The 72089-nt window shown below is 41.2% G+C and overlaps 1 long non-coding RNA gene and 1 pseudogene across 1 annotated transcript in view; one reads left to right on the top strand and one right to left on the bottom strand.

Moving 5' to 3' along the window:
* Nucleotides 1–18293, top strand: part of LOC138988316 (uncharacterized) — a 26203-nt gene extending 7910 nt beyond the window's left edge. The window contains exons 2-3 of the long non-coding RNA XR_011464625.1: nt 11492–11627; nt 14342–18293. This is a non-coding gene — a long non-coding RNA (uncharacterized lncRNA). The remainder of the gene's footprint in view (nt 1–11491; nt 11628–14341) is intronic.
* Nucleotides 18294–28408: 10115 nt separating this feature from the next.
* On the bottom strand, nt 28409–32475 carry LOC102273978 (ferritin light chain pseudogene; annotated as a pseudogene).
* Nucleotides 32476–72089: the final 39614 nt, after the last annotated feature.

Raw genomic sequence — 72089 nt, 5'->3', positions numbered from 1 at the left:
CACACAACCCTCATCAGACAATCTAAGTGAACATCACCAACATGAGGACAAATCAAAAGTATGGGACACTTGGTGTGATGGAAAGTATTTCTGTGATTTTCCTGCCAATGGTGAGTAATCTGAATCTAATCATGTGGAAACATTAGACAAAGCAAATAAAGGGATTTTCTTTGAAAAAGCAAAAAAATTTGTTGATAATATTTGAAAGTATCAAGGTCATGAAGTTAAAGAAAGACTGAAAAATCATGCCAGATTGCTAGAAACTAAAGGGACGTGAAAAATAAATGCAACACGTAACTCTGCATGGAATCTTTTCCTATAAATGACTTACTGGGAAAATGGTGGAACTTGAATGGGATGTATAGCTTTTGAACTGTGATGCTGGAGAAGACTCTTGAGAGTCCCTTGGACTGCAAGGAGATTCAACCAGTCCATTCTGAAGGAGATCAGCCCTGGGATTTCTTTGGAAGGAATGATGCTAAAGCTGAAACTTCAGTACTTTGGCCACCTCATGCGAAGAGTTGACTTATTGGACAAGACTCTGATGCTGGGAGGGATTGGAGGCAGGAGGAGAAGGGGATGACAGAGGATGAGATGGCTGGATGGCATCACTGACTCGATGGACGTGAGTCTGAATGAGCTCCGGGAGTTTGTGATGGACAGGGAGGCCTGGCGTGCTGTGATTCATGGGGTCGCAAAGAGTCAGACACGACTGAGCTACTGAACTGAACTGAACTGAACTGAATAGATTAGGAGGTAGCAATGTATCAATGTTAGTTTCCTGATTTTTTTTGCTGTCTATTCTTTTTATTTTATTTTTAATTAAGTATAGTTGATTTACTAGGTTGTTTTAGTTTCAGGTGTCCAACAAAATGACTCAGTAATACACAAATATACACATACTCTTTTTCAGATTATTTTCCCTTATAGGTTATTACAAAATACTGAATATAGTTTCCTGTGCTGTACAGTAAATTTCCTTGTTGTTTATCTATTACATATATGGTAGTGTGTGTATATTAATCCCCAACTCCTAATTTCCTGGTTTTGATAGGTGTATTTTGGTTATATAGGCTAATTCTCTTGTTTGTAGGAAATGCGGTATTCAAGGATGATAAGCATCATATTGACAATTTACTTTAAAATGGTTCAGAAAAGTAAACTTCTTTGTACTACACTTACAACTTTTAAAAAAATAAATTTGGGGTTGTTCAAAACAAAAATTTGAAAAATTTTATACCAAAGAATCAAATTAAAAAAAAAAGAAAAATTTTATACGAAAGAAATCATCTTGTAGAGTGGATTAGTATAGGGCAAGAGAAGTCAGGACACCAGGTATGATGTTTTGCAGTAAACAATATACAAAGGAAAGTTGTTTCAAACAGGATAGTAGCAATAGAAATGGAAAAATGTGGGGACAGTTTTAATATGCTTAGGAGGAGCAACTGATGGCAGGTGGAACTTGAAAGAAAGAGATAATTCAAGTATGATTTCTAGGTTTGGGGACTAGACACCAGAGTGGTTAGTGATGCCATTTTCTGAGATGGGGAAGACTGGTTTGGGATTGAGTTTGGGAATGAAGCTAAGTTCTGATCTAGCTATGTTAAATTGGAGAGTTTCATAAGATATCCAAGCGAAGATGCTGAGTAAGCAGTTGGAAATACATGTATGGCACTTAGGGGAGAGGTGTAAACTTTGGAGTCACCAACACACACAGCTTCAGCCATAGAACTGAATGTAATCACTGTTTAAAATAAGGTTCTTGGCTGAAAACATCCTCCAGTATTGTGTTGGCATTTCTGGGTACTACTTCTCATTTTATTCCTCCCCCTCCCTCTCTCCCCCTCCCCTCCTCTTCCCCTCTCTCCCTTCTTTTTCTTTCTGTCTTTAGAGCAGTAGTTTTTCCCTCAATGATACTCTTAACCTCAACATTTGAGATTTACTTTTTCAAACACATCTTTGCATTTTGACAGAAGGAAATGGGAGGCTATTTGTTCCTTACTTTTATGTTATTATTAAATCCACAAATACGAATTTCCTGTGACTTGTGATCCTGAGAACTTAGGACTCTTGAAAGGGGACCATGAAAAATCTGTTCTGTTGGTGACATTTCCACCCTTCTCTTGTTACTTAGAGGCTTCAGCATGAGAAGTATATTTTAGAAATTCATCTGGAAAGTAGTTTTTTTATTCTGCAATTTTGCCTTCAAATGAAGCTACAGTTCTCCTGGGCTGACATCATAACCATTTCCTCACCCTTGGTTGTAAAGGCCTCTAGGAGAAAATTATGTGATTGTATGTGTAAATCAGGCCAAGGGAAAAGATTTGCTATTTAGATTAAAAAACAATGTTTGCCCAGTGACTGTATTGCTTGTCCGTCATTCTAAAGTGCTTTTAAGAAAAGTGACTGTTAGATTTTTCTCATGTTGTATTTGCCTTTACTTATAGTATCTTGGTTTGACTGTTTGAATAAGAACTTCACCAATCTATCTATACCTAAAAGACTGCCAGTTCACCCTTGCAGTAAGGAAATGGTGAGAAACCCATTCTTACCCCCTTTTCCAGAAGAATCAGCATCTCAAATCTCAAGTATAAGTTTTGACTTTGGAGTCAGAGTGTTAAGGTTTAGACCTTGTGTGAACCCAGTTAAAAACCTGTGTGATCTTGGGTAATTCACCTGAGTCCAAGTTTCCTCACTTGTTAAAGGGTGTATTGTGAGGATCAAATAAAGTAACTCTTGGAAAATTCTTACATAGAGCTGACGCATGGTAGGTACTGACTCGGAACTCTGTCATCATTATCCACCTTACTCTTCTAAAACCACCCTCTTTGAAGGGCCAGATTCTGACCATGTCATATTTAGAACTTTTTCTAAGCTCCTGTAGCATCTTTTTTAAAAAAAATTTAAATTGCTTATTTGGCCACACCAGGTCTTACTTGCAGCACAGGCAATCTTAGTTATGACATGTGGACTTTGTGGCCTGTGGGATCTAGTCCCCTGATGAGGGATCAAACTTGGACCCCCTGCAATGGGAGACCAGAGACTTAACCACTGAACCACCAGGGAAGTCCCTCCCATAGCATCTTCTCGAGACTTCTGCTATCATTCTTACCATGTGGTATTAGAGGCAGGGCTGGCCTGCAGCCAGGATGCCTGTGTATACTGGCCAACATCTCTCTGACTGGTTAGTGTCCATAGTATGAAGTCAGTTATGTATTTTGAATATTTCCCTGATTATAGATGTTACATTTCTGCCTTCCCTGTTGACTGAGAGCTCCCAAGGGCAAGGTTTGGGCCTTATTGACTCCCAGTGCCTAAGAACATGCTTGGATTCTATATAACTCTTTGTTAAATCAAAAGAACTTGTGGGACCTTGAGTTACCATAGTGGACTTGAGGTGTTATAGGAAAGCTAGGTACTCTTTGGGTGGGACCATCAAAACAAATAATGTGGAGGAGCCACATGTAGGGAAGAATATGGCCATGAGCCCCATTTCAAGTAGATCTGTTTGGAGTGCCCCCAACCATGTCGTGCTCCGGCCTGTGGCATGTTCCCATCAGCTTTAGCCACAATCAGGACATTCACTCTCAGACGATTGGAGGTTCATTTGGGAGGCATTTACTGCTTGTCTCCACTGAGGGGTTTAGCAGTGCCAACTGGCCTCCAGCTGCTGCTGAGCAACCTGTGCCCTGTTGTCACATGTTCTTTTCTTGCCTCTATTCCCACCTCCCTGCCTCTATCCACCTTCCACACGTCATGGCTAATTTAAGGGCTACAGACAGCATGCAGGCTCCTCTTCTAACGTGCCAGCATAGCTGGAGGAGAGTAGAGATTCTGAGATGGTTTTCAAAACATAAACGAGGGAGACTTCTCTGGTGGCCCAGTGGCAAAGCAACTGCCTCGCAATGTAGGGGACTTGGGTTCGATCCCTGGTCAGGGAACTAATATCCCATAAGCTGCAGGGCAACGAAGCCCACGTGCCTGAACTACTGAGCTCTTCTGCTCTGAAGCCCATGCACCACAACTGGAGCCTGTGCGCCACATGGAAAGATCTGGCATGATGCAACTAAGACCTGATGCAGCCAAAATCAATTAATCAATCAATCATAATTGAGGAAGGAATAAAAAATTTCCAACTTATTCAACCAGTTGAAAAAATGTTCCATACAGTCTTTAATACAGAGAGGCTCACACATATAATAAAATAATCTTTTCAATTCCATGGTCCTGTTGTTGTGGTTGTGTTGCATAGTTTCTAGGCCAGAAACATCTCAGCAGTGCTTTTCATTTTGGGGGTGGAGGTGGTGTCTAAGCCCAAATCCAGTCATAAGTTTGATGGGGGTAGCTGTAATTAGTAACCCCAAGAAGACACAGCAAAAACTGATTCATGTCTGAAATGAAAGTGAAGGCTCCACTGATCATATAAACTAATAACAGGAGCCTGAAGGTGGGCACAGTGCCAGGAGGAGCTTGGTGAGACTCCTCTGAACTATGGGACTCACTTCAGAAAACATCAACATTATCACTATGATAATGAAAACACCTAAGGCCACATAAATAAGGTGCAAAGCAAGACAAAATTTGTGTGTGTATGTGTGTGTGTAAAATAAACAGAGAAATGGAGAGAGGAAGAGACAAAGAGAAAAACTGAAATACAAATCCTTAAAGTAATTTTTTCTTCCTGGGAAAGGAGACTGAATGAATGGAAGGAAGTTTGGACCAGAAATTAGGAGACTTGGGTCTGGGCCTGAGCCCACACTTATCTGCCTGAACCCTGGCCCCATCAGCTGGGAAGACTCCACGGGGTGACTGTGAGGTGATAACTAACAAAGGGTGATGTTGTAGACCTTGACACACTGTCTTAGGCTGGCTGTCTACTCAAAGCTATTTCTATCATGACTAAAGCACATGCCAAGTCTCCTGGCTGCTGGATCATAACAAAAAGGTATAATCATGTTGCTAAGATTATACACCAGTAATTATCTCTTAAAAGGAGATTGATAAGAGAATTAATTCAGCACTCTAAGAACAACCTGGGAACATATTAGAAAATAAACACTGTAAGATGCCCTGTGGCAAAAATTTAATTGCAGACGTTAAATTTTACCTTTCCACCCTCTCTCCCTTTTCCCCTTTCTTTCTTTCTCTTTCTTCCTTCCTCCCTCTAGTCCTTCCTCCCTCTAGTCCTTCCATCTCAGGTCACACTCTCTAACTCACCTCTTTAAAAAACAATCAAGTACCATCCCCATAAGATACATGCCAGGCTCTGGGAAGACTACCAAATAAATAGGGAATGATCCCTGTCCTCAAGGAGCTTACTGTCTACTCCAGGAATCACTGAAACTGTCCCATGGCAGTGTATTGGTAAGATCACATCAGAGCCAGGGCACAACATAATCAGGCTTAGTCTATACTGCTCTTTCCCTGATAAATGCCATGCCCTTTCCTTATTAGACTGTGGATTCCTTACAGGTCAGCTTAAGCAGTCAGTCAGTTCAGTCACTCAGTCATGTCCAACTCTTTGCGACCCCATGAATTGCAGCACGCCAGGTCTCCCTGTCCATCACCAACTCCCAGAGTTTACCCAAACTCATGTCCATCAAGTTGGTGATGCCATCCAGCCATCTTATCCTCTGTCATCCCCTTCTCCTCCTGTCCCCAATCCCTCCCAGCATCAGAGTCTTTTCCAATAAGTCAACTCTTCGCATGAGGTGGCCAAAGTATTGGAGTTTCAGCTTTAGCATCAGTCCTTCCAATGAACACCCAGGGCTGATCTCCTTTAGGATGGACTGGTTGGATTTCCTTGCAATCCAAGGGACTCTCTAGAGTCTTCTCCAACACCATAGTTCAAAAGCATCAATTCTTCAGCACTCAGCTTTCTTCACAGTTCAACTCTCACATCCATACATGACCACTGGAAAAACCATAGCCTTGACTAGATGGACATTTGTTGGCAAAGTAACGTCTCTGCTTTTGAATATGCTATCTAGGTTGGTCATAACTTTCCTTCCAAGAAGTAAGTGTCTTTTAATTTCATGGCTGCAGTCACCATCTGCAGTGATTTTGGAGCCCGAAAAGTAAAGTCTGACACTATTTCCACTGTTTCCCCATCTATTTCCCATGAAGTGATGGGAACACATGCCATGATCTTTGTTTTCTGAATGTTGAGCTTTAAGCCAACTTTTTCACTCTCCTCTTTCACTTTCATCAAGAGGCTTTTTAGTTCCTCTTCACTTTCTGCCATAAGGGTGGTGTCATCTGCATATCTGAGGTTATTGATATTTCTCCCGGCAATCTTGATTCCAGCTTGTGTTTCTTCCAGTCCAGTGTTTCTCATGATGTACTCTGCATAGAAGTTAAATAAGCAGGGTGACAATATACAGCCTTGACGTACTCTTTTTCCTATTTGGAACCAGTCTGTTGTTCCATGTCCAGTTCTAACTGTTGCTTCCTGACCTGCATACAGGTTTCTCAAGAGACAGGTCAGGTGGTCTGGTATTCCCATCTCTTTCAGAATTGTCCACAGTTTATTGTGATCCATGCAGTCAAAGGCTTTGGCATAGTCAATAAAACAGAAATAGATGTTTTTCTGGAACTTTCTTGCTTTTTTGATGATCCAGCGGATGTTGGCAATTTGATCTCTGGTTCCTCTGCCTTTTCTAAAACCATCTTGAACATCTGGAAGTTCATGGTTCACGTATTGCTGAAGCCTGGCTTGGAGAATTTTGAGCATTACTTTACAGTGGTCCCTCTGAAATGTCTTCACTGTTCACCCAGAGTTAATTAGCAACCTCCTTCTCTTTATTTCTGTTTTACTTGGGGTCACAAAGATCCAGATTCAGATGTGGGCTTTGCCCTTTAGCAACTAATTTACCTGTGTTTTGACCTTACGTGTGTAAGTTACTTGGCCTCTTGATCATCAGTTACATTATCTATAAAATGAGGGTAATAATACTCCCCTCCAGGTGGTGGCACTGTGAAGGTTAAATGAACTGCTAAGTCACTTCAGTCGTGTCCGACTCTGTGTGACCCCATAGACGGCAGCTCACCAGGCTTCCCCGTCCCTGGGATTCTCCAGGCAAGAACACTGGAGTGGGTTGCCATTTCCTTCTCCAATGCATGAAAGTGAAAAGTGAAAGTGAAGTCGCTCAGTCATGTCCGACCCTCAGCGACCCCATGGACTGCAGCCTTCCAGGCTCCTCCATCCATGGGATTTTCCAGGCAAGAGCACTGGAGTGGGGTGCCATTGCCTTCTCCGTAAATGAACTAATATAATGCAGATACCTAGAACCATTGGTCATCCTTAAAACATGGGTTCAATGAATAAATGATAACATGTATAATTCACTCTGTTAAAAATATTTGTAAGGCTTGACTCCCGCACTAGCTCAATGTCTTGCTTCCTACCTGCATCTCTGAAGCTTTGTGCATAGAACAGTCTTCATAAATATTTGAGGAATAAACTAACGAAAGAGTGGGTGAAAAGTGATCATGGTAGGCAAGTAAGAGATGACAGAGTTAGCGTAGCACCATGCTCATGATTAAATTATAATCTCGTGAACTCATTAACGAAGTGGGAGTGTAGTGGGAGCAAGTAATTGATTTTGTTGGAAAACATAAAGCAAGTGTCTATGACCCAGTAATGCTGTTGATAGAGCAGCCTGATGTTTTTGACAGCTGGAGCGAGTTAGCTTCAAGCTGGGTATCTCATGGGCCTGTGGAGCTGCCACAGTATTTGGGGGAAGAAGGTAGTTTTTCCAAAACACGACACCTTGTCATGTTGCCAGGTTGTTTTCTCTCCTAATGACAGAATATTTTAACATTTCAGGATGAAAGTACTCCTCCTGTTATAATGTGTTTATAATAGATTAAAATGATCTGTACAAATGTGCTCATCATAATTACAGTGACTTTGAGATTGTGATTTCCTCTATTAATTATTCTTCGGTGGTTTAGCAGGGCAAGAGTTCAAGACATCAAAGATTGCTTTGGTTTTATGTATTACCGCTCCTTCTTTTTACATCCTAAGAGTAACCATTTATTAAATGGATATATACCAAGGTGAAAATACCCTCATTTTCAGAGCTAGCATTATATTAATAATTTCTCCCAGGGAGGGAACAACCTTTGATTAGGAAAAAAATATCTTAATAAATCACTTGGGGGCAAAGTGAGATCATGTGAGTATGGGATGGCAGGAACTAAAGAAACAAAAGATTGAACAGGAATTGGAGAGACAGACAAGAAAGGGGGTGGGGAAGGATGGAGAGAGGAGGGCTGAGCAACAGGGCAGGAGGCTAGAGCCCAGGCTGTGGAAACTGCCCAGCGACTTACAGAAACAGAATTGTTTGAACTGCAAGCTGTTTCTACTACAGGGCTGTCAAGCCTATCTCTGGAAGCCTTCAAAAATTCTTGGGGTGGAAATCATGGGCAGTCGGAGTCCACTTCTGGATTGATAGGCCCAAACAGGGAGATGGTGAGCAGAAAATGAGAGCCAAAGGGAACCTTGGCAGAGAAATGTCCCTGGCTCCCCCTGCCCTGTCCCACCCCCTGAGTTTTACAGGAGTCCTGGAGAGAGGTTCAGACTTTCCACATTTCTCTGAAAAGAAAATTTTATCTGGATTTTAAGGGGAGGGTAAGTAAATAAGCAGCTAAGAGTGTGAGTTCAAATCTCTGTAACAGTTCTATATTACCTGAAGAAAGTTACTTAGTTTTTATGTCTCATTTGTAAAATTAGGCAAGTCATAATAATAGCACCTACTTCTCAGGGAGAATTAAATTAGGTAAAACTAGTAAAGTGCTTAGAACACCCCCTGGCACATAGCAAGTATTTCATAAATGTTAAGTAGTAGTTTATTGTATATGTGAAAACGATCCATTTCTGTTGTGTTTCTGGTCAAAATTATCCTTTTGCTTAGAAGATTCAGGCAGTGAACACTGCCAGGACTTATACCTTCCAGGGCAGTGATGGGTCTCAGTTCTCTCAGTTCTTGGCAGAGTCTTTTCAGTTTACTGTTTTCAGGGTGGCAACACACAGGCATTATATGCAGAAAATGTCTTCCTTCCTTAGGCTAGTGGGTATATGGCTTACCAACACATGGTTCCCAACATTTAAGAAAATATTTATTTGTTTATCTAGCTGCATTGAGTCTTCATTGAGGCGTGTGAGATATTTGTTGTGTCATGAGAGATCTTTCCTTCTGGAGCACCGACTTGCTAGCTGCAGATCACGTGCTCCAGAGGGCGCAGGCTCAGTTAGCTGCAGCACGCAGGCTTGTTTCTTTGTGGCACGTGGGATCTTAGTTCCTTGACCAGGGATTGAAGCTATGTCCTCTGCATTGCAAGGCGATTTTTTTTCCCCACTTTTTAGTCACATATACTTTAATTTTTTCCCCATACTTTAAACTTTTTATATTGGGGTATAGCTGATTAACAATATTGTGGTAGTTTCAGGTGAAGAGTAAAGAGACTCAGCCATACATACACATGTATCCATTCTCCCCCAACAACCCTTCCCATCCAGGCTGGCACATAACATTGAGTGGAGTTCCGTGTGCTGTACAATAGGTCCTTGTTGGCTATCCATTTTAAATAGAGCAGTTTGTACATGACCTTTCCAAAGTCTCTAACTGTCCATCCCCCCAGCAACCATAAGTTCATTTTCTAAGTCTGTGAGTCTCTTCCAGTTTTGTAAGTAAGTTCATTTGTATCATTTCTTTTTAGATTCCACATATAATGGATGTTATACAATATTTCTCCTTTTCTGTCTGACTTCACCTGTATGACACTCTCTAGGTCTCTCCATATTGCTGCAAATGGCATTATTTCATTCATTTTAATGGCTGAGTAATATTCCATTGTATATATGTACCACATCTTTATCCATTCCTCTGTCAATAGACATTTAGTTTGCTCCCATGTCTTGGCTATTGTAAACAGTGCTGCAATGAACACTGGGGTGCATATATCCTTTCAGATCATGTTTTTTCTAGATATATGCCCAGGAGTAGGATTGCAGGGTCATATGGTAGCTCTGTTTTTAGTTTTTTAAGGACCCTCCGTACTGTTCTCCATAGTGGCTGCACCAGCTTACATTCCCATCTGCAAGGCAAATTCTTAACCACTGGACCAGCAGAGAAGTTCCAGTTCCCCAATTTTTGATGGTGACAATAATGTTTTGGAAATGTGCCTGGACCATCATAGTAATTTTAGAGGTTACAAAAGGCTATGCACACCAACCCTGTGAAAAAAGATACCCTTATCCTCATTTTGCAAATGAGAAACTGTGACTCAGAAAGGCAGGTGATTCACATCACCAGATTCAAGGTGGCTGCAAATTGGAGTCCGGATTTTTGGACTCATTTTTCATTGATTTTGGGGAATATGAAAGGATATTATTTATCATCTAAAGTGGCTCTAGTATGTGCAAACTCCTTCCCAGAAAGAGAAAAACAGGAGGATAGTTTTGAACTTATTTTACATATCAAAGGAGTTAGTTCTCCCTGTTTAAGATCAGAAGTTTATGCCTGAGTTAAATGCAAACTTCCAGTGCTGATCTTATATATTTCCTTCATTTGAATTCTCTTTGGAATTTGTGATTTGCTATAGTCAGTCAACTAATTTAATGAAAAGAAAATCATAGACTCCATTCTTGAAGCAATTCTAGCAGGGTTTCCTTTATGTACCAAAATACACAGTTCCCTTGACCTTTCCAACTCCCCTCTTCTCAGAGCCCAAAATATTACCCCAACCCTTGTGCCAGAATGCATATTCTTTCCAATTTAAAAGAGAGATGCTGCTGGCTGCTTCAGTGACTCTATGTCCTCTGCCGTCTATTTTTATCTTGTTTATGGGATCATGAGATAACAGGCTATGATCTAAAATGCCTTAAAAGACAATATATTTGGGGAGGAAGGGCTGGTGTATGGTAGGAAAGAAGGGCAGGCAAGGGAGAAAAGGGGCCTCAGTGAGGACACTAACTTTAGCTGGGGAAGAAGCCTGATTGGAGAAGAAACTAGAAACTCACCTTGTAAAATCTCACTTTAAGTATCTGTTAAGAAAACTGAAGCTGAGACTTCAAAAACTCAAGTGGAGCTAGAAACCCAGGGCTAAAATAAGTGTCTGTTGGAATAATTGTCTAACATTTGTAGAGTGTAGAGGAGTATGCTATGCTAGGGAGGAAGGCTGTTCAGTATATATAATGCCTTTTCCCTGCGGATCTGAATAGGTTAGAACAACTTTGTTTGATATGACTATGGATAACCCCAGCTGTATGTTTTTTGTTTCAGTTTTTATGGAAGTTTTTCCATCACTTCACTTTCAATCTGTGTGTGTCTTTAGATCTGAGTCTCTTGTAGGTGGCATATAGATGGGTCTCACTTTTTTGGTCCATTTAGCCCCTCTGTCTTTTCATTGTAACATGTATTTCATTTACAATAAAATTATTATTGATAGGTATTGACTGAATGATTTCTGCTATTTTGTCTTCCAGATTGCTGATCAGTTCTTCTGTATCATCTGATCTGCTGTTGATTCCCTCTAGTGTTCAGGTGATCTTAACAAGTCCTTAAGGTGGCATTTCCACACGCTGGAGAGTCTGGCAACATACAGGCTTAAAGATAGTGAGGGTGTGTGTGTGTGTGTGTGTATGTGTGTATGTGGTGGGCTGGTTCACAGAGGGAGTAGAGGTGGGAAAGTGTTAGAGAGGCCTGGTCAAGGGGAAGTTTTGGGAAGTGAACAATCCCAGAGAGCATTCAACTTCTATAAAGGCCAGGTTACTTAAAAAATACATGTGTAAATTCACTTTGTGTTTTCATTTAACACCTTCCTTGGGGTTCTCTCTTTAGGGATGTGTATTAACACATCCCCACATATTAATGTGGGGAAACCAGACACTAATGGATAAGTTTTCTTGTTGTTGTTGTGTAGCTATAAAAGATATATCTTCTACCTTTGACTTTGCACACTGACTTGTATCACCCTGCTTTACTATCCCAACTGAAAGAGGGAGAAGAAAGAATGACCCCAGAACAGAATGCTATTCTCCCAACTCTCGATTTCAACAGTGCAGAAATGGTTTAATGAATTAGGGTTTTTAGATTAAACTGAATCTATTCCCATCACTCTGAATATGTAATTAATGACACCAAAGCCTTTTGAACAAAGAAAAATGGCAAAGCTAGTAATGTTAATTAATAATATATAGATTTGAAATGTGCTCTTCTAAAGCTTTCAAATCAAGTCTAAAAGATGCTAAGGGTCTTCAGGAGCAATTAGGGGAAAAACATATCAAGTTGACCTTCGCCATCTTCATTAATGAATACTTATTGGATATCTACATATCTTGCTTGGTGTTGAAAAAGGAAAAGAATCTGGAATTTTATTATAGTTGATGAAATACTTATGAGTTCAATGACAAGGTGAAAAAGGGATAAATGAAACATTTGAAAAATTTTAAAATTTATTGAGGAGATCTCATTAATAGCATCCTGAAAATATCTTCCTGGAACTATTGGATTATGCTTCTGAAATATCAGTTTATTCCTTTAAAAAGAAAGACAGTTAAACCATGGCAGAATCTTTGGTTAGTATTTGAATGTCAGCAACTCTCTCTCTCTCTCACTACTTTCTATAACTCAATTCAATTCACTTTTATTATATGTATCATGGGCTAAAGTCCAGTGTTAGACTTTGCTGGGGAGATAGAAATAAATAAGATAAGGTCATTTACTCAAAAGATCTAGTGGTTAAGAGACTTGGATCCTGAGGAGTCTGACTCCTGGCCGGAAAAACCAATGTGTGTTTTTTGGTCCAATCTTAAGGCATTCACCAAGGCTCTACCTGACAGGTTTCACCTGTGCACAGCCCGTGCAAAACAGTTTCTCTGAAGGAAGATGCTGTCAAAGCTTCAGTTCCCTCTGGCTGGTCATGTTCTTTGCATCTGTGCATTCCTGACCCAGGTGCCTTCAGTCTGAGGTCTCTTTACGTGTGCACTTGGTCTGAGATCTTCTTCAGATGCCTCTACGAAGGTCTCTTTATGGGTTGGGTAGGAGGAGGGAGAAACCTTGAAGACACTTTTCCCTTACTCTGACTCAGTACTCATTACTTTCATACTCCCAGCTCTTTCCACCTCTGCCCAGGCCCCAGGAGTCTTTTGTTTGGGGTCCCCCAACAGTGAGACCACCTCCATATCTGCACTAATTCACCTGACTCTTGAGCAGTGTGCCTTTTCAGGGGAGGAGGAATAGGGGGCACTCGGTGCTTTCTCTGGCTTGAGCCTCTTGTACTATTTGTGGTAGTGAGTAAAGACTCACTGCCACTTCCACTTTTGCTTGATGGTTTAACTGGCCAATTTGACGCCAGAAAGCTTCGCTGAGCTCCTGACATGTCCTGGGCCAGGTTCCATCACTTCCTAGTTGTATAAGATTGGGCAAGTCACCAAACTTTCCCAACCTTCATTATGTACTCTGTTTGTGTGCTTAGTTGTGTCCAACTTTGCAGCCTCATGGACTGTAGCCTGCCAGGCTCCTCTGTCCATGGAATTTTCCAGGCAAGAATACTGGCATAGGTTGCCATTTCCTACTCCAGGGAATCTTCTTGGCCCAGGGTTGAACCTGAATCTCCCGCCTCTCCTGCATTGGCAGGCAAATTCTTTACCACTGTACCACCTGGGAAGCCTCCCAACTTTCATTATCCTGCTGTAAAATGAATGCAGTATTATAACAGTATACTCCAGAGCGTTTTGGGGAAGATTGCATGAGACGATGCATGTAGTTTGCATATAGTGAAGTTTTTAATAAATATTCTTGTAATATATGCTACTGTATAATAATATATAATACTATTGACAGAAACTTGACAACCTTCTGAAAAGATTGACTGGTGAACAGTCATTCGTTTCCATGCCTTGCACCCCTACTCTGTATCAAGCCCTGGTTCTAAGAGACATAATGCACTGTGTCCTCTTGGCTTTCAAAGAGGCTTGGAATCTGGAGGAAGATAGATGTTCAGCCAACGGCAGTTGAAAATGAGGCACATAGAAGATGCTATAGGAGCTTGGGGATAAAGGTAGTTCATTGGTGAGGCTGGCCGTTTGGCTGAAAGAAATAGAAACTCAACTCAAATTGTCTTAAGTAATTTGAAAATTTATTATGGCACATGACTATGTTGGAAGACTGCTGCCCAAGGATGCCATCAGTGACCCAGATTCTATCTTTCTGCTCTAATAGTGGTGGCTTAATTCTCACAGTGTTTAGTAGGGAGACACAATATCCAAGCACATCCAAATATGACAATGTATAGAAGAACAAGGAAAAACATTTCTTTCTTTTTCTTTTTTCAGGAGCAAAGAATTTTTTTCTGGAAGTCCACTAGCTGACTTCTCTCATCTCATTGGCCAGACATGGGTTATGTGCCTATCCTCTATAAATCACTGCCAAGAAGAATGAAATACCCTTAGAATCTGGACAAGGGATGCGATGAGCCTCTCCTGAAGTACGTGGATGCATGGAGAAGTGTTATGCTAAAATGAAGGTTATGTTAGAATTAGGGACAGGATGCATGTTTGCAGGAACCAGCCATGCTCAGTTTTGTTGTTGTTCAGTCACTCAGTCATGTCTGACTCTTTGGACTGCAGCACGCCAGGCTTCCCTGTCCTTCACTATCTCCTGGAATTTGCTCAAACTCATGTCCATTGAGTCAGCGATGCCATCCAACCATCTCATCCTTTGGTGCTCCCTTCTCTTCTATAGGCACCCAAATGTGCATGAAAGAGTCAAGGAAAACTTACATGTGAGCCAGTGCCCTGAGCTGAGACCGAAAGATGTAAATTTTGACAGATGTATGACAAGAATCGGAGAAGGCAATGGCACCCCACTCCAGTACTCTTGCCTGGCAAATCCCATGGACCGAGGAGCCTGGTAGGCTGCAGTCCATTGGTTGCTAAGAGTCGGACATGACTGAGCAACTTGACTTTCACTTTTCACTTTCATGCATTGGAGAAGGAAATGGCAACCCACTCCAGTGTTCTTGCCTGGAGAATCCCAGGGACAGCGCTGCCTGGTGGGCTGCGGTCTATGGGGTTGCACAGAGTCGGACACGACTGAAGCGACTTAGCAGCATGACAAGAATAGGTGTTTTGGTGGTGGAGTGTATACCAAACAGAGGGAAGAGTAAGTACAAAGTCAAGGAACCATAAAACAGCATGGGTCTTTTACTCCCTTCCAAGACGGAATAACAGACACTAGATTTACTCTTCCACCTGGACCAACCAATAAAACTAAGGAAAATATATAGAACAACAGTTTTCAAGACACAGAACAGGGGGCAATAAAGGATAGTGATCCATGAGAGATGGGAAACTAACAAGTCAGTCACACAATTGTTTCGGTTTATTGATATAAAAGTTTCCAGGTCAAGGTATAGGGAAGATGTGATTATAGAGAAAATATGTTTATGTTTCCACACAGTTAAGGATTTCTTAGCAAATTTTACTTAACTTGGAATATATTCTGGGAGCTAGTCTTAGAAGTTAATTTATAACTGTATAGAGAGTGAGAACTCCAGAGAGATTTACCTACTGCCAGAGATATATGTTTACATTTCAAGAGGGGATGGAACTTAGAATTTGGATACATCTCTGAGTTGTAAATCTGGAGACATAGGGATTATTTTTCCCCTGGAGAGATTTATTTACATTCCAAAGGGTTAGAGCAAGACATTTCCAAGGAGATTCTCAGGTGTGGAAAGGGAGGCAGTTGCCTCTTTCTCTTGTATGCAAGAACAGGCAACTTGTTTTCTGTGTTCTTCACTTATGAGTTGAGCTTGTCATCCACATACCACAAATGTTTATATCTGGTTCTCATCAAGTTACTTTGGAGGCATGGGGGAGGGACATTGCACTATTACTCTACTGATTTTGCTGTGAATATAATAAGAAATCCATCTCTGTTTCAAAAACATCAGTGTGCATTTAGGAAAAAATTAGTAAAAGTGAATATTAAAAACATCACTGACAGGGAACCCAGGCAGAGTTTGGCAGATTCCTAAATTGAAGAGATGGAGCTGTGAGCCTGGGGAGACCAAGGCAGCTAGAGTTTGCAAGACAAGATAATAGAAGGAATTGCTACACATAGGGAGAACCCTGGAGATTTGCAGAAGTTTTCTTTGAAAAATTAGCAGATGACTTATCAGTGCATGTGTGTAAGAAAACTACTCAAGGTGGGTAAATGAAGATGCTCAGTCGTGTCCGACTCTTTGTGATCCCATGGACTGTAGCCTACCAGGTTCCACCATCCGTGGGATTTTCCAGGCAAGAATACTGGAGTGGGTTGCCATTTCCTTCTCCAGGAGATCTTCCTGACCCAGGGATTGAACCCAGGTCTCCCGCATTGTAGGCAGACGCTTTACTGTCTGAGCCACCAGGGAAGTCTTAAGTCCTACTCAAGGTAGGTAGAGGGGGAAATTTTTTAAAAGGTTTAGGAAATAGTCCTTGGCATTAACACAGTTCCAGAAATGTTTTTTATTCCCATAAGCCAAACCGGCTAGTTTATAGTTTAGGGTGATTGTGTAGAAAACTCAGTAGCAGGGATTAATTAACCCTAGATGGGAATACCAATTGGGACCTGCATAGCAAATCATAAAAGCAACACTCAAGAAAGACAAACTATTTCTGAGTAATTAAGCTGCATCCTGGGCATAATTCACAAATATTTATGTGAGTACAAAAATACTCAGCACCCAGCAAGTTAAAATTCACAATGTCTGTCATTAAAACAAAGATTACCAGGCATACAAAGAAGCAGGAAAACATGACCTGTAACAAGGAAAATAATTAATCAATCAAAACCAGCCTGCAACTGACACAGATGTTAGAATTAGCAAACAAGTACATTTAAACAGTTATAGTTATTCTGTATGTTCAAACAGTTAAACAGGGAAATGGAAGACATAAGAAAGACCCAAACTGAACTTCTAGAGATGAAAACTATAAAGCTTGGGGTAAAAATCACAATGTACTTAATGGCAAATTACACTTGGGAAAAGAGAAGTAAACTCGAGGACACAAAAATAGAAACTATCCAAAATGAAGCCAGATTAAAAAAAAAAGTTTTAAAAGCAAAGAGCATCAGTAGCTATGAGAGAACTTCAAGTGGTTAATATACATGAAGTTGGAGTCTCATAGGAGAGAAGGGATTGGGGGATGGGGACAAAAATACTCATATTTGAAGAGATAGTTGCTGAAAAGTTCCCAAATTTAGTAAAAACTTTAAATGAAATCTGAGTGCAAGAGATATGAAGAAAGCCACATGAAGGCACATCATCATCAAGTTGCTGGGGCTTCCCTTGTGGTTCAGTGATTAAGACTCCCCACTTCCACTGCAGAGGGCAGAGGTTCGATCCCTGGTTGGGGAACTAAGATCCCCCAAGCCAGGATGTCCAGGAAAAAAAAAAAATCAGATTGCTCAAACCAGTGATAAAGGAAAAATCTTAAAAGCAGAGAAAAAGGACATGTTAAATACAGAGGAACAAAGATAAGAGTGGCAGCAGGTTGTTTGTCAGAAACATTGAAGGAACATGGTATTAGTGTACCTAGCGAATTACAACAATTGGTGTTGCTAACGCTTAAAGCATAGGAGGGCATGAGGAAATGAGGAGGAGACTGCGGCAAGAGATACGTCTGCTTTGGTTTGCTGAGATCAGATGATAAAAAGTGTTAGCATGCCCTGTTACAGCTGCTAGAATTTATCCTGGAGGTTATAGGGAGCCATTACAGAGTTTTGGGCAGGAAAATGTCATCAGACTTGAATGCTAAATCACTCTTATGGCATTGATTGCATGGACGTATTAATAAATGGATGAATGAATGAAGGAAGATGGTTTGGAAGATTGAAAGACTGGAGGGAGTGCAACCACATGGCAGTTACTGTATTTGTTTCATTAATTCATTTGTTCAAGATGTATTTGTTAAGTCCTCCCATATCTCAGACTGTAAGCCAGCTCCTTAAGATACCATAGCAAGCAAAGTAACTATCTATATAAAAGGCATACTACACTGTATTAATATGTTGTAGACATCTTTTCATGTCAATAAAAGTACAGTTTCCCCCCTTATCTGTGGTTTCATTTTCCACAATTTCAATTACACTTGGCCAACGGCAGTACAAAATATTCAATAGCAGATTGTAGAAATAAGCAATGTATAAGTTTTAATTTGTGCGCTGCTGTAAGTAGTGTGATGAAATCTCTCATCATCCGGTTTTGTCCTGCCTGGGTCATGAGTCATCCCTTTGTCCAGTCTATCCCACACAGTAGTCACTTAGTGGGTTAGCAAGTCGACTGCCTTGGTATCAGAGTTCTTGTATTCAAGTCACTTTTATTTTACTTAGTAAAGATGGCAAAATGTAAGAGTAGTAACACTGGCAATTTATATGAGCCAAAGAGTAGCCTTAATGTGTTTCCTGTAAGTGAAAAGGTGAAAGTTCTTGACTTAAAAAGTAAAGAAAAAAAAATCATATGCTGAATTTGCTATCATAGGAACAAATCAACCTTTGAAATTGTGAAGGAAGAAAAAGAAATTTGTGCTAGTTTTGCCATAGCACCTCAATTGTGGCCGCAGTGCAGGATAAATGCTTAGTGAAGATGAAAAAGGCATTACATTTGTACAACAAGATATTTTGAGAGAGAAGGAGAGAGAGAAGGATCATATTCACGGAACTTTTATTACAATATATTTTGTTGTTCTATTTTATTAGTGTTGCTAATCTAGTGCTCTAACATAAATTAAACTTTATCATAGGTATGTGTATATAGAAAAATACATAGTATACATATGTGTATGTATATACACATATGTATATGTATAGGGTTTGGTTTGAGGCATTGACTGGGATTGGAATTTATCCCTTGTGGATAGCAGGGGACTGTCATAGACAGTTTTTGTTTTTTATAACAGCTGCATAGTATTCATTCATCCATTTGTCAAATTTTACTGAGTGTCTTCTATGTGTTTGGTTTTGGGCAAAGCACCTAAGATACAACAATGAATTTAAAAACTCCCTACATTCATGAAGCTAATATCCTGGGTAGGGGTGAGAACACACACGTATATAGGAATGTCACCGAGATCATCCTTTGGTGTGCAGCCAAGATCTTTTTATCTTGGACTCTGCCTTCAAAGCCAGATAGCTGGACCTGCTTCACTGTCATTCTTGGCATCTCTGAACTTTGTGTGGTCAATAACCTCGGGGTTACTGTCATGCATAGCCAGGAAAACTAAGTAATTCAGTTCAGTTCAGTTCAGTTCAGTTGCTCAGTTGTGTCTGACTCTTTGTGACCCCATGAATCGCGGCACACCAGGCCTCCCTGTCCATCACCAACTCCTGGAGTTCACTCAGACTCACATCCATCGAGTCAGTGATGCCATCCAGCCATCTCATCCTCTGTCGTCCCCTTCTCCTCCTGCCCCCAATCCCTCCCAGCATCAGTCTTTTCCAATGAGTCAACTCTTCGCATGAGGTGGCCAAAGTACTGGAGTTTCAGCTTTAGCATCATTCCTTCCAAAGAACACCCAGGGCCGATCTCCTTCAGAATGGACTGGTTGGATCTCCTTGCAGTCCAAGGGACTCTCAAGAGTCTTCTCCAACACCACAGTTCAAAAGCATCAATTCTTCGGCACTCAGCTTTCTTCACTATCAAATATCAGCAAGCACTTTTTTGGAGGGAAAAATGTCACTGTATGTTTTACATGCTAAAATTTTAACACTTGATTGAAGCATAAATGTATATATATTATAAGGGAAAAATAATTAGTGATGGTGGTCAAAGTTGTCAATTTTATGTAAAAAAGCAAACATTAAGTATTTTCAAATAGTTTAATAAGAAAACAGATTGACAACTAATAAAATTATGAGATAATGTGCTGTCTATATAATTTTAGGAAGAATATTATATATATTTCTACTAACATGTTTATAAAAATATTGACTATTACTAAGCTGCTAATAACAGTTAAGAGTAGTAGTAATAGTAATAATGATGAGAATACTTAGCTATATAATTATTATAATCTTTGTAGTTTATATGCTCATATTCATAACAATAAACAAATTAATTTTTGAGAACTGTATCTAAGTTTTAGTTATTTAATTTCGTTTAGTCCATGAGTGTTTCATAGAGATGGTTTATTTGGGATTTCTTCTCATCTTGTGAGGATGGATTAAAAGCAGAATGTTAATTTCAGCACCTCAAAATTTCATAGGGATGAAAGACTCTAATCATGCTCAACAACATCCATGAAAACTAATCTTTGATTAAGACATGCTAAAAACTAGGAAGAAAATGAGTTAGAGAAAAATGAGGTACCTAAAACACATTTTGTTTATATGACAAGTCTAGAAACACAGACTTTGTTAGAATCCTTTTAGAAGATGATTCCTTAGACTTAGGAACTTGTGAAGCCTAAGCTTTTAAATAAAAGGATTGTGAAAATGACTGTTATAGTCTGTTGACAATTATCCATAGTCTATTTCAATTTTCAATAGAAGGATTTTTAAGGTATGCACATGAATCTTAGATTAAAGTTTCTTCTATAAAACATGCTACTGAAAATCTCTTTTTCTGAATTATGTCTGCTTTGAACACAAAGGCAGTAACATCATCATTAAGTGTACTACTTTAGTAAACCATACATCAGACATTTCGGCATGCAGAGAGAGCCAGATGTCTTTTTCAAAGTTTGACAGCCTGGTGGATTAATGATAAATTCAACTCTGTTTCACTTTGGTAGTTTGCTGAAAGATGTTAAGTCTCTCAACAGCCAACAACATAGTGAGTCTCACTGAAGAAATAGTTATTGAATAGAAAATGAGAAGAGAAATTGTCATGTCACGTGACTAGAAGACTCTGAGAGTCCCTTGGACTGCAAGGAGATCAAACCAATCAATCCTAAAGGAAATTAGACCTGAATATACATTGGAAGGATTGAAGTTGAAGCTGAAGCTCCAGTACTTTGACCACCTGATGCAAAGAACTGACTCATTGGAAAAGACCCTAATGCTGGGAAAGATTGAAGGCGGGAGGAGAAGGGGATGACAGAGGATGAGATAGTTGGATGGCATCATGGGCTCAATGAACATGAGTTTGAGTAAACTCTGGGAAATAGTGATGGATAGGGAAGCCTGGTGTGCTGAAGTCCATGAGGTTGTGAAGAGTTGGATAGGACTTAGCAACTGAACAATAATGTGATTGTCACTGACAATGAAACTGACATGGTGAAGGCTGTGTGTGATCTGAGAATCACAACTGATATTTTGAATCACACCTTTTGGTGTGTGTTCAGAAAGTAATTACCACCTGGACAAATATAACAGGATTTCAACCCATCAGCAGACAGTAGGCACTGTCAAGATTTCTCTTCAGCCAAAGACAAGTTCCATGAGCTACAAGAAATCTTTGAACCTCATTGTCAAGAACTTAAGAAAAGTGTTCAAACAGGGTACTTAAGAGAAAGGTTTGATGATATTTGGCAGACAAAAATATCAACATGACAGGATTCACTCAGTCAAAGGGTTGCTTGAAGAGAAAGTAGTTTGTTTTTGGACCCCACTGAAGAATGACCGATATGAAGTATATTGATCATGCAGATATCTTACATGCTAGGTTACATGATTCTTCTAGCATTTGACTACAGAGAAGGTACTAATATGGGTGCTCATGAAACAAAAATTGATATATAGATGGAAAGTCAGAGCTCATTTCGTTGTCTCAAAGGAAATTATTCTGTTGCCATCTTTTTAGATTCAAGGTTTAAGGACAGACTTTTTAAGTGATTGTGTGAAATGGCAAATACATGCAAAAATATTAGAAATACCAGATACCTGCAAGGGCGACAATCTTACAAAAAGCCTCTGAAGTTTGTCAGGAAGCATCTTTCTCAGGTAATGCCCAGAGTTTGTAGAATTTGTTGAGGGACAAGTGATCACTACCCTCAACCAAATCTTCAAATTCAGGAGTTAAGAAGGTAAGTCTTATGTGAGCTACTGTTAGAAAAGAAGGAAAGGACTTCCTTGATAGTGCCGTGGACAAGAATCTGCCTGTCAATGCAGGGGACATGGGTTCGATCTCTGGTCTGGGAAGATTCCACATGCTCTGGAGCAACTAAGCCTGTGTGCCACAATGACTGAGCCCGTGTGCTGCGAGTACTGAAGCCCAAGTGCCCTAGAGCCTGTGCTTTGCAACAAGAGAAGCCAACACAATGAGAATCCTGTGCAGAGCAATGAAGAGTAGCCCCCACTTACTACAACTAGAGAAAACCTGTGCAAAAGCAATGAAGACCCAGCACAGACTGCCGGGGTCCAGCCCCGGCTGATCCAGGGTATTCGAAGCGGGGATGGCGTCGGCGAGGATCAGGATACAATAGCTTCAATTAGATATTAATTAGAGATGTAAGGAGTAATAGAATGAGGATAGCTCAGTAGGAAAATTCAGTGGAGGAAAGAGGTTGAGTAGCTTGGTTTACGCGGGAGACCAATAAAACTTCAAGACAAGAAGCTTTCACCACTTACGTAGGCCGCAGCTGTCCTTCCGGTCTCCCAAAGGAGAGGAGACACTGAGGCCTCCCCGGTCGGATCTTAGAAGCCCAGGCAAAATTAGTAAGCTTGGTGGGTTCCGCGCTCCAGATGTAGACTCAGCCAGAGTGAGAGAGAGAGAGACATGGGGAGACCAGTATTTCAAGAAACTGATCCCAATTCTTTATTTTCCATGGTCTACTTTTATACACTGAGATGTTATGCAAAAGTCACGTGGTGTCAGCAGTCCTGACATATCAAAGTCAGGTGCTTCATACAAATGTATACAGAGGTCTTAGGGGTGTTACATCATCTTCTGGCCAGGGGGGCCTGCTGACAATTTATGACCCTCTCCTTGTGACAGTGGTCAGTCAACCAGGACACTTATTTCTCCAGGGGTGATTATTCTTAAAACAGATGCCACCCAAATAAAGTTACATTCATATAGGGTGAGGGTATAGTGGGTTTTAGTTAAGGAAAGAATTTACTTAGCCTAAGGTCTAACGTGATTAATATCAAAGGTTAATACTTATTTCTTCTATATATTCATTAATGTGTGTAAGGGCAGGGGATGTGGAGTCTTAGCAACAAACATTGGCTCAACAAATGAAAAACCCTTCACCAATACAATTTCTAATCAGCCCATTATACTTATACTAATAATTTTCTAACTTCTCTAAGGAACCTGTTTTTAGAAGGTTTAAAGCATCTCGTGCCTCTCACAGTTGGGAGGCTGTGAGCAATCACATGTGGCCGGACAAGCCTGTCAGGCAGGCTAGAGAACCTTCAGAGGAGTTTGTAGGTTGAAACACTCTTGTCACGCCCAGGAGTTTTTATTAACCGGAGCTCTAGGTTAACTCCTTCTCCGAAAGAGGTGGTGGGGGACAGCCCCCCGTAAAGTCAGAGGTGTAGGTGAGAGCACAAAGTAGTAAAGTAGGCAGGCTCTGGTTATGGGGGTAGATGCTCGAGGATTTCCAGGGGGATTCCTGAGGCTCGATCCCGCCTTTGCGTATGTCGAGCCTCCTTCCTCATGACCTTTGCCACGGGTGGAGTACCTCACTCTGGCCCCCAACAACAGACAAAAATAAATAGATAAATAAAATTAAAAAAGGAAAGAAGATGTTACCTTGGTGATAGCATCACTATCAGCAGTATCCTAAAACAGAAGAGTTTGCCCTCACATACCACCCTCATTTAAAAGTGATTTCAGTTAAAATGTGTTCTATAGTAATAAAAATTATAATTCTTATACTATAATGTCAAGGTTTAAATATTTGAATGCTTTTAAATAACAGAAAAAATATTTTTGAGATTAAGTTTAATATTTACTTTTTAGCCTGGGAGTTCAGTTTATGTGGTTTAGCCATTACTTTCAATGGATAAAATTAGTGATTTGGATAGATATGGCAGCATTGGACAGAGTGAGAAATGATTAGAGTCTGAGTACATTTTGAGAACAATTGACAATGTTTGTTTATAATTAGGTGTGGGATATGACAGAAAGAGGGAGTCCAGGATGACTTCAAGGTTTTTGGCTTGAGTAAATGTCTATATTGAATAGAATGTCTATATACCCTGAGAAATAGAAGACTGCAAAGGGGTATTTTGGATTGGGTGTGAGAGGTGATGGGTGCAGGAGTAGGGTTCTCTTGGACATGTTAAGTTTGATATTTTGAGCAGCCTTCTCAGCATCTCTCCTTGCCCATCTTGACATCTGCAATCAACATGTCCCAATCATTCCCAAATGGAATGATTCATCTTCTCCTTAAACGTATCTTGTGTGCTGTGTGCTCAGTCGCTTCAGTCGTGTCTGACTCTTTGTGACCCTAAGGACTGTAGCCCATCAGACTCCTCTGTCCATGGAGTTTTCCAGGCAACAATACTGGATTGGGTTGCCATTGGCTACTCCAAGTGATTTTGTCTTACCTGCTGTCTTCTCTGTATCAGTTGATGGCAACTTCATCCTTTCAGTTGGCTCTGACCACAAACTTTGAGAGTCAACCTTGAATTCTCTCTTCCCTCTCCCATTCTCTCCTTCTCTCTTGCTCCCCTCTCTCCCTCTTGTTTTGTCTTCTTTCTTTCCTCTGTCCCTCTTTTTCCTTCTTTCCTTTTCCTCCTTGCTTTCTCTCACACATCCAATCTGTCAAGACATCTTGTGGCCTTTACCTTTGTTACCAAACTCAGGTCTGGCTGCTCATCGCTTGATAGCCAGTTCTCAGGAGACGAGGGAAAAGAAAGGTAACTTTATTTTGGAGGTTGGCAACCAGGGGAGAAGGTGGACTTGTGTCTGCGAACCAACTCCTGATTGCTGCTCAAGGAGCAGAAGTTTTTATAGTGGAGGTTCAAGGTTGTATGAGTGGAGGGAGGGAGCAGGATGGCACAGTCAGCTCTGACAGTCATCTCAGTATCAGTGATGTGACGGTCCTATGAGCATCATCTTGGTTGTTTTGAGTACAGTTAATCTCTAGTTTCAGAGTTTGTTCCTGCTTCTTGGGGACAGTTCTCGGAATTGAGTGAAGTGGAATAGCTTATGCCACAGCTTTTCTCTGGTCATCATGTAGTCATCCTCTCTTCATAGAGTCATCTTCTTCTGCCTGGTGAGGGGGCTTCAGTACCTGCAAAACAGCTCACAGGATATGGCTCAGAATATTTATCTATGACTCTTAAGGAGTAAATAAAGGTCCTTGGCTCTGCTTAATGACTAAACTATTGTGTTTTGTCTTATGTAAAGACTTAGAGTGTGAGGCATAATTGAGTTTTAGGGTGAAGGTAGTGCTTATACCTTTAGGATTATATCCATAATTTAATCAATTCTCACTGCCTCAATTGTCAAAACCCTGCTTGCTAGCCAGGGCTTCCCTGATAGCCCAGTTGGTAAAGAATCCACCTGCAATGCAGGAGACCCTAGTTTGATTCCTGGGTTGGGAAGATCCGCTGGAGAAGGGATAGACTACCCACTTCAGTATTCTTGGGCTACTCTTGCAGCTCAATTGGTAAAGAATCTGTCTGCAATGCGGGAGACCTGGGTTTGATCCCTGGATTGGGAAGATACCCTGGGGAAGGAAACCGCAACCCACTCCAGTACTCTGGCCTGGAGAATTCTATGGACAGTCCATGGGGTCACAAAGAATCAGACATGACTGAGCGATTTTCACTGCTTCCTAGCCACTAGCCATCTCTCTCTGGTTGCAAGGGACTCCTAACCAGCAGTGTCCTTGCTTCTTTCTTCCTCTTCTATAGCTTATTTTCAACATGACTAGTAGAATTATATTTTTAAAACATAAATCAGCCAGATCATATCAGTCATGTGCTTAAAATCCTCTAAGGCCTCCCTTATTCAGAGTAAAATTGAATTCTTCTGTTGGTCTATAAGAGCCTGTGTAGTCTGGCTCTTTGATCCTCTATCCCCCCTGGCCCTGTGCAGTCTGGCTCCTTGATCTCCGATCCCCCTGCCCCTGCCTCTCTGACTTCATCCCCTCTTTGTTCCCTCTTCCTCCTCACTGTTTCTTGAAGGTGCTGGGCACTTTCTCACCATGAGGTCCACCCCTAGCTGTTTCCTCTGCAGGAAAATCTTTCCCCTATCTTTGTCCAGGCTCATTCTTCACCTCTGGCGAGCCTTTGTTCAGCGGGCACCTTCTCAAGGAGGTCGATCCAGATTGGCCCATGGAAAGTGCCATCTTGCACACATACCTAGCCTGTTACACACCCCATCCTCCCCACTCTGTTCTTCTTTCTTTTCCTGTTATTGTAGCACTTTTTTCCTTCTTAACATACTTTATAATTTATTTTAACGTATTTTAAATTTATTGTGTCTCCTTCCACCAAACTATAGTATGATTGCTGAGGGTAAGAACTTTTGCCTGTTTGTTCACTGTGTTCCCTGGATCTGGGATAGTGCCCGGCATACAGTAGGTGCTGTATAAACACTCACTGAATATTAAAAGTTGAGCCTGACTCTCTTGAAGCACTCATGTCTTAAATCTGGATGACACTAACACAAGTGAGAAGCCCAGGCTGATGAGTAGTTTGGTTCCCCCTTAAATAGATATTAAAAAAAACTTATTCATTCTATGTTTGTTTAGAAGGGAGGCACAGTACAGTCGGGCTATTTGTGGGAAGGACTAAAACAAGAGTGGGGCTCAAACTTCCTTTTCTTATCCCAGGCAATTCAGCTCTGGCCCCAAATATATCTAGAACAATTAAAAAACAGAGCCCTGTAGTCACCCCACCCTCCTTACACAGGTCAGTCACTCAATCACCTTTTGGGGGTCTCACTGTACCCACTCCAAGTGGTATGCATATCTAGTACCCTTCCCAAGAGATCATCTGGCAGGTAGAGATTTTTCCATTTTGGAATAGTCTCCGTGGAATTTAACTTGATGGCCCAGGGAGCTGGCTGTTTTTCTGAACTTAGCCCCAGGGGATCTCATTTTGCAGTGCATTTTGTTCAGTCTGATCATTTGAAAAGCCCTAATTTGCTTTTTTTGACATCCTTCTCTGAGACCTCCTGCTTTGGTTCTCTACGGGTCTCAGCAGAAAAGTAGTAGTAGTTGCAAAAGGTGTCACTGTGTTTGAGAAAGATGGACACTCTCTACACCCTAGGTTTTCCTCGGTGACAGAATGCTCTTGTCAGCTTAACTCATCCTTTTGGAGATATAGAGTCTCCAAAGCTGGCAACTCCTTTTTCACTATTTTACATCAAATCTACTTTACTTCATTAATAACTTGTTGCTCCTAGCAAGGTCTGAGTAGAACCTAATGTTAACTAGAAGTTCTTAATTGTTTTTCCTTGTAAAAATGGGGCATTGTGAATAAAATTCAGGTCTGAACGGTGAAGCTGGTTTCATTTTCTTCATTTGAAAAAAGAGGGTGAAATCTCATTTCCTATAGCTCAGAATTATTTTGAAGCTCACATGAAATGAAATAGTATATGGGTCTAATTATAATCTTTTCCATTTTACTGAGGAGATCTACTGAGCTAGAAAGTAATTAGTATAGGGAATAGAATTAGAATTAACTTGTTTAGTCGCTAAGTCCTGTCTGACTCTTGTGACCCCATGGACTGTAGTCCACCAGGCTCCTCTGTCCATGGGGTTTTCCAAGCAAGAACACTGGGATGGGTTGACATTTCTTTCTCCAGGGGATCTTCTCTACCCAGGGATCGTACCTGCGGGTCTCGTGTCTCCTGCATTGGCAGGTGGATTCTTTACTATTGAGCCACCAGAAATGGCTCAAAGGTAAAGAAACTGCCCATCAATGCAGGAGAGTTGTGTTCGATCCCCGAGTGGGAAGTCCATGGGTTTGCAAAGAGTCTTACATGACTTAGCAACTAAAAAGCAACAACATAGAATTACTTATTCTAAACTGAGAAGTTGAGGAGAGAAATGGGGTGTGGTTTAAACTTCTTTTGTTTCTAGGGAAACGCCTGTTTTCTTTTTCACCAAGTGTGAAATGGGGGTGCATAGGCTAGGAAATCTGTGTAAGATTGGAGTGGGAGAGAGTCTCTCAGACACCCTGGGGTTCCCATGGAAACCCTGCCCCACTGCTTCTGGCCACCTGCCCAACCCCCACTCTTACCTCAGGCTGAGAAAGAGGGAAGCTGGTGAGGGGAGGCCAAGAAGGAAGCCCATAGGTTCCTCTGGAGTTTGAGTATCATTGTCAGCAGGAGAAAACATATATATATATATATGGCTTCAAAAAGCTTTATTGTTTCCATTTGGTCCAGGGCTTGAGAGTGGTCTCTCCAGGGTGTTAAAAAGCTGCCTAGTGGATGTAAAGAGGGGCTTCAGGCAGATGCTCTGATGTTAGGGGGCTCCTCAAAGGCCGCTGGGCTCCAGAGGCTCCTAGTCTTGCTTGAGGGTAAGACTTTCCAAGAGATACTCGCCCAACCCAGCCTGGGGGCCAGCCAGCCTGTGGAGGTGGGCCAGGTGGTCACCCATCTTCTTGACGAGTTTCACCTCCTCATCTAGGAAGTGGTTCTCTAGGAAGTCACGGATGTGGGGGTCTGTGCGGGCAGAACCCAGGCTCTGCAGACCCAAAAGGGCCTGGTTCAGATTCTTCTCCATGAGAAGGGTGGCTTCCATAGCATCCTTGGTTTTACCTCAGTCATCTAGAGACGCTTCTGCACTTCTAGGAAGAGCATGTGGCTCCCACATTGATTTTGCATTTTCAAGAGACGCTCTGGGCCGTTGTGCTTCTCCTTGGCCAATTCATGAAAAGTGGCCCACACCCTCCAGAGCCACATCGTTGAGGTCAAAATACAAGCCCAGAGAGAGGTAAGTGTAGGAGGCCTGCAGATGCATGTTGACCAGGCGGTGGAGAGAAGTCTCCACCTCGGTGGAATAATTCTGGCGAATCTGGGAGTTTATGGTTGACAGGTAATAAGGAGTTAAGCTCAAAAAATAGTGGTTATTGCCAGTGATTGTGGACAGCTGTGTGGCTGATTCTGAATGTTGTGACTGGAAAAAATGTTGGAGGGTGGTCGGAGGCTAGAGCAAGGGGTGTCCCTGGGTCTGTTCCCTCCAAGCACAGTTGAAGCAAGAGACGGATACGCGGGACTGCTGAGTGCACTTCCAGAAAAGAGATCCTTAACCCCTAACTATTTCTTCTCTCACCCCTCATATGTCTCCAACCTCTTTTTTCTAACCAGTCTTAAGGCTTGTGTGTCTCTCACTAGCTCTTTTCTCCTCATGAATCTTTGTGGGTGCATGCTAAGTCGCTTCAGTTGTGTCCAGCTGTTTATAGTCACACACCATAAACTGAAAGTAACAAAGGCTTGAGGCTGGTTAAAGCACTTCCAGTTACTTGTCTCTCAGGCAATGTCCTCCAGGGAAAATTCCAGTAAACTCCTGTTTAGCAACATTTTTCTGTCAATAATCACTCTACCTCCAACCAGTGGATTTTTTTTAGAATCCATACTTCACTGGCTTTGGATTCTATTAGTGCAGGTCATCGACCCCTGTGAATAAGGGAATCCATCACATGCCCTTTTGAGCTATAATCAACCACAGCTCATTGTCTGTCCTTTCTTTCCTCTTCCCTTTTGGCACCTTAGAGTTTAAGAACCCTATTCTTAAGGGTTCATCTGGAGAACAGAATTCAGAATATCCTGTTTCAACAAGAGCCATAGCCATCCCATGGGATGAACTTGAGATGAAGCCAGAATATGAGTTAGGGAAAGGAGAAAAGAAAGAGAAATTTAGACCTTGGAGTTATTAGAAGTCAGGTTTATGATATGGGGAAGTGTGTGAGTATGTGTGTGTGTGTGCGCACACACACATGCACACAAAATGAACATCATCCCACTGGATTTAAGGTGTTAGAGGACAAACAAGAGAGAGAAAGGAGACCCTCCTTCCCTACTCACTGAGAGCAGATAGCCTGTGAGGAAGCAACAAGAGAAACATGGAAAATTTTCCTGGAACTCCATCTGGGCCTGCTTTGGGAGAACAAAGACCATGTGTCTTTCTCTTCCATGTTACAGAGTTGCTGGGGAAGAGGTGGCATGCTTTGTATTCTCTACCCCCTAAGCTGGGTAGGTCTTTCTCAAATGAGCTGAGGATGTTGCACTAAACCTGAGATCTGGGACTGAAAGGTTATTCTCCATTTTTCTTCTTTATGTTAAATTGACACAATCAGCTTGTGGGTGTTACAAGTCATCACTGATCCCACCCCAGGGCAGAGGAGTCAGCAGCAGAGCCATCTTGAAAACCAGATGCTTGAGAATAAGACCAAATAACACATCTGCTGGCTGAAGTTATGGAAAGGATTACATGATGTTAACTGCTGCATTTGGAAATTGTGGAATTTAGCACATTGCTTACATTTTTCACAAAATTATTTATTTAATAAGCAACTAATAAATTATTAGCTTTATGCCCATAAATATATGTATGTGGTACCAATTCCAACAGTACAAACGTGTTTCTGATAGAAGGCAGGTTTCCCTCCCATTCCTATCCCTGCAATAATCTAGTTTTCTCTTCTGATGCAACTATAGTTACCAAGAAAAGTAGTTTAAAAATATATATTTGTGTGTGTGTTAAGTTACTTCAGTCATGTCTGATTCTTTGAGAGCCTATGGACTAAGGCCTGTCAGGCTCCTTTGTCCATGGGATTCTCCAGGCAATAATATTGGAGTGGGTTGCCATGCCCTTCTCTAGGGGATCTTTCTGACCCAGGGACCGAACTTGCATTTCTTATGTCTTTTGCATTGGCGTGTGGATTCTTTACCACTAGCGCCACCTGGGAAGCCCTTAAACTATATACGGGAGAAAATTATTCACTTTACAATAGCCAAGACACAGAAGCAACCTAAATGTCAGTTGACAATGGAAGTGAATAAAAATGTGGTAGTAATAGAATATTACTCAGTCATAAAAGGAGTGAAATAATATCATCTGCAGCAACGTGGATGGACCTAGAGATTGCCAAATGGAGTGAAGTAAGTCAGACAAAGAAAGACAAAGGCCATATGATATAACTTATATGTAAATCTAAAAAAGAATAATACAAATGAACTTATTTTAAAAACAGAAATAGAGTCACAGATGTAGAAAACAAACTTATGGTTACCAGGGGAGGAAGGGGGGAGAGAAATAAATTGAGAGATTGGGATTGACATATACATACAATTCTATATAAAATAGATAACTAATAAGGACCTACCGTATACCACAGGGAACTTATCCAATATTCTGTAGTAATCTATATGGGAAAAGAATCCCCCAAAGTGCATATATGTATATGTATAACTGACTCATTTTGCTGCACATCTGGAACTCACACAGCTTTGTAAATCAACTATACTCCAATAAAAATTACTCAAAAAAAGAGAAAATTAGTCACACCTTAGTTATTTGATTTAAAACTGGAAATAGCCTCTTCTCTCTTGAATGACAACTGCAGAAATGGTTTCTTGTTTGATTTAATCATTCCTTTGTGTTTGATATTCTCCACCCTATTTAATATAACTGTCTTTAACCCAATGTTCCTAAAGTTCAAAATTATCCCTATTCTGGGATAATCCCTAGAAATACTTTAAGGGTACTGAAAGTATCTCCTTCTAAAAAGTGAACCACAGGATTTTCTTTCAGACTTCAGACTCATGGACAAAAACTTGAACTTCCTAATTCAGCCCAAGTACAAAGCAATTAAAGGATTAAAATGGATTAGAGTTTTGAAAATCACAGGAACCCAAACTAACTTGCTTTTAGCTAAATATGTTTGAAATAGCTTCTTTCATTCTAATAGCAGTTCATAGGAATGTTTTCTCTCAGGTTAATTGGATGCTTTGCTGTCTTTTTTTCCTAGGGAAAGAGAGTGTGGTTACAGTATTTTATGAAGATTTTTTTTTTTTTAAATCACAAAACACTTGTCAGACTTCCTGGTCTGTTCCCTGTGTCCCTTGTACTGAGGCTGTTAAGGGAGGAAGTGATTACACTGAAGAGAGGAGACTAGATTTGCTGCCCTGGGACCTCTGTCTAACTTGTGTCTAGTCATTCCAATCCCAAAGAAGGGCAGTGCCAAAGAATGTTCACACTACCATACAATTGTGCTCATTTCACCTGCTAGTAAGGTTATGCTCAAAATCCTTCAAGGTAGGCTTCAGCAGTAATGTGAACTGAGAACTTCTAGATGTCCCAGCTGGGTTTTGAAATGGTAGAGGAACCAGAGATCAAGCTGCCAACATTCGTGGATCAGAGAGAAAGCAAGGGAATTCTGGAAATACATCTACTTCTGCTTCATTGACTATGCTAAAGCCTTTGACTGTGGATCGGCATACCAGACCACCTTACTTGCCTCCTGGGAAATCTGTATGCATGTCAAGAAGCAACAGTTAGAACTGGACATGGAACAACTGACTGGTTCAAAACCGGGAAAGAAGTACGTCAAGGCTGTATATCGCCATCCTGCTTATTTAACTTATATGCAGAGTAACTTATATGCGAAATGCTAGGCTGGATGAATCCTGAGCTGGAATCAAGATACCCAGGAGAAACAATCAGCAGCCTCATATATGCAGATGATACCACTTTAATGGCAGAAAGGGAAGAAGAACTAAAAAGCCTCTTGGTGAGGGTGAAAGAGGAGAGTGAAAAAGCTGGCTTAAAATACAACATTCAAAAGCCTAAGATTATGGCTTCCTGTCACATCACTTCATGACAAACAGAAGGAGGGGAAAGTGGAAGCAATGACAGATTTTATTTTCTTGGTCTCCAAAATGACTGCTGATGGTGACTGCAGCCCCTTGAAATTAAAAAAGACATTTACTCCTTGGAAGAAAAGCTATGACAAAGTTAGACAGCATATTAAAAAGCAGAGACATCACTTTGCCAACAAAAGTGCATATAGTCAAAGCTATGGTTTTTCCAGTAGTCATGTATGGATGTGAGAGTTGAACTATAAAGAAGGTTGAGTGCCAGAGGATTGATGGTTTTGAATTGTGTTGCTGGAGAAGACCTTAAAAGTCCCTTGGACTGCAAGAGATCAAACCAGTCAATCCTAAAGGAAATCAACCCTGAATATTCATTGGAAGGACTGAAGCTGAAGCTCTTACACTTTGGCCACCTGATGTGAAGAGCCGACTCATTGGAGAAGAGTCTGAAGCTGGGAAACATTGAAGGCAAAAGGAGAAGCGGGTTGCAGAGGACGATATGTTTAGATGACATCTCTGACTCGGTGGACATGAGTTTGAGCACACTCCGAGAGATAGCGAAGGACAGAGGAGCCTGGTATGTTGCAGTCCACGGGGTTGCAAAGAACTCGATGTGACTTAGCAACTGAACAACAATAACTGCTTCCAGGGCACTGGAGTAGAGGATTAACATCCCTGGAACTGTGTGATTATGAGACAATAAAAAGTTTATGAAATTGGACTTCTGGTTTCCAATCCAGCATCAGGTGTGTAAGGAACTTGGAAGTTGTCACTCCCACTTTCACAACAACAACAAAAAAGTGTGTGACACAGTAAAAAATCAACAACTCATATCCTCCAGAGAATTGTGGTCACAGGGCAAACTGCTGCCCCCCAAATTGGAGAGAGGTGGATACACAGGATCATAATTTACCAGAGCAGAAATCCATGAGCAGAAACCTCTGCAGGAACAAGTGCAAGGGTAGAAAAACTGAAGGTGGCCTTAGTGAATTGCGGGAGGCTTGGTGTGGACAAGTTTGAGAGTAAAAAACTCCACAGGGTTTAGGCTTAGTGAGTTTTATGTCTAGGAATTCTGCTACTTTCTCACAGTGAATAACTGGAATAGCCATTCTGAAACATGCCTAGAGTACTCTGTTCTTCACAGTGCGTGCATCAGGGAAAACTATTTTATAAGAGCCCAACAGACTGAAGTTTTGTCAGAGTCTAACCCTTCTGGTGTTGGAGAAGACTCTTGAGAGTCCCTTGGACTGCAAGGAGAGCCAACCAGTCTATTCTGACGGAGATCAGTTCTGGGTGTTCTTTGGAAGGAATGATGCTAAAGCTGAAACTCCAGTCTTTGGCCACCTCATGCGAAGAGTTGACTCATTGGAAAAGACCCTGATGCTGGGAGGGATTGGGGGCAAGAGGAGAAAGGGACAACAGAGGATGAGATGGCTGGATGGCATCACCAACTCGATGGACGTGAGTTTGAGTGAACTCCAGGAGTTGGTGATGGACAGGGAGGCCTGGCGTGCTGCAATTCATGGGTTCTCAAAGAGTCGGACACAACTGAGCGACTGAACTGAACTGAACTGAACCCTTCTGGAAGAAAGGAAATAGCAATCCTGCCCTTTGTAACCTTATTGTATCACCTAAGGAGTAGAAAAACAAACTGAGAAGCCCTTGTGAAAGTCTTAACTGTGGGGCACAGGCTCACTAACAGGGTGAGACCTCTCTGTAGGACTACAGAATGCTTTTTCTCCCTACATACTTTACCACCATGTCAGTAGGACTCCTATAAAGTAACAGCGAGTTTCATCTCAGAGAACTGTATGTCTCAGATCTTATTTAAGAGGAAGTCTTTAGGGAAACCCAAGACAACAGGGGCTACAAAAACAAGCACAGAAAATTTTAGCCTCTGATACCTACTTTAGCTTCAGCAAACGCTAAACACACCTAATTCCTAGCCAGATAAAGCACACAAAAAATACCTATTTGCTACATTTCCTTTTATGCAGTAAAGTTTTAATTACAAGGCATACTAACAGGCCGGAAAAAACACCCCAAAACAACGCACACAGTATGACCAGATGGAGCAAGCATCAGAATCAGCCTCAGATTTTGAAATGATCAGACCTAGAATTTAAGACACCTACACTTCCCAGGCAGCCCTAGTGGTAAAGAATCCATCTGCCAATGCAGGAGACCCAAGTGACAAGGGTTTGATCCATCCTGGGGTAGGTAAGATCCCCTGGAGTAGGAAATGGCAATCGACTCCAGTGTTCTTGATGGGAAAATTCTATGGGCAGAGGAGCCTGGTGGGCTACAGTCCATGGAGCCACGAAGAGTCAGTCAGACATGACTGCGTGACTGAGCATAGGTTTAATATGCTAAGGGGTCTAATGGAGAATATGGACAATATGCAAGAATAGATGGGTACTAATAATGCCCAGGTCTTTTAGTCGTACTTGGAGGAAGGGGTATGGAAAAGTATATCGGTTCCAGCTTCCTGAAAGTAGAACTCTTAACTATAACTTAAAAAAAAAAAAAAAACTTCATCTTGTTTTTCTTCATTGTTTGTTTCCTCTGAGTTCCTATTTCTGTGTATTTCTTTCTTTCTTTCTTTTTTTAAAAAAATTCTAAAGACTTTGCTCAGAGGTATGGTGATCCCTGGCTGTCTGCTCTTATTTAAGATTGAGTCCTATAAAAATGAAGCAACCTAAATGTCCATCAATGGACAATTGATAAAGAAGATATGGTACATATATGGAGTGGAATATTACTCAGCCATTAAAAGGAATGAATTTGTAGAGATGCAGATGAATCTAGTCTGTTGTACAGAGTGAAGTAAATCAGAAAGAGAAAACAAATATTGCATATTAACACATATATGTGGAATCTAGAAAAATGGTACAGATGAACATATTAGCAGGCAGTAATAGAAATACAGACATACAATGGACATGTGGACACAGTGGGGAAATGAGAGGGTGGGATGAATTGGGAGAGTATCAGTGATATATATACCCTACCGTGTGTTACATAGATCTCCAGTGGGAAGCTGCTGCAGATCCTGGGGAGCTCAGCTTGGTGCTCTGTGATGACCTAGATTGGTGGGTTGGGGGTGGTGGTTGGGAGGAAGGCCCAAGAGGGAAGGGATATATGCATACATATAACATATGTATGATTATAGCATATGATTCACTTTGTTGTACAGCAGAAGCTAACACAACATTGAAAAGCAATTATACTTCAGTAAAAAAAAAAAAAAAAGAAAGAAAGAAAAACTACTAAGTTACATCAGAGAGGTGTGGGACCTGCCCCTCACTGTAAGGTTATTGGACAGGGATCCAGCCATTTCTTGAGAGAATGTGAAAACTTATTAAGTGCCAATTTCTAAAGGTTTTTTGTCTTAGGGTTGTCTGTTATTTCCAGCCAGTCATCCTCAAATATCCTGTCTGGGGTTGAGTCTGACATTCTAGTAGCTGAAGGAGGCAGAGAGTTAACTGCCCCATTACACAGAATTCAGACTTTTATTTAATCTGTTTGCTTGGAGTGTAGCTCCTCACTCCGTTCTCCTCTCCAGGGTTATGCTATAGTCCCCACGGCTCATGGAGTGTGAAGGTGATGCTGGTAGAGGCTTTTTCCGGTCTTCAATCATCAAAGCACACACGTCACAGCAGAGTCATCCCTTGTTCCTGTCTCCACAGTGTTGGGAGACAGTTCCCTACCAATCATGGTCTTATGTATTCTACTGTCTTAGGAGCAGAGGCATAGATAGTTTATTCTGGATAATCTTTGCAAGGCTGTTCATATACCAAGTAGCCTTGGACGATAGTGTCTGTCTCTGGAATAGAGAGGAGATTTGTTTGATTCTCAGTATAATAAAGATAATACCACTCTCCAGAATGAAGACCGGGCAGGTTTCCCTGTAGCCTCCTTAACGTATGAGGTTTGCTAAAACGGAGCAGCTCAGCTGTGTGCCACGGGCAACATCCATTCGTGCTGTTCCATGTAGTCCCTGTGGGACTGTGAAACAAGGTAAGTCAATGTGAGCATGGAGACAATGTTGCCTGCTGTGCTCGGAGTGATAACATCCTTAGCCTTTGTCTCTGGTGTCTCGTGTTTCTGCTGGCATGTGTGGAACTGTGGCCATTTAACTCATAAGCTCACAAGTACAGTAAAATCTCAGATGCTCAATTCTATGGTGTTTTCTTTTGCTACCATGCCATGTATGGGGCTCAGGAATCTTTACAAGCCTGTCTCTATTCTGTCTTCCTTGATACCCTTTTAGTTGTTGCAATTCTGGCCTTTCTGACTCTTTTATTGACAACTAGACAACTGGGTTGAATCCTGATGCTCTGGGACCCACAATCTCTCTTTCCATCTCCCAGCTTGGGAATATCTCTTTTCAATATAAGGGAAAGCCTTGTCCTTTCATGTTTATTTAAGCTGCTCCTTCTACTCTCACACATTCACATATCCTAAAGATTTAGGTTTTGCAAAACAAAAGCCAAAAACATCTTCTAATAATTTTCTTCTTCCAACCCTACCACTCATCTCTTTGAAGACAAAGAACAGCCTCTCTGATGTCTGGGTGTTGGACAAGAAAGGGAAATTCAGGGAAAAAAAAGGTTCCTGTGCATTACTATCTCAAAATGCCATTCAGTCACATTTATTCTGTGTTTAAAAAGTGTCTCCAGTTCTCATGAATGCTATTTCTCGTATTACTAGAATTCAAGAAATTGGATATTACACCCACCCTCCTGCTGACTTTTCCATGGGAATTCAGTAATTCTCTAATAACTTGCAGAGAGAGCAGAGTCCTTTGTGCATGCACATGTGCTCAGTTGTTCAGTTGTGTCTGACTGTTTACGACCCCATCGACTGTAGCCCACCAGGCTCCTCTGTCCCTGAGATTCTCCAGGCAAGAGTACTGGAGTGGGTTGCGATGCGCTCCTCCAAGTGATCTTCCTGACCCAGGGATGGAACCTCATCTCTCATGTCTCCTGTACCAGCAGGCGGGTTCTTTACCACCAGCACCACCTGGGAAGCTGAGGATAAGAGTCCTCTGAGGATAAGACAAATCTTGAAGAAGGAAGCAAGTGAAAGGCTCTATGTTTTTCTGGGAAAACAAAGAATAAAATGAGGAATGGATGGGGTAGAGATATTTAGTTTCATCTGAAAGACTGAGGAGGGGAAAGCTGGGGATGCCATCCACTGGGTTTGAGCAGTATGGGACCAGGAGGGTTAAAGAGAAAAGTCATTCATTTACCCCTTGAGGAGATGGCCTTTCACCCCAATTCAGGAAAAAAAATGGCAGTAGGGAGATCATACTTACAATTCGGCTAGAGCTAGAAAAATAAATGTGTAAATGAGAGTTGGGAGGAGGATGCTAAAGGGCTTATAACTATGTCATTTTGTGTCCTAGACTGGCCCAGTGACTTCTTTGAAGGAATTGTCCTGAGTTACCCTCTTTGACATTAGGTTTCAAAAAATAAGTTAATGTTTTCCCAATCATATTTCAAATTGAGACATTTAGTAAATTCACTAAATTTATACATTTAGTGAAGAATGTCTTTGGATCTATGTTTTGAGAAAAGTTATCATCTCAGTATTTTGACAGTTAAAATGAACACTTAATTCATCCGGAGCCATTTAATCTGCACTTCGATTTCCAGCTTGTCCTATGGCTGTTGGAGGATCATCTTCCCTTAGGGACTTCTGCGTGTGGGGCAATCAGATTTCACCATCTTGAGATACATGACCTCAGACCTCTAACTCATGGACAGAAAACTGGGCTCCTTAATTGAATACATTACCAACAGAGAAATGAAGGGACTGATACTCATACATGATTAAGCAGGAAAAATGAAATTCTTCCTGAGTATAATCTAAAGGCTTCTTTTTGAATAAAATAGTTGATTACTTCTCATCTTTTTGATAGATTGTAGGGATATTTTCCCAGAGAAGGCAATGGCACCCCATTCCAGTACTCTTGCCTGTAAAATCCCATGGACGGAGGAGCCTGGTGGGCTGCAATCCATGGGGTCGCTAAGAGTCAGACATGACTTCACTTTCACTTTTCACTTTCATGCATTGGAGAAGGAAATGGCAACCCACTCCAGTGTTCTTGCTTGGAGAATCCCAGGGATGGGGTAGCCTGGTGGGCTGCCGTCTATGGCTTCGCACAGAGTCGGACACGACTGAAGTGACTTAGCAGCAGCAGTAGCAGCAGGGATATTTTCCAGGTTTGGTTGATGTCTATTTGGTCTTTTATCAGTACAAGGGTTAGAAAGGAAAGAAGATGTAATTAAAATAGTAATCTTATTTCAGTTCCATCATTAAAATAAGGTTTCCTTGTGGCACCCCAACTTCTGTATCTCCTTGCGCCCACTCCTTACTCGCTTGGTGCTGAGTCTTCTGCATGTACTCAGGTCTATTGTTCTCTCTCTCTTGTAGCATAATTTTCATGCATGTTTATGTCAACAAAATATTTCCTTTCACTCTGTTTAAAAAATGCTGCTCCCCACTAGCAATACAGGAAAGAAGGAAATAAGTGATTGGGGGAGAAAAATCCTGTTTTGGCCCTCTAGAATATCTGGATTTCATTTATTTTTCTCCTGAGTCAGATCCAGAGAACCTAAGGGAGAACCACATGCTGGTAGGTGGGAGAGGTGATGGCAGAGGCAGAAAAAAGCAAAAAGGAATCTTGTTTTGGGGGAGCTGGATCCATTTGCTGAGCTTCATAACAAAACAGTAGAGAGTGGGTGGTTTAAAGAACAAAAATGTATTTCTTTTACAGTTCTGGAGGCTGGAAGTCCAAGATCAAAGAGTTGACTGGTTTCATCCTGAGGTCTTTCTTGCCTTGTAGATACCCATCTTCTCTCTCTGTCTTCACATAGTCTTTTCTCTGGGTGTCCACAGGTCTGTATCCTAACCCCTCCTTTATAAGGACACCAGTCTTATTAGGTTGGAACCCACCCGTACGACCCCATTTCCCCTTAACTATCTCTTTAAAAACCCTCTTTCCAAATACAGTCACATTTTGCAGTGCTAGGAGTTAGGAGTTCAATATATAATTTGGGGGAAACACAACTCTCAGCCTGTGGCCTTCTCTGGTGGCTCAGACAGTGAAAAATCTACCTGTAATTCAGGAGACCTGGGTTTGGTCCCTGGGTCAGGAATATCCCCTGGAGAAGGGAATGGGAACCCACTTCAGTATTCTTGCCTGGAAAATTCCATTCCTGGCAGGCTCCCCTGCAAGGCTCCTGCAGAGGAGCCTTGCAGGGGTTGCAAAGGGTTGGACATGACTGAGTGACTAAGAACACACAAACACAGACACAACACACAACTCAGCCTGTGACAAGGACCTGGAGGTGGGGGAGGATGAGGAGCTGGGAAGGCCATGTGGCTTCTTTCATGTGTTGGTTGGAGGAGAGAAATTCACCTATCTGGGGCCTGAGGACATGATACAATCTCAAGTTTATGGTCTCAGCCCTTCTTCTAGTATAGTTTAAGAGTTTGGGGTTACAGATATTCTACTTATACCTTAAAAATTTACCAAAAATGATGGGAAGAAGTAAGGACGATTTGGGGTGAATTATTTTCTTACAGTGCTTTGAACATCTTTTTCTCTCCCATCCTTTAAAATGGAGATGTGATAGGAAAGCAAAATGACTTTCACATTTTGGAGATGAGAGGAATTGTCATTTCAATTGTTTTAAAATCAGTGATTCTTTCTACCATTAGGGAGTCTTACATTATTCCCTTGGGAATACCTGGCACTAGTGTTTTTAAAAATCTCCCCTGGTGATTCTCATGTGTAACTGTACTCAAAGGCCAACAAGTCATAGTCTCTCTGGTTTTCTACTTTCATCTCAGGAGAGCAACATGGAGACTTCTAGAATCTGGAAGGTGCAAATCCAGAATTCCTGCGGGGAGGGAGATCCATGTGTGCCCACAGATAGTCCACGTTTTCTTTCCTTTGCAATGCACAGAATACTCACCTTGTACTCAAGAAACACACATTTGGTCTTCAGACAGATCAAACACACTTTGGATTGGGCGAAAAATCATGGTAAGGATCATTGAGATTTGCAAACATAAAGCATGTTTTCTATTTCTCCAATTAAACATGTAAAATGGCCTTTCCCACTTTGTACAAGTTTGTAAACATGTTTCTGATGTCATTTTGCTCATCTTTTTGAGGTAGACATTCTCTCCTGGTTCATGTTTCCAGGCTGACGTCACCCTGGAGGAGAGAGAGATGGGTATGAGTACCCCAGTCCCATGGGGAGGGCCACAAGAGGAAGCTCTGGCTTCTCAACTATCATCCCTGGTTTCTCGCTTTACAGCAGCATGTAGACCTTTAGTTTTAAGATCTAGAGGGACTGTAGAACCTTCCTTGAGGAGTGAACCAGGACCACATCCCAAAGATCCCAAAGACTGAGCCAAAGGACAGGTTGCCATTAAATATCAATTTTGAAAGAGTGTAACATTTTCTATAAACAGGCATAACAAGATACTCACTGGTATATTGGTGGGGGTGGGATGGAATAAAAGACGATGTCTTCCTTCATCTTTCCTCTGCTGCTGCCGCTGCTAAATCTCTTCAGTCGTGTCCGACTCTGTGCAACCCCATAGATGGCAGCCCACCAGGCTTCCCCGTCCCTGATATTCTCCAGGCAAGAACATTGGAGTGGGTTGCCATTTCCTTCTCCAATGGTGAAAGTGAAAAGTGAAAGTGAAGTCGCTTAGTCGTGTCCGACTCCTAGCGACCCCATGGACTGCAGCCTACCAGGCTCCTCCGTCCATGGGATTTTCCAGGCAAAAGTACTGGAGTGGGTTGCCATTGCCTTCTCCTCTAGAACAGGAAATTTCATAAATGCAGAGTCAGATAAAGCTCTCTTTGGATCCCCCCTTCTTTTTTTGACTTTTAAAAATAATCTCACTTCTGCACTCATTTTCTTTCCTCCCTAGTGATTCTCAAGACCAAAATGTCTTCTGTAACTTCTTTAGTTTGAAAGGGCAGTTGTTTATAATTCCAGAAATTAATTTTCACTTTGAAATTAAAAGGCCTGATGTACTGAACTTGACACATCCCTGAGCATCTCCACCTGAGGCTCTGCAAGCCTGCCCAAGCATGGCCTGGAACAGGAAAAGGGCGGGGGAGGGCTCTGTCCTTGGGTCTGCGAGGTCTGTCTTTTCAGCCTGGACGGTCAGAGAATTGGAGAATTGGGATCTTCGAGAGAGTTTGAGTGTAAAATGGTGATGACATGAATGTAATTTTGAAATTTTAAAATATTCTATTAGGGACTTCTCTGGCAGTCCAGTAGTTAAGACTCCTGCAGGGGATGTGGGTTTGATCTCTGGTAGGGGGTCTAAGATCCCACATGCCTCAAGGTCAAAAGACCAGAACATGAAACAGAAGCAATATTGTAACAAATTCAATAAAGGCTTAAAACAAACAAACAATGTCTGTAGGAATCCAACTTTCATTCAGAATATTTGAAATGGTCCCTTCATCTCTGAGTATGAATGTTGGGATGTTTTGTAGGCAATCTTGGTGCCTGTTTTGGGTTTGATGTTGTCTTTTGTCTCTGCTATCTCTGCCTGAAGTGTTCTTAGGTTCTTAGGCTACCCACTTCCATTCTAGTAGGGCCTGAAGAATAGTATTTCCCCCTCATAGGGATTGGCCTGGAGATTTTTCCTCCAGGTTTATGATAAGGAAAAATGCAATAAAATTATACTGATGCTGCTGTCCCCTAATCTACAAAAGTAATCAGTCTTTTGTTTATATAGCCATTTGATAAAGCTATCATAGCCCATGAGACATTTTAATTTGGCCTAAAACTAACTGTTAAAAATTTAGCTATTTTTTTTTTTTACCCCTTCTGATAATCGTATTCAAATCCTAGGCCTTTTATCCCTTCCTTTACTCTATCTTATTACTATGGGTATCATGAAGAAAAGTTTGCACATAATGCTGGTTAATTAAAAAAAAAAAAAAGAAGTGTTTTAATAATTTGAGTTGGCTAATTGGCTAGTGCCAAATTATCTTCACTAAGTGTCCTGTTACACCCTTGCTATAAACTTCAGCCCCCACTAAGGTATGTGCAGAGACACCTACCTGTATAACTGTCACCAGCATTTGAGTCTGTCTGAGTCTCCATAACAGCTGAATAACAGCTGTTATCAGCTCATGGATAACAGCTCATCAGCTGTCGAATGAGCAAGGGATCCTCTGATACAGCGATGAACATTGTGGGGAAGGAGTGAATGAGAGGAATCTTGATTCTGAATGATTGAAAATGGAGTTTGTTAGTGGTGGTGGTAGGAGAGGTGGGGGTGATGATAAAGGAATTTGAAAGATTTATTTTCTCCATCCTCACCATTTTTAGGGATTTTGGTGAAAATGATATCTACTATGGGATAGAAAGTACACCTATTTCTTCATCGGAGAATCACCTCTGTTCTTGGACAGAAAAGTGGATCATTCTTAGACCATGTTTATGTTATGGATCTGGTTTTGAAAGACATGCACAGTATTGTAAACCTTTCCTTGCTGTTTTGGGAGGAGAATCAGGGAAGAAAAGACTGAAGGAAATCTCCACTTTCTCTACCTGGTGGGATCTCCAGGGAGGGTGGAGGCTGGGCAGTGACATTTTGATCTCAAAAATTACAGCTTGCTTTTTTGTTCTTCACATGAGGACACGAAATGAGTAAAAACAAATCAACAAAAGTGACTTTGGTTTTCACTGGGAGGAAATTTATTATTTCAAATGTTTTATAATGAAAAATCCAGCTTCACTCTTTTGTATTGTCTGCCCTAAATCTCTCCTTTCTAGACTTTCCAAGTAAAGGGTACAGCTTTTAGCCTTTCATCACCAGCCATGGAAGAGAATCCACCCTAAGGGACATGATTCCTATGGGGAGGAAAATGAATGACAGACAAGAGCTTCTGTACCCAGAGTAAATCCCATCTGTAACATATCCAAGCCTGACCCCTGACCCTTGAAAAGGGAAATGGGCTTTTAATAGAGCCCACACATAGAATAATGAGAGGGCTAATGTAAGCTCAAGACCAATGAAAGAAAATCAAAATTTAGGAAACCTAAGTTCTTCCCATTGCTTAAAACTTAAGAAAGAAACTTTTTCTCATCTTGAAGAGTAGAAAGACATTGACACCTTGTCTTTATGAATCACAGACAGAAGTCCTCATATTATAAAATGGTAATTTACAATCAGAACTTATCTTCGACGTTTCTATCTTTTCAGTTCAGTTCAGTTCAGTCGCTCAGTCGTGTCTGACTCCTTGCGACACCATGAATCGCAGCACGCCAGGCCTCCCTGTCCATCACAAACTCCAGGAGTTCACTGAGACTCACGTCCATCGAGTCAGTGATGCCATCCAGCCATCTCATCCTCTGTCACCCCCTTCTCCTCCTGCCCTCAATCCCTCCCAGCAACAGAGTCTTTTCCAATGAGTCAACTTTTTGCATGAGGTGGCCAAAGTACTGGAGTTTCAGCTTTAGTATCATTCCTTCCAAAGAAATCCCAGGGCTGATCTCCTTCAGAATGGACTGGTTGGATCTCCTTGCAGTCCAAGGGACTCTCAAGAGTCTTCTCCAGCACCACAGTTCAAAACCATCAATTCTTCAGCGCTCAGCCTTCTTCACAGTCCAACTCTAACATCCATACATGACCACAGGAAAAACCATAGCCTTTCTATCTTTTAGCTTTACCCTAAAACGGGAACAGTAGGATTCCCCTATCCATGTAGGGACTCTAACTTGGGTGAGGTTTAATATTAGACTAGTGGTGTATGCATAGAAGAACTTCAAGATCAAGAATAAAGTGTGCTGGTGACCTAAATGGAAAGGAAATCCAAAGAAGAAAGGATCCACATATACATATAGCAGTAAAGAGTCCATCTGCCATGCAGGAGACACAGGTTCAATCCTTGGGTTGGAGATATCTCCTGGAGAGGGAAATGACAGCCCACTCCAGTATTCTTGTGTGAGAAATCCCATGGACAGAGGAACCTGTCCTCTGTCCACCTGACTTACATTTCATGTGTTCACAAAGAGTTGGACATGACTTAGTGACTAAACAACAATAGCTGATTCACTTTGCTGAATGGTAGAAACTAACACAACATTGTAAACTAAATATACTCTAATAAAATTAATGAAAAAAAGAGTCAAGTGTGCTCTAGTCCTTTATTCTGGATTTTCATATTGACACATTTCTTTTCCTTAAAGCAACAGTTATTATGGTCTATAAAATTAAAGAACTAAAACATGCTCCACAACAATCATGACATTTGAAAAAATAGGACACAAAGAAAAAAAAATCTCTCCAAGGAAATCTTCCTGAGAGCTCATCTTGAATATAAAAGTGTTACAACCCAAGGTACCTACAGAGGGTAGAGTGCAGTGTGGAGGCAGAAGAAGCAGTGGGAGGGAACCATTCTGTTCTTGGCGCTGGAGTTGGTCAGGCAGACCCTGGGGTTTTTTTCGTCTTTGAATAGAGGACAGGGAATATCGTTTCCATGGTCCAGGAAGAGTTGTGACCCAGGGAATAAGAGAGAATATATTCCGTTTCCCACTTCCCTTCTATGTTGGCAAAACTGCACGAATTTCAGCAACACACTGGGTTTCTGAAGGTGAAAGTCATGTGGAACACTGATTGAACTGAACTCAGACCTGGAAAACTAGGAAGTACTATAGCTCCCTTGAGTATATAGACTTATTTCTGAAGTTATTACATTAATATGTAAATGATGTATAATATAAAAGATATCTTTTAGCCTAAAAGTGCAACATATACATTTATTTCTTTTTATTATCTTTCTAAAATGAAAGGATTTTCTGTGACAAAGATAAGATTGTTGTAAATATATAACTATATATACATATAACTAAAGATAGTTATATGTTATTTATATAGAGAGAGGAGAAATGTTTTGCCAATGAGATATTTAGTGAGGTTCAAGTTAACTCTCTGTGTACCATTCCTTCTAACTTTCCCTTGGCTTCTCTACTACCAGACGCATGAGATATCTCATGATTACATAGAAATCGTTTCCCTACAGTTCTTGCCTCACCATTCTCAGAATGATTCCCTAAAGTCTCCTGTGATGGACCAACATCTGGCCTCTGACCTGTGAACAGAAACCTGAACTCCTTAATGTGATTTCTGCTTACATTATTCATTGGGCAACCCTAATCCTTAAGTATTGCATTATCTGTGTAGGAGACCCACTTATATCCCTTGTTATGTTTAGTGCATTTTAAATAGTCTCTTTTCTTCATTTTGTCTTTTATTATATAGCTAATTTTACTTTGTTTTCTTTTGCAATTACTCTCTGTCCTAAATCATATGACTCTAATGGTCTTGAGGATTAAGTCTTACAACCTTCTATGGTCTGATGGGCTTCTCTCTACTTTCCCAGTTTCCTGAGATATGCATGATGCGTTTCACAAATGGAGAAGAGAGAAAGTCAATGTCTGTGTTAGTTACTTTTTTTTTTTTCCAGCCTCAAACTCCAGAATCTATAAAAAGAGCCCAGAAGAAAATTCTGTGCAAAGAGTCACTTCTAAGAATACCAGGATAAAAATTGGATGAAAGAAAGTTGTATGAAGAAAAGGATAAGTGAGAGGAGGAAGTGTTGAAGAAAATTTCAAGTCATGGGGGAGCTAGAAATTCTAGTTTGGACAGGTGGTGAGGAGATGGAAGTCCCTCCAGTGTATCTTGCCCTTAGGGTGGGGAAAAATGATACAACCCAGGAGGGAATGGCCCCTAAGAAGCCCAGTGACTGAGAAAAACCAATGGGACAGGTTGGTGTGGAGACCCACCTATTACCATGTTGATGAGACTGTTGGATGATTACTTATAGACTTTCCAAAGGCATCTGTCAGCTGAAATAGCTGTTGTTAGGAATGCTTGAAAGGTTCAGAGAACACTCCAGTAGCTATGAGAGCATGTAGGACCCAGATCTTGGCTTCTAAATATTATTCTCCACTGAAAGAATACAGGGCTCCTTTGAGACATGGCTAACTCAGAGTCTGGAACAGAAAAAGTGCAATGAGAACATGGAACATTTCTTGTGCCAAAATGCAGGGAAGTGCTCAGAGGAGGGGGGCAAGTGCAAAGGACATAGGAGGAAGCTTGAAGGGGCTTCCACTGGCCAAATCTGGGACATTTCAAGCATCATAGTGTATACTTCATAGTAATGGAGTATAGCCCAAAGAATAAAATAAAAATCCTTGAGTCTATACTAACATAAGTAAATGAATAAACAAATAAGAGGCGGAGAAGAAATTTTTCTTCCTTATAGTAGAATTCCAATTAACAAAGTCAAAAAGATGATGGAGTTAGAAAAATCACCTCTTGGCAGCCACTACAATGATAATTGTTTCAGGCAAAAATCAACAATGACTCCTAAAACCAGAGGGTATGATGAAGTATCTCCTCATGATACACTTACTAATTTCAAAGAAAGTAGTGTGTTCACAGTGGAGAAAACTGACATACACCATTTTTAAAAGGGTGTTTTATTTATTTGTTTTATTTTTGGCTGTGCTGGGTCTCTTGCTGTGTAGGCTTTTCTCTAGTTTTGGCCAGTGGGGGCTACTCTCCAGTTGCAAATCACAGGCTTCTCGCTGTGGTGGCTTCTCTTGATGCGGAGTATAGGCTTTAGGGTAAGAGGGCTTCAGTAGTTATGGCTTGTGGTCTCAGCAGTTGCAGTTTCTGGGTTCTAGAGCACAGGCTCAGTAGTTGAGACACACAGGCTCAGTTGCCCTGAGGCATGTGTGATCTTCCTAACCCAAGGATCAAACCCGTGTCTCCAGGATTGGCAGGTGGATTCCTACCCACTGTGCTACCAGGGAAGCCCCTGCATAAATCATCTTAGACATGGGACACATCGACATTGTGTGCCACCTGAGGCCATAACATGTCTATAATGTTCTTGACAAAAGTACTTACTCTGAACCTAATCATCAGGGAATATCAGACAAACCCAATTAAGGAACAGTCTACAAAATAAGTAGCTTGAAATCTTCAAGCTATCAAAATTATGAACTACAAAAAAGAATGAATGGTTCTAGATTAAAGAAGATCGAAGAGATATGACAACCAACTGTAACTGGTGATCCTGGATTTACTTCTGGACTATTTAAAGTGAATTAATGGGACAATTGGCAAACTCTGTTCAAGATCTGTCTACAATCAGGTAACAACACTAGTATTATTAATAATGGTAATGGTATTGCATCCATGTCAATTTCTTGATTTTGATGATTGCACTGTGATTATGTATGAAAATGGCCTTCCTTGGTAGCTCAGATGGTAAAGAATGCCTGCAATTCAGGAAACCCAGTTTCGACCCCTGGGTTGGGAAGATCCTCTGGAGAAGGGAATGGCAACCCACTCCAGTTTTCTTGCCTGAAGAATTCCATGGACAGAGAAGCCTGGCAGGTTATACAGTCCCTGGCATTGCCAAAAGTCAGACATGACTGAAGTGATTAACACTTTATGCATGAAAATATCCTTATTTTTGGGAAATACAACTGAAGTATTTAAAGGTAAAGTGACATTTAAAACTTAGTTGCAAGTGTTTCAAAAGATAAATATTATATCAATGGATATAAGAGAATGTAAAGCAAATGTGATAAAATAATAATATTTGAGGAATCTTGGTGTTGTACAATGGGAAGTCTTTGTCTCGTTTTAAGAACTTCTCTCCCTGGAAGTATGAAATTATTTCAAAACTGTTACTCTGTAAAGGCCTTAGGGGCTTCCCTGGTAGCTCAGCTGATCAAGAATCTGCCTGCAATGCAGGAGACCCTGGTTTGATTCCTGGGTTGGGAAGATCCCCTGGAGAAAGGATAGGCTACCCACTCCAGTATTCTTGGGCTTCCCTGGTGGCTCAGATGGTAAAGAAACTGCCTGTGATTCAGGAGACCTGGGTTCGATCCCTGGGTTGGGAAGATCCCCTGGAGGAGGGCATGGCAACACACTCCAGTATTGTTGCCTGGAGAATCCCCATGGACAGAGGAGCCAGGTGGGCTACAGTCCTTGGGGTCGCAAACAGTCAGACACAACTGAGTGACTAAACACAGCACAGCACAACAATAAAGGCCTTAGAGAGGCATTTAAAAGTGTCAGTTCTGAAGTCATAGGTAATGTGGCTTTTTAAAAAATTTTATTTTTAATTAGAGGATACTTACAATATTGTGATGGTTTCTGTCATACATCAACATGATTTGGCCACAGGTATACATATGTTCTTCCCCTCTCGAACCCTCTTCCTACCTCCCTCTGTCCCCATCCCTCCAGGTTGTCATTGAGCATTGGCTTTGGGTTCCTTGTGTTATACATCCAACTCTCATGGCCATCTATTTTACATATGTTTATATATATGTTTCAATGCTATTCTCTTAAGTCATCCCACAGTCTTCTTTCCCTACTGTTTCCAAAAGTCTGTTCTCTGTGTCTGGATCTCCTTTGCTGCCCTGAAAGTAGGATCCTCATTACTATCTTTCTAGATTCCATATATATGCATTAATGTATATTTGTCTTTCTCTTTCTGACTTACTTCATTCTGTATAATAGCTTTATATAATGTTGGGCTAGAGATTCCAGGGAAAAAAGGAGACAAGTTTAGAATGTAAAGACAGGGTTTCTGGACTCTAGGGAAGATTACATTTCTTTTATAATAAAAAACTGAATGATTAAAAAAATAGGACAAAATATATTCTGCAAGCGTGAAGACAACAAAAATGTCAGGTTTAACAATGAGAATTGTGGATGAAACTGATTTTAAAATGCAAATACAGTTTGAAAGCATATATTTATTACAAATGTGCTCTAATAATAATGTTCAGAGGCACCCGTCTCCTTACTGTCATTAGTATGATGTCTGGGGTCTGTCAAGTCAGAGAAAGATGAGAAATTTGAAGAATTCAATCAGATGCTACTTAAATATCTATAAGATTTCTGTGGGAGCCCACAGGAAAATATGAAAAGTGTTCAGAATGAAACCAGGCAGTAAATGGATTAGTGAAATCTAATCAAGTGCTGAAACAATTTTGGTGGGGATTTGCAGACTCAAATCAGATTGAAGAAATAGAAAATGTGTAACTTGAATTCAGGGGGCCATGGAGCTGACCTATTTGGAGGGCATGGGCTCAGAATTCCTCTTGGCAGAGAGGCTCTATGAAAGAGGTCCCTTTGTCCTTCAGTGGCCTGTGGAAATTCAGTTCTGGCCAAAGCCTTTGTCCAAAAAGCAACCTCAGTACACTCAGACTGTCACTGCAATTCACTTAAGATGACATACTCTAACTCCATTTCTTTGTGTGTATACAAAATTCATTTCACCCAAGGGAAACATAATCTTAGAGATAATGTGTGCATGTGTGGGCTTCCCTATGGCTCAGTAGGTAAAAAATCCGCCTGCAATGCTGGGATGCAGGAGACTCAGGTTTGATCTAAAATCATAATAGTAATATTTTTCTGCTAATTAAGCTAGACTAGGTGCACATTTAGATTTAAAGAAAATTGAATACATTATACACATCAGCCTTGTGATTCTTATTTAAAATATATAATTCAGTAGCTGATTTAAACTTATGATTTTAAGTTAAATGAATTAAATATTTTACTAAGTTTGTAAGTATTATTGACTAACAGAGCTTAGAATTCCCTGTATTTTAAATTTGACATATTGAATTTTGCTAAATTTTTAAGGGCTTTGAATGTTTTCCTTATGGTGGCATTCAAAAGGTGCTTTTAAAACATGCAATTATATAAAATATGTAAATGTAGTAAAATGTTTGTGTGTTAGTTGCTCAGTTGTGTCTGACTCTTTGCAACCCCATGGACTGAGCCCGCCAGGCTTCTCTACCATGGGATTCTCCAGGCGAGAATACTGGGGTGGGTAGCCATTTTCTTCTCCAGGGGATCTTTCTGATCTAGGGATTGAACACTGATCTCCCACATTGCAGGCAGATTCTTTACCATCTGAGCCACCAGGGAAGCCCAGTAAAATGTTTAAGAGATCTTAAATTTATGACAGAAACTAAACATACTGAGCTGATCAAAGATTAATCAAATATTTGATTTGACTTCTCGGGAGTGACTATTGAAATTAACAATTTCATTTTTTAAATTTATTTTTTCTAGTTTTATTGAGATATAATTGACACATTATACTAGTTTAAGATGTACACCGTATGGTTTGATGCATGTATATGTTGCAAAATGACTACCACAAACTGTTTACTAGCTGCCATCATCTCACATAGTCACATTTTTTTTTCTTGTAGTGAGAACTTTTAAGATCTATTCTGATGGCAATGTTCAAATACACAGTGAAGAATTGTTGGCTGTAGTCAGCATGCTGTTAATTTTATCCCCAGAATTAATTTATTGTATCGCTGGGAGTTTGCACCTTTTGGCCACCTTCACCCATTCATCTACCCTCCATCCCTGCCTCTGACAATCACCAATCTGATCTCTGTTTCTATGAATTTAGTTTTTTTAGATTCTGCATGTAAGTGAGGTCATGGAGTGTTTGTTTTTCTTTGAATTATTTCATTGAGCAAAATGTCTTCGAGGTCCATCCATTTATAAATAGAATAAAACATAAAAACTGAAATTAAAAGCTCAAAATTATGTTTCTGACTTGGTTACTTTAATAAACTGAATAATAATTAAGAAAAAAAAAATCCTGAGTTGTTGAAGTAGCAACTCAGAAAAACCACATTGACACCTATAATAAATCTCATGCATACAAATTTAAGGACATTTATCTTTGAAATGGAAAGTGAATTTATAAATAAAACATTAACAACAGTGAACTAAAATGCCCATTAAGATATTTAAAGATGTATAATGTATACCAAATGTTCAAATGAAATTTGTTATTGGTGAAATAAGCTATAAACACATGGAAAATGTACATAAATACCTCTTTGCTTCTCCAAACCTAGATTTTATCCCTAAGTTGTCATGTCATTGAAAATGAAAAGGAATAAATAAGACTAGAAACCAGATGTAATATGCTTCATTATCATTCATAAATGTGGAATTCTGGCATAGATAAACTATATGGAAATCAAGAAAATGGATGCCAGGTAAGTCCAAAGTCGATATCAAAATAATATAGAACATCTGGGGAAAAGTTATTTTTTTTCAATGAGGTCAGTACTTTTATATGAAGTAACAAAATGTAGGCTCAAGGTGAAACTTACATACTATTGAGGGTGCACTTTATTTATTTAGCCACAAGGCTTATGGAATTTCAGTTCCCTGACCTGATTGAACCCAGGCCACAGCAGTGAAAGCCCAAAATCTTAACCACTAGGCCATCAGGGAGAAGGAAATGGCAACCCACTCCAGTGTTCTTGCCTGGAGAATCCCAGGGACGGGGGAGCCTGGTGGGCTGCCGTCTATGGGGTTGCACAGAGTCGGACACGACTGAAGCGACTTAGCAGCAGCAGCAGGCCATCAGGGAACTCTCAAGTGTATACTTTAAAAAGGAAAACAAAAAAGGATTTAAATCAAAGGATTGTAGTAACAACAATTGCATAAGTCTTACTCTAAAATCAGGACAGAAATAAATTCCTTTAAAAAGAATACAAAATAGATGATTGTACTAGTTAGGAGGTTGTTCTCGTTCAGTTGCTCAGGCGTGTCCAACTCTGCAACACCATGGACTGCAGCACGCCAGGCTTCCCTGTCCTCCACTGTCTCACAGAGCTTGCTCATACTCATGTCCATTGAGTCAGTAATGCCATCCAACCATCTCATCCTCTGCCTCCCATTCTCCTCCTGCCCTCAATCTTTCCCAGCATCAGGTCTTTTCTAATGAGTTGGCTCTTTGCATCAGGGGGCTGAAGTATTGGAGCTTCAGCTTCAACATCAGTCCTTCCAATGAATATAGTTAGGAGGTAGATTAAGTTCATGTAAAAGAGACCCCAAGTTACAGTGGATTGAACCATTTATGCTATTTTTTGATTGATATACAATCCCAAGGGAGGGGGGCCAGGGCTGCTACAGGAGCGCTGCTCTGTGAGATTCTCCAGAGAACCAAGCTCCCTCTGCTGCTTCTCTGTCTGTGAACGTTGCTCTCAGCCACATGGTCTGAGTTATCTTGCCACCAAATCTATAGTCTAAGCTTCAGGTCAGAGGAGGACAGAAAGAGATGGTCCTCTTAAGGGTACAATCTAGAAGTGGTGTGGTGCACAGCACTTATATTCACATCCCATAGCCAGAACTCGGTGACATGGCGCTACCAAACTGGATGAGAGGCTGGGAAATGTCGTCTTTATTCTAGTGACCGAGTGAGCCCAGCTGGAATTCTATGGCCCTGGGAGAGGGGAAGAACGGATTGTTGTTGTTTAGTTGCCAAATCATGTCTGACTCTTTGCAACCCCGTGGACTGTAGCCTGCCAGACTCCTCTGTCCATGGGATTCTCCAGGCAAGAATACTGGAGTGGGTTGCCATTTCCTTCTCCAGGGGATCTTCCCAATCCAGGGATCAAACCCACGTCTCCTGCGTTGGCAAGTGGATTCTTTACCATTGAGCTACCGGGGAATAATGGATATTGGGGAACAATTAGCTGTATCTGTGACAGTGAACAACCTGAGATTGAAAAAGGAAGAACAAATACACCCAAAGAGAGAAAGTCCTTTGTCCGTTCGCATCACCACCGCTGGGCTTTGAGGTTCGTGTTGCCGCGTTTCCCTGATGGTGCCTGAGAGTGGGGATGGGGATGCAAAAGGGATTTCTCAAGATATTTTGATCATGCACAGATTCTTAGAGACAGATCTGGCTTGTGATTAGATTAACCAGTGTTACCAATATTGAGGGTTATTTATAGAAATTTAAAACCATTTCTGTCTAGGGGAAAGTCTGATTTTTTGAGAGGAAAACTGCCTGTATGTAAGATAGAGTTCAACTCTATGCTGTCAGATTGGAGGGTGGTTTGGAGGAAGGGAGGAGAGGAAGAAGTAGTGGATGGTGAATTTTATTTGATTAGGACCTTCTGAAGGAGAGTAATAGGGAATAAGAATGTTTCAGTACTAAAAGAATCTTTCCTCTGAGAGCGAGGGAAGAGGATTGTTTGGAACAGTAAAAACAGCAAACATTTAATGCGTTTTAGGAACTGTTTAGAAGCTTCGTGTGAATGCACTTGATTCTTACAATGACTGTGAATTAAGTACCATTATTATTAGCATTTTGCAAAGAGGATAAATGGGGCATCAAGTTATTAATCAAGGACATACACATGGTTGAAACTAAAATTTGAACCTAAGCATTTTGGTTTCAGTATCTGTGCACGTACCTGCTTTACTGCATTACTCAGCAACCTTTTTTATTTTTATCTGTTAATTTTATATTGGGGTATAGCTGATAAACAATGTTGTGACAGTTTCAGGTGAAGAGTGAAGGGACTCAGCTATACATATACATGGATTCATTCTCCCCCAAACTCCCCTCCCATCTGGGCTGCCAGAAAAACATTAAGCAGAACTCTCTGTGCTATATAGTAGGACCTTGTTCATTATCTATTTTAAATATAGCAGTATATGTATGTCCATCCCATGCTCCCTAACTAACCCTTCCCCCCACCCTTCCCTGCAGGCAACCATGAGTTCTATCTCTGTAAGTCTGTTTCTATTTTGTAAATAATTTCATGTGTATCATTTCTTTTTAGATTCTGCACATAAGGTTTGTCATATGATATTTCTCCTTTTCTGTCTGACTTACTTCACTCAGTACGATGATCTCTAAAACCATCCATGTTTCAGCAACCTTTTTTAAAGAAAGGAAATCGTCTCATGTTTGTCCCAGTTCAGACTGTGCATAGTTCAATGTTGGGAAACATGGCTGTCGTGCTGAAAGCCTAGGCTAGGATAAAAACTAGATTGTGAGTTAACAGGAGGTGGGGTGTGAGAGTGAAGGAGTTCAGGGAAAAACAACCTTCAAGAAGATAAATTGTCTTTCATGAAGCAAGGAGCATCACACCAGGGTTCACAGACCTGGCCAATATCCCTGGATATTCTGGTCATTTTCTATTTCGTTAACTCGGGCAGTGCACTTAGCCTAGTGCTAGAAAATTTTCCTTTTGTAAACTTCTCTGTGCCTCAGTCTTTGCATCTATGAACTGGAAATACTTCCTATCCCCACAGGCATATTGTAATAGAAATAATTGCTGGAAAGTCTTTGGAGATTTTGATCATAGCATTTAAAGCAGTCATTCCAAGTAGTCACAGTAGTTCTATAAAGAATGGATGACTCAAACAAGCACACAAGTGTCTGATAAATGCCAGAGGTCCTGGCAAAAGGATAGGGCAGTGAAGAAGAGATGAATGGAGAACTATAGAAAGATATAGTTTTAACTACAGGGACACCTGGTTGTTTAGTGATGGAGTAATAAGGCTTAGAATGTGAGTGCTGCCTTCAAACTTTTCAAACACATGATCAAGATGGGTGATAATTTACTGGCCTTCTTCATAAGAGAACAAACATGAAGCTACCACAACCCCTACCCAGGAGGACTCTGAATGTGATAGTACCAATCCAAATTCTCTGGATTTCTTGATTCTGTTAGCACAGAAATATTTGGGAGGTGCTGGGTTTTGGGGTTGAGGCTGTTGTCCATTTTTTAGGGCAGTTTTCCTCTGTGCATATCTAACTAATATGTGTAGAAGGTAACATCACCAAGCGGTGAGCAGGAATGTTTGGGATCATTCAGCTTTGACTTGATTTCTGGTCCCTCCCATCAGCTAAGTGACCTTGAATAAATGACTCATCCTGTCTACACTTCCCTGACTATAAAATGAAAATAAGAGGCCCTACCTCTTTAGATTGTTGGGAGGGTTATGAGTGTGCATGCTCAGTTGTGTCTGACTTTTTCCTACCCCATGGACTATAGCCTGCCAGGCTCCTCTGTCCATGGGGGATTCTCCAGGCAAGAATACTGGAGCGGGTTGCCATTTCCTCCTTCAGGAGATCTTCCCAACCCAGGAATCGAACCTATGTCCCCTGTGTTGGCAGGCAGATACTTTACCACTGAGCCACCTGGGACGTCCCTGAGAGGGTTACAGGAACATGTAAAGTGTTTAACATTGTGATGGAGTGCTAAAATCATGTTAGCTATTATTTTTAATACTATAACTTGCTGCAGAAGACTCTTGAGAGTCCTTTGGACAGCAAGGAGATCAAAACGGTCAATTCTAAAGAAAATCAACCCTGAATATTCATTGGAAGGACTGATATTGAAGCTCCAACACTTTGGCTACCTGATGTGAAGAGCCAACTCATTGGAAAACACCTTGATGCTGGGAAAGATTGAGGGCAAGAGGAGAAGGGGGTGACAGAGGATGAGATGGTTCGATGGCATCACTGACTCAATGGACATGAGCTGAGCAAACTCCAGGAGATAGTGAAGGACAGGGAAACCTGGTTTGATGCAGTTTACGGGGTCACAAAGAATCTGATATGACTAAACATGTGTCGTGAATGCTAACAACAACTCTTAGGAGAACAACACTCTTAAGAGACCACTCAGCAAGGGGCTACACAGAGCTTGTGGTAATACCAGCTGTACCCATGTGTCTTCCATGAGCATCTACAAAAGATATGATTGATTACCCAAACTGTGGCAAAGTCTCTGTGTCTACGGCAAGACCTGGGGATAGGAATGTGAATTAGCCAAAGCAATCTATAACAATTTTGAAGTTCCTGGCACATGTTGGAGCTACAGAGTATCTTGATGCTTATGAGAAAATCTTGCAACTGTTCTGCTATAATTATATGTAAATCCGAGACTTGGCACTGGCACAATTCCGTTTAGCAAATGTGTCTAAATAAATTGATCTGCCTTGTCTAAGACAGCATGGATATCTCCAACCATTAGTGTTTTTCTGCCACTGGGTTGATTTTTGTCTAGCCTGGTGTAATTCCAGGCAGCAGGCCATTGTCCCAAATGCATTTCTGATTGATTTTCTGCCTAACAACTGACAACTTAACTTTTCAGCAGGAGGTCTGAGCTCAGGCCTCCTTTTTAATGCTTCAGAATGTAATATGATCCTGATGGATGGTTCTGAAGAACAACTGGCTTTTGTGATGGAAAAGAAAGTATAAGACTTGGTTCCCAAACACACACTGACTTCTTCCATATGGACTACATTACTGTAAATTAGAGAAGAGTGGGGGTGGGGAAGAGGATGGTTGCTTTTATGGGAAAGGTCAAGATTTAATTCTATCATTATCTTCTTGCTTATAATTTAAAGTCCTGTGCTCCCACTTGAAGTCATTGATTTATGAAAGTGCTGGGTGAAGGTGTTTGTGTAATATACTTGACTCCTTATAACTTTGCAAAAGGCATTTAGAATCCCATTTTAAAAACCTGATTCTAAGTAGGTATCAACAGTCATAAATTGTTTAGTGGTTAGTTTTGGTGCTTTATGATACAGCTTGTATTTTGTCTGAAGTAGATGTGATTCTAGAGACTTGATTCTAATTAATCAGGCTACGGTTGGCTCTTGAGGGTTTCTCCAACCAGCAGTTGCATTTGATATTTGCATCCAAGTCATTCCTGCAGGATGGAAGCTTCTTGGACAAACCTCCAAGTCAATCAAAAGGATTACCGGGGTATTAATCCCAAATATTAAATCCCCAGCTGTTGGTAAACATATATGAGCTATGCTTCTAAATTATCACAGTCGAGTGACTCTTGAGTTTAAAGTTCCTTTTAAGTGGCAGATGGAATTCCAATTGGTTTAACTACTTTTAAGGCTACAGGAGTCTGGGTTCTATTTAGGTGGTCAACCTAGAAAACTCTAATGGTAAATTCATATTAATCAGTACCAATGGATATACAACGGGTTCAATCCCTGGGTTAGGAAGATATCCTGCAGAAGGAAGTGGCAACCCACTCCGCTATTCTTGCCTGTGAAATCCCGTGGACAGAAGAGCCTGGTGGGCTACAGTCTATGGGGTTGCAAAGGAGTCAGACATGACTTGGCGACTAAACAACAACAAAGGAGAAACATACCAAAACCCGACGTTCCGTTTTCCATGCCTTTGTTCATGCTGCTTCTCAGTCCAGACAGTTTTCCTCCATTCTCATCTCATATCTCAATCCTTCCAAATTCACTTCATAATTCACTGTGAAGTCCTGGTTACTTTGTCCCTATGACGTCTTCTGTTTTTCACCAGCTAATACATTTGTGGTCTGCACCATCCAACTCAGTTTATAATTATATTATGTTTCATGTGTCTCTCTTATTAATATTTGTACATTGGGTCTTCTCTCAACTGCAGTTCCTTGATGGCAGGGATGTTATTTCATACCATCCTTCTCTCCTTAAAAGTGTCCAGCTCAGTGACAAACATCCACAAACCAAGCATTTATATACAATTTAAAACATAACTATTGGGACTTCCTGGCACTCCAGTGGTTAGGACTCCATGCTTCCAATGCAAGAGGCATGGCTTCCATCAAGGGTCAGGGAACTAAGATCCTGCATGCCACTCAGTACAGCCAAAAAAGAACAAAAAAACACCTCCGAACTATAATTATTGAAAACTTCTGCAAAATGTCAAAAACTTGAGAGTTTTACATTTTAAGTGCTTATCAGTTGATGCCTTAATTGGAATTAACACTTCTGGGAGAAAGGATGGCACAAATAGGGCTATGCAGAAGGACAAGATGGGTTTCACCTGCCTTACATTGTTGTCTTTATTTCCCCGAATCTTTTAGAGCAGACACAGTAGATCAGTCAGAGAAAGCACCTCAGTAGATATTTCAACAGAGAGAATTTAACATAAGAAACTGTTTAAACAACTGTTGGACACTGGAAAAGCCAAAAGTGGATACTAGGGTATCACAGTAATGGCAGGAAGTACTTCCACCCACAGTCCTGGGTGAGCCAAGCAAAAAGATTATGGTGATGAGAACCTAGAAGCTAGGAGGAGAGTTCCCATAGAATTGCTAGCAGGGGCAAGGTGAGATGGTTCCGAGAATGACAAAAAGAGATACTGGAACCTGGGACCCACTGCCTTGCCAGGGCATAAAGCCTTTGCTGAGGGTGCTGACTAAATAGCAAGCAAACAGGGAAGAACAGGATCGGCTCCTCTTCCCTAGCCTTCCAGCCTCTGTTTAGTGCCCCCTCTTGATAAGAACCTATAGAAAGAGCTGGTAAAGGAAGAAAGTTTTCAGAACCCCAGCCACAGTAGAGGAACAGAGAAGACCGAGATGAGAGTTAATAGCTTTCTAACTGGCACAAACAGTAATAATACATATTTCTTTCCTATCTCATGGGAGGTTGAAGATAAAGGGCATAGAAACACACCTGAAGCACAGGTAGGAGACTGACAGGCTGTCCAGGTGTTTGCCAGAACTCAGAGGTGTGAGGAGGGGGCAGCAGTTCAGGGCCCTTTGCTGAGGGCCCAGCCTGCTCACACCCATCTTCAGAGGCAGGCCTGAGTGCCTTCCCTTCTGCCTTCTTTCTATCCCTCTAGAGACAGTGTCCTTCCATGGCTAATGTTTGGGGGTCTCATTGGCTTTAAGGGCTTCCCTGGTAGCTCAGATGGTAAAGAATCTGCCTACAATGCAGGATACCCAGGTTTGATCCCTAGGTCAGGAAGATGCCCTGGAGAAGGGAATGGCTTACCCATTCCAGTATTCTTGCCTAGGAAATCCCATGGACAGAGGAACCTGGTGAGCTATAGTCCACTGGGTCACCAAAGAGTCAGACATGATTGAGTGACTAAGTACATTGGCTTTAAAGAGTACATGAGCGGTCACCTCACTAATCTCCATGTTTGTGGAGCCTCCCCCATCTTCCCTAGAGAGAATATGATGGAAAACAAAATAGTGTAAGAATATGTCTTACACTAATCTAGAGGAGCTCTGGTTGATTAAATCAAATGTTAGCGTTCCCTGAAATTCAGCTCTGAAAGAACCCTATTAATAGCTACTCAGAATTGATTCCAACAGGAAACACACTCCGAGAAGTGTGATTATTCCTTCGTTATGATTTACCTACTTCATACAGATGGTGGCACCTTTATTAGAGGGAGGAGCTAATTTCACATTAAAATAAGGTCACAGTAAAGAGAACATCTGCTGTATTGTAAATGGGACTTCCCTGGTAGGCTCAGATGGTAAAGAATCTGTCCCCAAGCCAGGACACCAAGGTTTGATCCCTGAGTTGGAAGATCTCCTGGAGAAGAGAATGGCTACCCACTCGAGTATTCTTGCAGGGAGAATCCCATGGACAGAGGAGCCTGGTGGGCTATAGTACATGGGGTCACAAAGAGTCAGACATGACTGAGTGACTAATACTTCAATAAGAACTTTAACTTCAAATTGTGACTACCCAAATAAGATCAAATGTGCATCCAGGAGTTTCTGGATGGGAATTCTTCAAATAAACCGAAGTCTGGAGCTTCCATACTGTCACAGGGCCTGACACATGTGGTTTAGTTACTAAGTTGTGTTCTACCCTTGGGACTCTGTGGGTTGTAGCCTGCCAGGATCTTTTGTCCATAATGGGCTCTAAAATTAATCCACATTCACAGGTGCATCTCATCTTCCTGAGCACACTGCTGAACTGTGGGCCCTCTTCCAGGCAACAAGCTGTAAACTAAGCCACTTTCTCAAGGAATCTTCATGCAAATTTCTTCATAGGAGAAGCGGACTTCACTGTGAAAAACCACTCTGAATTTCTCTGTTTTCCAGGGTTGGAATTTTGGAGTAACGGTCTTCGATTAAATGGTTGCTGTGTATAAAAGACATTACTTTGCCAACAAAGGTCTGTCTAGTCAAAGCTATGGCCTTTCCAGTAGTCATGTATGGTTGTGAGAGCTGGACTATAAACAAAGCTGAGTGCCAAAAACTTGATGGTTATGAACTGTGGTGTTGGATAAGACTCTTGAGAGTCCCTTGGACTGCAGGGAGATCAAACCAGTCCATCCTAAAGGAAATCAGTCCTGTATATTCCTTGGAAGGACTAATGCTGAAGCTGAAACTCCAATACTTTGGCCACCTGATGTGAAGAACTGACTTATTGGAAAAGACCCTGATACTGGGAAAGACTGAAGGCAGGAGGAGAAGGGGACAAGAGAGGATTAGATGGTTGGATGGCATCACTGACTCAATGGACATGAATTTGAGCAAGCTCCAGGAGTTGGTGATGGACAGGGAGACCTGCTGCAGTCCATGGGGTCCTAAAGAGTTGGACACAAATGAATGACTGAACTGAACTGAACTGTGTATAAAGAGCTGTTTTAAATTCCTTCCTGGATCAGGTCATTCAGTTCTCACAACTCTAAGAGAAAATGTTTTTATTAGCTTCCATTTGGCAGCTAAGAAAACTTAAGCAGAGAAGGATTAAGCCAGGGGTCCCCAACCTCCAGCATCTAATGCCTGATGATCTGGGTGGAGCTGATATAATAATAATAGAAATAAAGTGCACAATAAATTTAACACATTTGGATCACCTGGAAACCATCCTCCTGACCCACTCCATGGAAAAATTGTCTTCCAATAAACCAGTCCCTGGTGCATAAAAGATTGGAGATCTCTGGATTAAGCAACATTTCCTAGGTCAGGCAGCTGGTGGCAGTGGAGTCAGGATTCAAGCCCAGGTAGGATGGCCTGAGAGTCCAGAGTCTTCTACACTATGCCCTGTGCCACACTGCCTCCTGGGGCCACCAGGTTCCTATTGTTGGCAAAGAGGGAGCTATACCAATGGAGCTAGATGGGCAAAATTTACCTCTTAGTCATGGAGGAATGTCCAATGTGTCCACATTTCAGAACACACTGGTACTCTCCAAGGTTATTAGTGTCTCTAAGAAGGGAGAGGAGAAGGCAATGGCACCCCACTCCAGTACTCTTGCCTGGAAAATCCCATGGATGGAGGAGCCTGGTAGGCTGCAGTCCTTGGTGTCGCTAAGAGTCGGGGACGACTGAGAGACTTCATTTTCACTTTTCACTTTCATGCATTGGAGAAGTAAATGGCAACCCACTCCAGTATTCTTGCCTGGAGAATCCCAGAGACAGAGGAGCCTAGTGGGCTGCCGTCTATGGGGTCGCACAGAGTCGGACACGACTGAAGCGACTTAGCAGCAAGAAGGGAGAGGGGAAGAGAAATGGAACAATCAAGTACTTACTATGCAAGCAAGTCTGTGTTCAGCATTTTCACATATCCTACAAGTCAGATATTATCAGATGCATTTTTCAGATAACAGACTTGGGGGCTCAGAGACAGTAAGTAACTTGGCCAAATCACTGAGCCAGTAAGTGACAGAGCCGATGTGTGAGTCCATAGGTCTTGAACACTCATGTTCCAGCTGCTCTTAACACTTTGAGTTTCATTCAAGAATTGCTTAAACCTTCCACAGCAACCATACATCATATAATAAAGATCGTATAGAATAAGCAAGAGAAGGATCCTTTTCCTTCTTTCAGTTTTTAATTCAGCTTCTTATTCATATGAGCCCCACCACCTGTATCTGTCTCTGGCCTGAGCCCCCATCTCTCTGCCTGGATATGCTTCTTCTAATTGGAATCCACAGAGGTGATTCTTTTGCTGTACCTATTAACTTATGTTTAATTTACAACATTGCCCTATTAGAATTGTGAAGATTATTAACTTGGATTTTTAAATCAGATTTCCTGCAACTCTGCTCAAGGCAACCTTATTTTCCCAGTAGAACAATCATGTATTTTCAGTGAGTGGTCATAAATATCAAAGAGTTAGTTCCCAGCTAATTTAAAAGAATAAAGGATGAAACATCCTTCAAATTTCATTCTGATCTAATTTTGGTTGAATAAGCTGTTTGCAAAGGTCACATTTGAAAGCAATGTTATAAAGAGCCCTAAGGGGGATATTTACAGGTTTAGTTCTCTGTGTTTGTATGTGTGTGTATGTGTGTGTGTTTGTATGTGTGTGTTTGAATGCATTTCTGCATTTGTAAACAAAATGATAAAAAAGAAGAGCATTAAAATAACTGGAGAGAATAAAATGCCAAATTCATTTTTCATAGTAATAGATGGTGATCTTTGATTATCCCACCAATCACCTGAGGCCCTGGAAGCTTCTGAGGATTTCTGAATTACCAAAGAAAGAATAAAATCTCTCCACTTGGTTTTCTGTTCAGTTATGTTTTCTTATGTTTACAAGTTCTTCAAGTTAGAGATGATAGAAATTTTATAGATACAATTCAGTTCAGTTCAGTCACTCAGTCGTGTCCGACTCTTTGCGACCCCATGAGCCGCAGCACGCCAGGCCTCCCTGTCCATCACCAACTCCTGGAGTTTACCCAACTCATGTCCATTGAGTCAGTGGTGCCATCCAACCATCTCATCCTCTGTCAATCCCTTGTCCTCCTGATAACTTTCCTTCCAAGGACTAAGCGTCTTTTAATTTCATGGCTGCAGTCACCATCTGCAGTGATTTTGGAGCCCCCCAAAATAAAGTCAGCCACTGTTTCCACTGTTTTCCCATCTATTTGCCATGAAGTGATGGGACCGGATGCTATGATCTTCGTTTTCTGAATGTTGAGAAACTTCAACTTTTTCACTCTCCTTTTTCACTTTCATCAAGAGGCTTTTTAGTTCTGCTTCACTTTCTGCCATAAGGGTCATCTGCATATCTGAGGTTAGTGATATTTCTCCTGGCAATCTTGATTCCAGCTTGTGCTTCTTCCAGCCCAGTGTTTCTCATGATGTACTCTGCATATGACAATATACAGCCTTGACATACCCTTTTTCCTATTTGGAACCTGTTGGTTGTTCCATGTCCAATTCTAACTGTTGCTTTCTGACCTGCATACAAATTTCTCAAGAGGCAGATCAGGTGGTCTGGTATTCCCATCTCTTGAAGAATTTTCCACAGTTTATTGTGATCCACACAGTCAAAGGTGTTGGCATAGTCAATAAAGCAGAATTTGATGTTTTTTTAGAACTCTCTTGCCTTTTCCATGATCCAATGCATGTTGGCAGTTTGATCTCTGGTTCCTCTGCCTTTTCTAAAATTAGCTTGGACATCTGGAAGTTCACGGTTCATGTATTGTTGAAGCCTGGCTTGGAGAATTTTGAGCATTACTTTACTAGCATGTGAGATGAGTGCAATTGTGCGGTAGTTTGAACATTCTTTGGCATTGCCCTTCTTTGGGATTGGAATGAAAATTGACCTTTTCCAGTCCTGTGGCCACTGCTGAGTTTTCCAAATTTGCTGGCATATTGAGTGCAGTACTTTCACAGCATCAGCTTTCAGAATTTGAAATAGCTCAACTGGAATTCTATCACATCCACTAGCTTTGTTCATAGTGATGCTTCCTATGGCCCACTTGACTTCACCTTTTAGGATGTCTGGCTCTAGGTGAGGGATCACACCATCATGATTATCTGGGTCATGAAGATCTTTTTTGTACAATTCTTCTGTGTATTCTTGCTACCTCTTCTTAAGATCTTCTGCTTCTGTTAGGTCCATACCATTTCTGTCCTTCATTGAGCTCATCTTTGCATGAAATGTTCCCTTGGTATCTCTAATTTTCTTGAAGAGATCTCTAGTCTTTCCCATTCTGTTGTTTTCCTCTATTTCTTTGCACTGATCACTAAGAAAGGCTTTCTTATCTCTCCTTGCTATTCTTTGGAACCCTGCATTCAAATGGATATATTTTTCCTTTTCTTTTCGCTTCTCTTCTTTTCACAGCTATTTGTAAGGCCTCCTCAGACAGCCACTTTGCTTTTTTGCATTTTGTTTTTCTTGGGGATGATCTTGATCTCTTCTCCTGTACAGTGTCATGAACCTCCATCCATAGTTCATCAGGCACTCTGTGATGAAGAATAGATTCAGAATATTATTAATAAGTATATTTTAAAATCCAGGTGACCCCCATCCTATAACTTTTTTTTAATTAAATGAAGTTTACTAAACCATGATTGAGATAGTGTAATCTATCTTATATTTTAATATTCTTACTTATGTGTCTTTACCATATTGCCATGGAGCAGCTGTTATTAAGGCCAGTTTAACTGTTTCTCCTATTTATCTTTTTCCCATTCCACTGCTGCCTACCTGGTGCAAACACTTCTCTGTGAATACAGGTTCATATGTGTGTGTTTTAATTGAAAGTAAGCTTCTTCTTTTCCTTCCAACAAATGTTTAAAAATGTTTAGTAAGCAGCTACAGTTCTGCAGGGAGCTTTGTTTACATGGATGAATAAGACATTTGTTCTCTGAAAAAACAGTTATATTCTTACGGTGAAATGTTACTTGACAATAAAAAATAATAAAGTACTAAAAAAAAAGAAAGAAAGAAGAAAGAAAACAAGCTTCCTGCTGGCATATGTAGTTTCTTAGCTGGCATTAGAAAAAGGTGCCCCCCTCTGGATAAATTAGAAAAAGTGGTTCTCCTTCACTTCGTCTCTCGGCTGGGTCCCTTTCTGTAACACCTGTGCAACTCCGTGCATTTGACTATAAATTGTGACATATTTATAAGCCCTTAAAATTTATGCCTGAGTTAGTAGATGACCTCATAATTGGTCTTCTTGCCTTCAGCCTTTGCTTTCCCATTTGTTTCATAACTGCTTCATTATCCTTTATCTTCAAAGAGCTTCTGCTATCTCGTCTCCTCATCCATTACTTCAGTGTCTCTTTATGCCTCATCTGATGCTCAGAACCCTCCAGAGTCTGGCTCCGTGACTTCCTTTTGTGACTTTAACTCGCATTCTTCCTTGGTGGGGACCCTACTCTCTTGTTCAGTTGAATTCAGTTCAGTCACTCAGTTGTGTCCGACTCTTTGTGACCCCATGAATCGCAGGACGCCAGGCCTCCCTGTCCATCACCAACTCCCAGAGTTCACTCAGACTCATGTCCATCGAGTCCGTGATGCCATCGAGTCAGTGATGCCACTCTCTTGTTAGACTGGTTTAATTAGCATTTACTGAGCATACTTTGTCATATCATATTATGCTGCTGCTAAGTCACTTCAGTCATGTCCGACTCTGTGCAACCCCATAGATGGCAGCCCACCAGGCTCTGCTGTCCCTGGGATTCTCCAGGCAAGAACACTGGAGTGGGTTGCCATTTCCTTCTCCAATGCATGAAAGTGAAAGTGAAGTTACTCAGTCGTGTCTGACTCTTCGAGACCCCATGGACTGCAGCCTACCAGGCTCCTCCTTCCATGGGATTTTCCAGGCAAGAGTACTGGAGTGGGTTGCCATTGCCTTCTCCATATCATATCTACCCCTAAAAACCCATTCCTCTCATCTGGAAGCTTCCCCCCATTTCTGATGTCTAGCTTATTTCAAGAACAAAAGATGGGGCATCCTTCAAACTTAGGCAGTGCCCTGCATCCTGGCACCAAGTTTTCATCAACTTACTAAATTAATTTTCCTTGCAGCTAAGTATATATGTGATTCTGACAGTGTAAAAAATTCTTCTGAAACCAGCACATCCCTAAGTCAGTATCAAGGAAAGATCAAGAAATTTGCTTCCTGAGAACATGGTCAGGATGGTAAACAAGTCTCCTTTGGGAGGGATACCATGCTGAGAGGTGAATGAGAAATAAGGAGATAATTGTAGAAGAACTTGGTGATTTAGAAAAATTGGCTTTAAGTAAAAAATGGTGTTAACTTTTTAGGACCTTCAGGTATGTTGGTGAAAAATGCCAGTTTTAGAAATGAAACAGTGAAGACAAGAGAGATTCACTACTTCTAATCTGGTGCAGACCTTTGCATCCTTAATGAACCAGATGATTCATGTCAATGTATGGCAAAAACCACTACAATATTGTAAAGTAATCAGCCTCCAATTAAAATTAATTAATTACTTAAAAAAAGAAAGCCTACCTTGATTTCTCTTGCCCATGACGATGTATCCTTCCCCCAAGCACCACCATCACAGATTGTCTTGCATCACTCTGTAGATGATGCCAGCATTCTGCCACACATCTCCACCTAACCCAGAAGTCGCCTCTCCTATGCACCTATGGCTTCCTGCACCTCCCTGCCTGATGGTGTCCTCCTGCCTTGGTGCATCTCTGGTCCCTGTGCAGTGTAGGTTAGAGTGTTGGGAAATTAACATCTCAGGAGCTACCCTCAAGAAGCAGGAGATGGAGTTGACAAATACTGCATTTGCTCACCCTGAAGTGGGTTACTCGTATCGCATACAGTCTCTCAGAAGGTCCGCGGTAGCACTGACCCTGTAACCCACAGCGCTCACCTGCTCAAACTGCACATCTTACTTGATTTCCCACCCCGTCTTGCTGTTCCACTTTCTCCCACCCCTTCCTGGAATCATCTTCCAAATAAATCCTTTACGCCCAGATTATTGTTCCCGATAACTTCATTACTATTATGTCTCATTTCCTTCCTTCTTTCCTCCTTCCATGTTTTGTGTCCTTGAGGATGATTTCAGTCCAAACCACAACATACACCCCTCATATAGCACTGATGGTCATAGTAGCTAATAATGCTGAATTTGTTGATCAAATCAACACTGGAACGAAGAAAGCCTTGGTGGGTTTTTCTGAGAATTGATTCTAATGGAATTTTGAATATACAGAAATTTTATTTCTGAAGTACAGAATTTCCTCTTATACTACTTTCTAACAAAGGTTTTAAATATCAAGTGATTTGATAGATCTTTTTTTCATACCTGACTGCATCCTTTGCAGCCTGTTATCTGTATCATTTGGATGCAAGGACTGTTATTAACTCTCTTGCTGTTTGTATATTTCAGCCTGTCTCGGCCTCAGGCAGAAGCTGACAGTCAGAATTAATAGGGCCAAGGCATGGCGGGGGCTCCAGGTGGCTGACAGCCTGGAGATCCCTCAGACAGGGAGCCAACTTGCTCTCTCTTCTAGAACAGCATTATGCACAACACTACCATGATTTCCTGGCAGCATCTAGAAGATCTGATTAGAGGCACATCCAAGGCAGGTATTTTTCCATCTTATTTCAAGTCTATCTTTTCTGTCATGGCAGAGACTTGTCTAGGAGAGGGGCAGGGAGGACAGTAGCTTAATTGCCATTTTAGAATGCAGGCGGGCACAATATCAAGGCAAAGACTGGCTTCGAGCTATTCTCAATCTGTTCTTTTATGACTATTAGACTTTCAGGGCAATTAAAAAATTTGCATTTATATATGTTGTGTTCTTGTCACGGACCCTGATAAAAGGGTGAAATACACAGGATTCTGTTATTATTCCTTGGGTGAAGCCATGCCAATTAGTACTAATCAGTCTCCCTGAGGCAATCTAATAGTGAGTTTCATATCTTGCATTAGTTCAGTCTTGCGTACACTACAGTGTCATGGCCATCTACCATTTTTAGTGTGCTGGCGGTTCAGAGGTCTCAGATACGACACTGTACCCAAAACAGTGCTCATCTGAGTGTGCATTTCCTTTTTCTCTCCCCTCCACTCCCTTCCTTCCTCTTTTCTTCCCCTCTGCCTCTTTTTTATTTTTAAGCTTCTTTAAGGGGTCAGCTTCCTTACAAGAGGATTGGCGTCTTACTCCTAGGAATAAAATTTAAAATGTTTCTCATTGGTTTTGATTAGATTATTTCAACTAACCAGCACAATGATACTCACACATAGTTGGGTCTCAACAAATATCTGTCAAATAATTTGATCACATGAAGAATGGATCTTGGTAACCAAATATAAGATGAATATCTACAGGTACATAACTGTGCCTTCTATGATCACTTATCTTTTGAAGGCCATTGCTACCAGTGCATTTTGTGGGCTTCCCTGGTGCCTCAAACTGGTAAAGAATCCACCTGCAATGTGGGAAACCTGGGTTCAGTCCCTCTGTTGGGAAGATGCCCTGGAGAAGGGAAAGGCTACCCACTCCATTACTGTGGCCTGGAGAATTCCATGAACTGTATGTATAGTCCATGGGGTCACAACGAGTCAGACACGACTGAGTGACTTTCACTTTCACCATTGCATTTACCAGCAGAAATTGCAATGGTTAGTTACATCTGAATTTAGAAATCTGTGACATTCCATCTGAGTTTATGATCAGATAAGAAGGACCTAGAGCAGCAGTTTGTTTTTATGCCCTAAGAAAAAACTGTGCCTTAAATAGAAGGCAAGAAAGCTGTACTCTAGTTCTAGTTCTGACACTAAAAATCTATGATGTTTTTGCTACAGGGACCTTATTTGCAAAATGAGGAGATTAGCAGCAATGACCTGTGCTGTCTTCCATCAAAGAATCAATGACTTTATGATCTTCTGAAAGATTGAGGAGAGACAGGCTTTAAGAATTGCTCTTGTTTAAAATATCCAGTCTTCTGAAAACAGAAAGCAAGTTACTAACACTTGGTAACCAGCATAGTTCTCAGTTGTTCTTCCACTTGACAGGTGGGTCTTTCCAGACACCTGCTTTGAAAGAATGTGTTTTCTCCCCTTACACTGTTTGCTAATTGTATTGAATGGCTGGGCAGGAGAGAAGAGCGGAAACTTTGTTTCCTGAATCATTTCTTAAGGGAAAAGAGGAAATTAATTTATTCTCCTGTTTTGTTGTCAGGAACACATTTACTTAATCCCTTCATCACACAGTATGATTACTCATTCTTTTTTTCAGCTCTGGAGTTCTGCTTCAGATACTCAACTGGAGTTTCCAGATGGTGCCTTCTCTAAGGTACGGTGCTTCTTTCCATAAGCAATCTTTACTCTCCTTCCCGCCCACGTGCAATATGTTTCCTACATACTTGGCTTTCCAATTTTTTCTTTTACGTTTTAAAAATAATAGCTGATGGTTTTGATTTGTTCTTCAGCTGATGCTTGACACGTGTGAGTGGTGTTTTGTTCCTATATCCCAAGTGACATCACAGTCTCAGCGGAAATTTGCTTTAGAGGTTGATAGGGAATTCTTCCATCAGTCAGTGCTAGGTCAGTGACAGCGACAAGTCCATCATACTTGGTCTTCATTTTGGCCTAGTTAAGACTGCACAGCATCTTTTGGCCCCTCCCCTTGTGTACAACTGGGTTTGAAGGAGCAGAGACAACTGTGGCTTCTGCTGTGAGCCAGAAATGGGCACATTTCATTTCACTGATGTATACTGCCTTACAGCCACAAAGCTGCATATGCCATCTTTTTTTTTTTAAAGGTTTAAGGGAGGGATTTGCTGGATATGGTGGGTGATGTTTATTATAGACCATCAAAGAGCATCTGCCATTGAAATGAAGGTAGGAAATTGGAGATAAGCATCGCTGGCCTCACACTGTGAGTCAGTTTCCTAGCAGGATTTATGCTGGCAGTCTTTGATTTTAAAGCCCATTCAAGTTTTCACTGTTGAGACCTAAAAGAGTGGAATGGGAGAGGGGAGGGAGGCTCAAGAGGAAGGGGATATATACACATATGTATAAATATACATCATGAGGATGAGATGGTTGGATGGCATCACTGACTCAACAGACATGAGTTTGAGCAAACTCTGGGAGATAATGAAGAACAGGGAAGCCTAGTGCATTGCAGTCGTCCAAAGAGTCGAACATGACTTAACAACAGACCAACAAATGACTGATTCGTGCTGTTATATTTATGGCATGATAAAGTAATTATTCTACGATTAAAATAAATAGATAAAAGTGAAGTAAGCCAGAAGGAAAAACATAAATACAGTATACTAACGCATATATATGGAATTTAGAAAGATGGTAACAATAACCCGGTGTACGAGTCAGCAAAAGAGACACTGATGTATAGAACAGTCTTATGGACTCTGTGGGAGAGGGAGAGGGTGGGAAGATGTGGGAGAATGGCAATGAAACATGTAAAATATCATGTAGGAAACGAGTTGCCAGTCCAGGTTCGATGCATGTTGCTGGATGCTTGGGGCTGGTGCACTGGGACGGCCCAGAGGGATGGTATGGGGAGGGAGGAGGGAGGAGGGTTCGGGATGGGGAACACATGTATACCTGTGGCGGATGCATTTTGATATTTGGCAAAACTAATACAATTATGTAAAATTTAAAAATAAAATAAAATTAGAAAAAAAAAAAAAATGGGTAAAACCCACTGATTGTTCCACAGTCTACCACCCTTACAATCACAGCCACCCCTAGCAATGCTAGAACTTCCAGTTTTCAATCTGACAACTATCATCTTGTTGACAGCATCTTACCATCCTCTCTTCACCCTACAATCCTGATGTCATTTTACTTCAGTTTTTTAAAAATCACCATGACCAAAATTTTTTGATGAAACTGTCTAAAATAATATTACTATTGATTGCGTTCATCTTGCTTTATGTATGCTAACTCATTTAAATCCTCACAACTTTATGAGTTGGATAATATTATTAACTGCATTTGATAGATACAGAAATTGAGTCTGTAGAGTTAAGTAACATACCCAGAGCCATACAGCTAGTAAGTGGTGGAGTTTTGGCATCCAAGTATAAGGTAAATACATAACTGTGCCTTGGGTTTTAACTCAGGCTCAGAATCAGAATTTTTGTCTAGTTAAGGCTATGGTTTTTCCAGTGGTCATGTATGGATGTGAGAGTTGAACTGTGAAGAAAGCTCAGTGCCAAAGAACTGATGCTTTTGAACTGTGGTGCTGGAGAAGACTCTTGAGAGTCCCTTGGACTGCAAGGAGATCCAACCAGTCCATTCTGAAGGAGATCAGCCCTGGGATTTCTTTGGAAGGAATGATGCTAAAGCTGAAGCTCCAGTACTTTGGCCACCTCATGAGAAGAATTGACTCATTGGAAAAGACTCTGATGCTGGGAGGGATTGGGGGCAGGAGGAGAAGGGGACGACAGAGGATGAGATGGCTGGATGGCATCACTGACTCGATGGATGTGGGTCTGAGTGAACTCCGGGAGTTTGTGATGGACAGGGAGGCCTGGCGTGCTGCGATTCATGGGGTCGCAAAGAGTCGGACACGACTGAGCGACTGAACTGAACTGATACTAAACAAAGATTTGTTCACTGGAAATACTTGGATTTGAAGTTTGAAGGGGTTTGTCACACACAAATGCACAGAAGCACTACTTTGGGCAACACCTGGTGAACTTGCAAAGTGTGTTTCCCTTTGAACTTGTCAAGCTAGGGTAAACTATGTGTCAGGAACAAATGAACCCTGAGCTATCAGTAGTGGCTAAGCACCACCGAGGTTTGTTTCTTGCTCCCAGAAATCCCAACAGAGTGCCTGGCACTCCAGGGCACTGCCCTCCCCTACAGTAGCCTGGAAATCCCAGTTGTCCATAGGGCTGCTGATGCAAGGGAAGAGAGCAGGGAAAACTCATATACTTTAAAAAAACTTATATTTACCTGCCTTCTGAACGGGTATGTGTTCATTTGGCTGTGTTGAATAGGTCTTAGTTGTGACACGTG

This window comes from Bos mutus, chromosome 6 (assembly GCF_027580195.1).
Source record: "Bos mutus isolate GX-2022 chromosome 6, NWIPB_WYAK_1.1, whole genome shotgun sequence".
In the NCBI taxonomy this organism is placed as follows: domain Eukaryota; kingdom Metazoa; phylum Chordata; class Mammalia; order Artiodactyla; family Bovidae; genus Bos; species Bos mutus.
This window is presented reverse-complemented; position numbering and strand designations above follow the sequence as displayed.